Below are 68,515 nucleotides of genomic sequence, written 5' to 3' on the forward strand. Positions count from 1 at the left end.
TAGTTCATGGATTAGGGACCCAATCTTATGGGGCTCCACAGGCTTCTGTAGAGATTATTTGGGTTAATCTTTCTATCTACCCAATGGGACTCAGCGCTCAGTCTAGAAGATACCAGCCGAGATGCTTAGTTTTGCAGTTCTCAAACTGTGGATTTGTGTCTCCAGAGGTAACATGCTCGTTAACAGCAAAAATGTTTTAAAATAAATAAATAAGTAATACATAGAGGTAAGAAATAACAGACCTCAGCGCTATTGTCTCTCTGCAAATTTGTGTACACAGAGTCAATCCCTTATCTTTCTCTAAAAGTGTTGGGGGCGAAATAAATCTGGACAAGAAGTCTGGAGGTAATTATGAGAAGCGAGGGACATATGCTTTTTTGTTAAAATATTATGTTTGCTGTTGAAGAAAGAAAATCCAGAACACTTAATGTTGTTGTTTGAGTTAAATAAAACAATTGAAATGTCCGTCTGGTGATGTTCTCCTCTTAATACAGCCTGGCAAGAAAACTCTCCAAATATTAATGATTAGCCTGTTGAATTGGAGATAGTTCACCTCCCAGTGACTTCATAAATATCTGCTTCAATTACCTTTGGTAAATGAAATAACCAAACAATCATTCATTTTCTGATACAGCTGTAAAACTCATCTGAAAAGTTTTCAGAATAAATCACGGTTTAAAAACGTATAGTGTGTACCTTCTACACATGAAACCTGCATCTAGCTCCGAGTTGTGAAGAATATGTATTACGGTTCTGACAACCAACAAGAATGCACTTTTATGTAGAAAACCATCATTAAATCAAGTCTTCCTGACTAGTGACTTAAATCATGATTTAAATCAAATCCACCCTGCCCTGGCCCCGTCATTCCCCAGGGGGCCCCACAAATATGTTTGGCGCCAGGCCCACAAAAAGTTAATCCGGCTTTGGACGGTTGGAGAACTGAGCTTGATTTCTTTCCAGTTTGGGCCAAGCTGCCTTCTGGTACATCTCTCCGTTCCCTTGGGCCAGCTGGATCTGGAGAGGGATCTTCCCCAGCTTCCACGTCGACGACCTAGAATTGATTTGAAACTTCTAGCAGTGAGTAATTCCTCCTGGTCCTCTTCTCTTTGGCAGCCACAGCCTGCCCATTCTCATCTATCTCCAACTGTGTACAAAGCCACCGGGACCCAGGGCCGCCCAGAGGGGGGGCAAGGGGGGCAATTTGCCCCAGGCCCCGGGCCCCACAGGGCCCCCCGACCCCATCTCCGCCTTCCCCCATCCCCTGGCGCCTCAGCGTGCTGCGTCAGGAGTGGCCCTGGACAGCGCTGCAGCGGCATGGCTCCCGCAGGGCCTGAGCTCCTGCCACTGAGTCAGAGCCACGTGGTAAGGACGCAGGGCTGCGAGCTCCGGTCCCGCCATAACCACACGGCTGCAGTGTTGTCCAGGGCCAGGGCAGCTCCTGGACGTGGCGCGCTGAGGCTCCGAGAGAGGAGAGGTGGCAGTAACCCAGGAGCGGCCCTGGACAGCGCTGCTGGGGGATGGTCAGGGGATGGGGAACGGGGGTTGGATCGTGGGCGTTCCTGGGGTCTGTCAGGACTCGGCAGGGGGGTGGATAGGAGTAGGGGCAGTCAGGGGATAGGGAGCGGGGTGGTTGGTGGGGGGTGGAGTCCCGGGGTGGTGGTTGGGGGGGCGGTGAGGGGACAAGGAGCAGGGTGGGTTGGGGATTCTGAGGGGGGCAGTCGGGGGGCAGGAAGTGGGAGGGGGTCGGATGGGGGCAGGGCCAGGCTGTTTGGGAGGCGCAGCCTGCCCTACCCTAAAGCTCATTCAGCATTTTGAGGCTTGCAGAAGAGCCGAGCTGTGAGCTTTTCCATTAGGGCTGCTGTCCCTGTCACTTCTCAAATGCCAAGTTATAATCTGTGTTTTATTTCAGTGCCACAGGGAGATTCATGTCAGGGGAGGGCAGCTTCATTTCAAATTAGCCACTTTATATTAACAGTGATAGAGCCAAGAGAGCCATGGGGGAAGGATCACATGAGAAGAGCAATATCCTACACCACCTACCTCCTTCCCAACCCTACCAAGGGAGACCCCCATCCCCTGCATTCCCTGAGGTTCCAGAGGGTTTAATTCAGTGGGTCTCAAACTTTTGTCCTGGTGACCCCTTACACACAGCAAACCTCTGAGTGCGACTCCCCCCTTATAAATTAAAAACACTTTTTTATATATTTAACACTATTATAAATGCTGGAGGCAAAGCGGGGTTTGAGGTGGAGGCTGACAGCTCGTGACCCCCAGTAATAACCTCATGACCCCTTGAGGGGTCCCGACCCCCAGTTTGAGACCCCCTGGGTTAATTTAACTTTAGCACCCTGTGTCCATTCACATGCATGAGCTATTTTGAGCATTTCAGTTTTCACAACATAGGCTCATCCCAGATCCTGGAACAAGCTCAAATGCTCAGTTCGTGGAGTCTGTACATAAGCTGAACTAAAGACAAACTCCAGTTTGTGAGGGACCCCAGGGAGCCAGTCTCTAGGAAACAGATAAATGCATGGAGGTTAAGTCCATAAATGGCTATTAGCCAGGCTGGGTAAGGAATGGTGTCCCTGGCCTCTGTTTGTCAGAGGATGGAGATGGATGGCAGGAGAGAGATCATTGATCATTACCTGTTAGGTTCACTCCCTCTGGGGCACTTGGCATTGGCCACTGTCAGTAGACAGATACTGGGTGGGATGGACCTTTGGTCTGACCCAGTCTGGCCGTTCTTATGTTCTAACCTAAATGAACCCAAAGTTCTGGAGACAGAGATGAGCCAAGGAAGCCAGCAGAGTAGCAGGAACCTGGAAAAACCTCTGCCTGGATGGGCTCAGGCGTTCGGTCACCCAGGGCCGGCTTCAGGCCAATTTGCCCCATTCCCCCGAATCGGGCCCCGCGCCGGCAGCGTCTCTCCGGGAAGCAAAGCTCCGCTTGTTGCTAGGCAACGAGAGACGCTGGCCAGCAGAGGCAGCCCCATGGGTGCTGCAGGTCAGGAGGGGGAAGGTGGGGGGGGGGAAGGCACATGTGCTTTGCAGGCTTCCTCCCCTCCCCCCCGCACTCACCTGGAGGAGCCGCCCAGGGAGCGTCTGGCCCGGCGGGAGGCAGGAATCTCTGCCTGGGCCTCACGCACCTGAGCAGCTGCTGGGGCTTCCAGCGGCGAGTGTTCGACCCTGCGAGTCCCCGGAGGGTTGTAATGCTGGGCCGGTGTTGTGGTGTCGGTGGTGTTGCTGTTTGAGGGTGAGTCGGTGCCTGCCTGTGTCTGTTTCAAAACTAAAGTCGGGATCATGTAACCCAGGAAAAAAGCCCCGAGCCGGTACTTAGTGCTGTGAACTCCAGGTGAGAGAGAGGAGGGAGGTTTGGAGGAGGAAACCAAATACATCAAGAGGGGAGAATGCGAAAGGTCTGCAACAGGGCAGGCTGAGACTTATCTCCCCCCCCCGCCCCGGCAAGAGGGGAAACTGAGGCATGGAGTGATCTGATTCCCCTCTCCAAATTATTTTGCAAAGGAAGGGGACGGGGGCTCCTAGCCAAATCAGTTCCCTTCCCATCAACTCTGCTTTCCCTGCTGCAAGACCGCTGTAGGGGCTGAATATTTCCATTAAACTATGGCTCCTTCGTTTGCCCTGCAACAATAAATTAGACCAGCTTGGGGGGGGCTATTCCCCCCCAAAGCTGTGTGGATATTAAGGTTTTTTTGAGGGGGGGCATAATAATATTCCAGATCAATCAAATGCCCAGCTCAGCTTTCTAGCCATCCAGCAACTCTAGGGCGGGGAAGGAAGGTGCTCTTGGTGCAGAGTGGTTGCAAAACAGGGGTGAATTTAGCAGGGGGGTGGGGGCTCCAGTTGAAATCCCGCTTGATGCAGCCACACAGAATCGCTGGCAGCGCTGGGAGAGGCCAGGAGTGGAAGGTGGCCTGGGGGTGGGGGGACATTTGCCCTCAGTCCTGGGCTCTGGGATGGACTAGGCTGGGTGGGGGGTTCAGTCTAGTCTTCCAGCCTGATGCTCTCACTGGGGTTTGTGGTTTTCATCTGGCTCCACCAAAAAGATCAAACAAGCCCGGTAGAAAAGGGGGGTGAGAGAGGCGGGAAAGGGTGTGTAAGGGGTTAAAGTGACCCATCAGCGAAAGAGTAAAACCCGAGTTTGACTGGGTTTCCCCCAGCCACCACTCCTGCAAACACTGGGCAAGGGGCAGCCCCATTCCCCACCGAGGCTATGGTGAGGGGCAGCAGGGGAGGAAGGAAGCCACTTGTGATGGCAGTCCCCTCCCCTCCCCCCCCAGCACCCCATCTCCGGCCCCCAAACTCTGTCCCAGAGCCTGCACCCACCCCTCCGCACTCCCTCCCAGAGCCTGCACCCCTCCACCCTTCCTGCACCCCACCCCATGCCCCAGCCCAGAGCCTGCACCCACCCCTCCGCACTCCCTCTCAGAGCCTGCACCCCTCCACCCTTCCTGCACCCCACCCCGTGCCCCAGCCCGGAGCCTGCACCCAGCACCCAAACGCCGTCCCACTCAGCCGGGGCAAAGCTCTCCTACGTCTGGCTCCCAGCCCCGCTCCAAGGGTTGCAGGTGTCTGGAGGGGCTGCCTTCCTCAGTCCCACCTCGTTCATTCAACAGGGCCATTGATTGCAAAGTGAGGGGAAGATCTTATTCTACTCCAAGCAAAAAGACATTTTTCTTTTACCTTAATTACACGACCTTTGGGGCCCGCTATAACATATTACCAAGGTTCAATACAAAGTCATGTAAAAGTTATACAAAAATGCATAATGCAGAGATTTATCTACAACTGCATTGAGTGACTGCTGGGTGCGGTAACATAGTGACCCCTGGGGCTTCGAATGAGGCTTTATACTTGGGGGGGGTGAAGGGGCGAGTGGCGGGTGGGCAAAGAGGCGAGGGGCGGGCATGGGGGTTTCTGGCAGGGGAGGGAGGAGGTGAAAGGAGGCGAGTGGTGGGTGGGGGACTGACTAGGAGGGGCCAGGGGGTGAGGAGGGGTGTGATGGTGGGGCCGAGCAGGGAGGGGGCAGGTCCTATTTTACTGCTGTGATCTGGTCGCCCCATGTGCCGTTTCTTCCACCCCCCCACTCGGAACCTTGTTTCGACGGGGCGGAGCTGGGGAAGGAGGGTTTGTTTCCACGGGGCCGGGCGGCGCTGGGGGGTGGGGGAAGGAGCAGGCAATTTTATATTAATAAGGAAATATTTTATACATTTTAATAAAATAAACATTAGTGAAGTAAATCAGTTGTACAACTGTCAAAACAAATTATTTTCCTGATATGAAAGTGCAAATCAGCTCATGAATATATGATGCAATGTATGTCATAGAGAATTGTGTTATTTATATAGTCATGGAAAGTAAATAATACATGGAAGAAATGAAAGGGTTTTTTTTTGTTTTAGTCGTCCCTGCCGGGGCCGCATCGAAACGGTTCGAATTGGGCCCCGCACTGCCTAACGCCGGCCCTGTGGGCACAAGCTGAGGTGGTTCAAAAGTTTTGGATTTTTTTTAAGCAGAATTTTTTTATTGTTTCTTTAAACAATCAAACCCAGCAAGCAGCAAATATTTGGCCACACGCTTCTGAAACCCCAAACCACGTTCAGGGTTTGGCAGACTAATTGCAGCTTTTCAATTAAAAAAACCACAGCACATTATTTTGAAGGAAAGCAGACATTGTCCATGATTTTTTCTGCTTTTTAAAACTCCCTAGTTTTCGATCCAAAAAGTTTTGATGGAAAATATTTGCCAACCCTTTTAATGAGCTGTGGTGCCTCTTAGCGCTAGCTGATGCTGAGAACCAGTGATACCTTGTAAAGGTGACTTGAAAAGAAGTTTTCTCAAAACTGGGTTTGTGCCGAGATACAGAAGGTTTTTAAATGTTTATTTTTCCCAGGGTCACCGGGGTGGGGGGAGCAAGTGGGGCAATTTGCCCCAGGCGGCCCTCATGAGAATATAGTATTGCAACTTTTTTTAATGGAAGGGGCCCCCAAAATTGCTTTGCCCCAGGCCCCCTGAATCCTCTGGGCGGCCCTGCCGGGACCTCTTGCCTGTGGGGGTTATGAGTTGTCAGGTCTCCTCTTTGACCAGGGGCGGCTCCAGGCACCAGCACGCCAAGCGCGTGGCTGGGGCGGCAAGCCACGGGGGGCGCTCTGCCGGTTGCCACTTGCTCTGCACCCACGGGCGGCCCTGGGAAAAATAAACCTTCTGCATCTCGGCACAAACCCAGTTTTGAGAAAACGTCTTTACAAGGTATCCTCCAGCCACCACTGTGGACTCCATGCACACGTAAGCCGGGGATCTGTCCCACCATAGTAGGAGACTTTCTCTATGGACACATTATCTCAGCTGAATTGAGCAACGAAAGGAACCAAACTCTGCCCCGATTCACTTCCCCCTGGTCCCTGCCCACCCCTGGCTTTCCCTCTGGGCCCCATGAGAACAGCATGTGCATCGCACAGGGAGGACAGAACTCAGGGGTTCCTGGGAGTTTATCTCAATCTCTTCACGGTGAACTCTGGCCAGGGATGGGGGTGACCCCTACTTCAGGGTGCTCCGAACTCCCGTCTCACCCTTTTCATCCAGAATCACTGCAGTCCATGCAAATGGAGCTACAACGTTTTTACCCCACAGTAGTTTCTTGGCGGCTGGAAGGGGAAGCCTTGGGAGGAAGTGGTTTGGGTGAGGTTCAGTGCAGCAGTCTCCCAAGTGCAATGAACTTTAGAGTTACAACAAATGTATGAGTCTGGTGTCTTCTTCTGGGACCTGGATGTGCTGATGTGACACTGCTGGGGGGGCACTCCCAGTCTAAGGAGGCGGGGAAGCTGCGTGGCTTAACCTGGAGGAAAATTGAGACCCCCAAGGGGGTCTGGTACGCTGATGGGTTCCTCCTAGAGACGGTTCCAAACCTGGGGCCATAGCACAGATGCTGTGGCTCCGTGACACCGGTGTCCCGGTAGCGCCTCCCCCCGCCCCCCAGCTCTGGCCTATAGTGCCCTCTCGACCAGCCACATCCCTCTGAGAGGTGCAGAGCCATGAACTGGAGGGGACGATCCTGCCCCCAGAGGGGGAATCAGCTGGAGGGTTCGATTCTGCCCCCTGTAGAGGAGGGAGTAGACGGGAGGGGATGATCAGACCCCTTGGCATTGGCCTGGCTTGCCATAGGGAACGTGCCTTAATGGCCGTGTCAGGGGAGGTGGCTGGGAGGGTGAGTTGTAAATAGGGGATTGCGAAGCAGCGTGCTGCAGTCAGGATGTCTGTGCTGGCTAAGATAAGCAGCAACACCCGGATACTGAGAATAATGGCAGAGAGAAACTAGGACGGTAGAAATCAGCGTCCACACGGACAGGCGTGGGCGGCGCGCACAGCGCAGGGGCTGGGGTGTAACGTAACCCAGCCAATCCCTAGTCGGGTGGTGCAATGTCCAGCACATGCAGCGTGAGGTGTAAATGGGTACAAAGGAAGAGGTTTGCTGTGTAGCCTGGGATGTCTCTGCAACTTAAGAAAAGTTGATGCTCTGTTCCTAAGTGACCGGGGGTGAAACCTGCCAGGAACTCTGGCCCCTGCCCTAAGTGACCATGACAAGGTTGGGGGTCGAGCCCCCCAGAATCCGGGGCCCAGCCTTGGCGGGGTTACGAGGACTCTGGCGCATGGGAGAGCGGAAGAGGTGCCCTTGAGGGCAGGCAGGCCTCTGCCAGGGATCCCACAACCTCCCTGGAAGCCTGCTCCCGAGCGGAGCTACCCTGAGAGTTCGAGAAGTTTTTCCTAATTCCCAGCCCCTTGCTGCAAGCTAAGCTGCTTCCTTCTGGCCCCCCGGCGCCGGCCATGAAGCACAACCGCTCCCCGGCCTCTTTAGAGGGACCCTTGTTCTCCCCTCCCAGCTCAGCCGTCTCCTCCCCAGGCTGATCGCAGCCAGGGCCTGCAGCCGCCCCTCGCCGGCAGCACAACGGGTTTGTCCTGGACCTGGGAGAAGGGAATGTGCATAAAAGAGATTTATGTCTACACTGAGCCCTGCTAGGCCCCGCCTGCAACCCACCAGACCCCACTCCCCTCCCGGAACTGGGGAGAGAACCCAGGAGTCCTGGGCCCCCTGTTCTAACCACTAGACCCCACTCCCCTCCCAGAGCCGGGGAGAGAACCCAGGCGTCCTGGCTCCCAGCCCCCCCCACACGGCCCCACCCACTCCCCTCCCGGAACTGGGGAGAGAACCCAGGAGTCCTGGCTCCCAGCCCCCCCCTGCTCTAACCACTAGACCCCACTCCCCTTCCAGAGCCAGGAGAGAACCCAGGAGTCCTGGCTCCCCTCCCAGCCCCATCTACCAGTGGCTATTAATATCCTCCCCTCTGGCTACACCCCTCCCCCACCCTGGTAGCCAATCTCCTTTGGTGTCAGAGCCCCACTGCTGGGCAGGAGGAAATAGAAACGACCTGATGTTTTACTTTCATTTCTTCAGCAGAAAATTGTTCTTGGACACTGACCGAGTGAGCTGTGGGGCAGGTAATGGATGGGGGGGGGGGGGGGAAATACCATCCCTGGGGGCAGAATTGTCCCTTCCAGTCTATCCCCCTTCCAGAGGGCCCAGTCGGACCCTGCCCCCTCCCCTCTATTCTGCCCACCCTGACAACCCACCTGGGATTTGAATTGCGGGTTTCAAACCCGGGACACCAGTAGCGGCTGGGAGGCGCCTGAGGTACGTCCCGGTCAGTCCCCAGAGTCCGGCTCGTGCCCGGCCCCAGCCCCGTCCCCGGTCCCACCAGTGCAGCCGTGCTCCAGTCTATCCCACATGTTGAGCTCTGAGTTCCCCAGGGCTCTCCTTGTGTACTGGGGACACCCCCCATCCCCACTAGCACCCCAAGAAATGAGCAAATCCTCTGTGGCCAGAGCCTCATGCCACAGCCCCACTGCACCCAGAGCCCAGGGGTCCCAGCTCCCCTCCCTCACTGTTCTAGCCCCCACCTCTTCCAGAGCTGGGAGAGAACCCAGGAGTCCAGGCTCCTAGATCCCCTGCTCTAACCACCAGCCCCCACTCCCCTCCCAGAGCTGGGAGAGAACCCAGGAGTCCGGGCTCCCAGATCCCTGCTCTAACCCACTAGCCCCCACCCCTCCCACAGCTGGGAGAGAACCCAGGAGTCCGGGCTCCCAGATCCCTGCTCTAACCACCAGCCCCCACTCCCCTCCCAGAGCTGGGAGAGAACCCAGGAGTCCGGGCTCCCAGATCCCTGCTCTAACCCACTAGCCTCCACCCCTCCCAGAGCTGGGAGAGAACCCAGGAGTCCGGGCTCCCAGCTTCCCCTGCTGTAACCCACTAGCCCCCACCCCTCCCAGAGCTGGGAGAGAACCCAGGAGTCCGGGCTCCCTGGCATTACTGCTTTCCAGACACTAAACAGTTTCCCCCGCTGCCAGCCCCCCCGTTTGAGCAGAGTGGGTGCAAGGGGGCTACTCCCTGGGTGTCCTGGTGTCTCAGTTCTCCAGCAGAGTTTGGCTTTCGCCCCAGCCCAGGAGGAGGGGAGATCGGTCAACCCGAGCCCGGCCTGTCACCTGCTGCATTATGGGAAATGCAAATAATAAAGGGTAAGTGCTCCAGTCCCACCCAATTCAGGTGGAACCTGTTCCAGAGCTGGGGCTAGAGCCCTCGAATCCTGGCTCCCAGCCCCTCCCCGACTCCCCTCCCCAAGCTGGGATGGAACCCAGGAGTCCTGGCTCACAGGCCCCCTGCTGTGTGTCTCCAGGCCAATCCCACCCCCCTCCTCGAAGCCACCTCCACAGGGGATGGTGAAGCGACTCCAGGAGGACGTCACCTGCTCCATCTGCCTGGACATCTTGGAGGACCCCGTCTCCATCGAGTGTGGCCACAACTTCTGCCGGGGCTGCCTCACAGCTCACTGGAGCGGGGTCTCGGCCTGGGGGTCCCAGTGCCCCGAGTGCCGGGCTCCCTGCTCCAGGGGCAGGATGATCCCAGACACACGCGTCAAAAGCCTGGTGTTGAAAATCAGAGACCTGCCATGCGAAGAGATGCCGACAGCGACAGGGACAGCGAGCCCTGAGGTGGGTGCAGCCATGGCTGGTCCGGAGATGCAGCCACCTCTGGGGCGGGGCAGCTGGGGACCGGTGACAGTCCCTACAGCACAGCACCCCCAGCCCCACGCTGGGGCCCTGGGGTCAGAGGGGAGGCCGGCTAACGGGATTCCTGTGTCCCTTTAGCAACCGGTCAGGTCCCTGGGCTGATAAGGGGGGAGCCGGACCTCAGGGCTCAGATCTGCTGAAAAGAAATTAACCCCCGAGCAAACAGCCTGTGACGCCACCCAGGGACCTCAGTGGGGTGGGGGGGCGGAGGGGGTTAGCTGGCTGGAACGGATGGGACACGGGGCCTTTCCCCTGTAGGGGGCACCGGCTTGGATCTGGCCCAGGGTGGGACTGGCTTGGAATGGGGCTGGGAATGGGGCACAGGGGCTCTGATCCGGGGCACAGGGGACTCACCGTCTCAGGGGTAGGGTCCCGGCTGTGACCCGGCTCTCTCCCTGCAGCAGGGGCCAGGGGCTCAGATGGAGCCTGGGCGCCCGGTGCAGCTGGTGCGTCTGGACAAGGAAGGGGACCTGACCCTGGACGAGGAGGCCCTGAGCCGCTGCCTGGAGCAGGGTGGGGTGGGAGACGCCCCCGTTTGCCTGGTGTCCATCGTCGGGGAGCAGCGCCGGGGCAAATCCTTCCTGCTGAACTACCTGCTGCGCCGGCTCCGGAGCCCGGTGAGTGCAGCCCGGATCCCCTCCCAGAGCCAGGGAGAGAACCCAGGAGTCCTGGCTCCCAGCCCCTCCCGCTCTAACCACTAGACCCCACTCCCCCCCCCCCCGAGCTGGGGATAGAACCCAGGAGTCCTGGCTCCCAGCCCCCCCTGCTCTAAGCACTAAACCCCACTCCCCTCCCACAGGGCAGTGCATGGGGATGGGAGCCCTAGGGTGGCTGGTACCTCACCCCTCCCCGTCTCATGCTGTCTGAGCAGTGGTCTGAACTCCTGCCCCCTGCTGGAGGGGCTCAGACCAGCACAGATCTGTGACCTTTGTCCCCCGGCCACGACCGGTCAGCTGTGCCAGGGGAGTGGGGAGCCGTGTGTCCGTCTGGAGCCTCGTCCGTGTGTCCGTCTGGAGCCTCCTCAGTGTGTCCGTCTGGAGCCTCCTCCGTGTGTCTGTCTCAGCCTGAGGCTGCCTGTCCATCATCTTCCCAGTGCGCCGGTCCCCACACTACCTGCCTGCTAATAAAATACCCACAGTCCCCCTGCCCCCCTGCACTAATTGCCCCTCCCCCCGTGTCTCCCTCCCCCCCAGGAAGGGAAGGACGGATCCTGGATGGGCCGGGAGGAGGAGCCCCTGGAGGGGTTTGAGTGGCGAGTTGGCACCCGCAGCATCACCAAGGGGGTGTGGGCCTGGAGCCAGCCCTTCTGGGTCCCCACCGAGCGGGGGAAGGTGAGTGGGAAGAGGAGGAAGGGGGGAAATGGGCTGGGGGGATGAGTGACCCCAGCAGATCTCTCCTTGGGGGAGCAGAGCAGCCAGAGCCTGGGGGGACTCTGTGACCGCGGCCTGGGAGGGGAGGCAGGAGCACAGTGCCCCCCTGGGGCTGGGTCTCACTCGGTGCTGGGGCATGCAGGGGGCAGATTGGGGAGCTGGTGTGTGACCTGGCCTGTGGCTCCCCCCCCCCAGGTGGCCGTGCTGCTGGTCGACACCGAGGGCTCCATGGACATCGCCAGAGACAAGGAGACCAGCGTGAAACTCTCCGCCCTCTCCATGCTGCTTGGATCCTACCAGGTTGGCACCAGGGGGCGCTGTGCTGCGGGGAACGGGGCAGGGTTCAGCAGGGGGCGCTCTCCCCTGGCAGCCAGGGCTGGCCCCGATGCCCCAGTGCGGCACTAGGGGGCGCTGTGCTGCGGGGAACGGGGCAGGGCTCAGCAGGGGGCGCTCTCCCCTGGCAGCCAGGGCTGGCCCCGATGCCCCAGTGCGGCACTAGGGGGCGCTGTGCTGCGGGTAGAGGGTTGTGCTGGTTTCTGCATCTCACCCTGTCCTCTCTGATTACTTGCAGATCCTGAATGTTTCCAGCCAGATAAAGGACCCTGATCTAGAATATCTGGAGGTGAAGCAGGGAGAGGGCAGGATGTGGTGCTATTCTCATACAGCCTCTCAGGGTTCCCTCCCCACTCTAGGGTACAGATGTGGGGACCCACATGAAAGCCCCCACCCCCCAAGCTTAGTTCTACCAGCTTAGGTTAAAAACTTCCCCAAGGCACAAATCCTTCCTTGTCTTTGGATGGGTATTGCTGCCACCACCCAGTGAGTTAGACAAAGATTCAGGAAAAGGACCACTTGGAGTTCCTGTTCCCTAAAATATACCCCCAAGCTCCTTCATCCCCCTTCCTGGAGAGGCTGGAGAATCATATACCAACCAAATAGGTTAACAAGGTGAGCACAGACCAGACCCTTGGGTTTCTAGGACACTTGAAAAAATAGAACTTTATTATTTTATAAAGAAAAAAAGGAAAAGAAGCACCTCTGTAGAATCAGGACGGAAAGTAATTTTACAGGGTAATAAGATTCAAACACAGAGGCTTTCCCCTCTAGGCAAAACTTTAAAGTTACAAAAAACCAGGAACAAACCTCCCTCTTAGCATAGGGACAATTCACAAGCTAAAACAAAAGACAATCTAACACATTTCCTTGCTATTACTTACAATTTGTAATCTTAGATGCTTAGTTCAGGTCTGGCTTTGGGAGATGTATTTTCCCTTGATGACCCGGAGAGAACACAGAGAGAGAGACAAAACAAAAACCTTCCCCCACAGATTTAAAAGTCTCTTTTCCCCTCATTGGTCCTTTTGGTCAGGTCCCAACCAGGTTATTTGAGCTTCTTAACCCTTTACAGGTAAAGGCGGGATTTTATGCTACCCTTAGCTGTATGTTCATGACACAGCCCCAATGGGGTCATCTGCCCACTCTACAGCTGGGGAAACTGAGGCCCAGAGAGAATCAGTGACTTGCCTGAGGTCAATGGGGAGTTTGTGGAACAGCCAGAGATAGAACCCAGGAGTCCTGGCTCCCAGCCCCCCCCCCGCTCTAACCACTAGACCCCACTCCTCTCCCAGAGTTGGGGATAGAACCCAGGAGTCCTGGGGCTGTATCCAGCAGGGCCCAGCTTCTGTGCTGCTCCAGGGTCTGGAGCTCGCCCCTGCCCGAGCTCCAGGCTTACTGAGAACAGGGGTGTTGCCAGGACTCTGGGAACGTCTCAGTATTTGGCATCTTGGTCTATTCCGTTCCTACCATTGGTGGGCATCGGGGACGGGGGGGCAAACAGAGCCCCTGGCATGGGGCAGGGGAGAGGGGAACCTCGACTTGCAGTTCTGCTCTTTGGCCTCTAGGTGTCTCTGCACCACAGGGAAAGCCGTGGGACCCTGGTGGACCAAGCTGGAGCTGCAGCTGTGTGTGTGTGTGTGTGTGTGGGGCGGGGGGGGCGGGGGGTGGAGGGGTGGGGGGGGGTGTTTGTTGGTAGGATTTCCACCCCCGCATCCACCCCCAGGGCACACGCTGCCTCTCTGCCCCAGAGAGCCCAGACTCACCCCCCTGCCCTCTCTGCTCTGCAGATGTTTCTGCATGTGGCTGAAGAGGTGGGAAAGGAATACGGGCTGGAGCCCATTCAGGTGAGACAACATCCCCCCCCATCCCCCACCCTGCCCCAGCCACCCCCTGCCCCACACCCAAGGGGTTCACCCTTCCCCTCCTGACATCGTCCCGTCTCCCCTGCAGCACCTAGACCTGCTGGTGCGGGACTGGAGCAGCTCCACGCTCCTTGGAGGCGACGGTGGGAAGGAGCATCTGAGAGACGTCCGACAGGTGACTGTGGGGAATGGGACGTGGGGTCTTTGCCCTCTGGAGCAGGGGTCGGCAACCTTTGGGAAGTGCTGTGCCAAGTCTTCATTAATTTAAGGTTTCACATGCCAGTAAAAGGTTTTGCATGCCGGACCGGCACGTGGGTGGTAGACAGAACCGCAGACCGGCAGCGGGATGAGCGGCGGGTATGGGGATCCGTCCACTGGCCTCTGCCAGCCGGGGTCCCGGCTGCCGGCCCAGTTCAGCCGCTGCCAGCCCGGGTTGTGTCCATCCAGGTCAGCAGCAGGCTGAGGGGGGCCGCTGGCCAGGACCCCGGCTGGCAGCAGCGTGCCACTAAAAATCAGCCCGTGTGCCGCCTTTGGCACGTGTGCCGCAGGTTGCCGACCCCTGCTCTAGGGGGCGCTGGCTCCGATCCGGCCCCAGGGCGAGGGTCTGCTGGCTCCGGGGAGCAGGGAAGGGTCCCGGGGTATTTCCCTCTGTTGATGTCTCACTTTGCCGATTCCCCCTGGATCTGGCAGATGCTGGTGGCGACGTCCCCCTGCAAACACCCCAAGGCCCTGGAAGTGCTGAGCAGAAGCAGCAGCCGCTGTTACCTGATGCCCTTCCCCGGCAAGCGGATCATGACTGGAAACCAGGGAAGGCTGAGAGGTAACGGACCCGGGACAGCGGCTCTGAGCCTGGGCAATGGGGCGTCTCCGTCTCTGCTGGGGAACGGGCCGTGGGGGGACGCTCCGGCCCCGGGTTCATTGCCATCTCCCTCCCCTTCGCAGACATGGATAAGGATTTCCGGGACAGCCTGAGGGACTATGTCACTGCCCTGGTGGGCTCGGTCAGTCAACACGTCTGGAGGGACCGGCACGGGGAGCTGCTCACTGGGACACAGCTGGCTGCCAAGATAAAGGTGGGGATTGGTCTCAGTAGGGGGCGCTGTCCCCTGGCAGTCAGGGCTGGCCCCAATACCCCATGGTGGCACTAGGGGGCGCTGTGCTGCGGGGAGCGGGGGGGGTCTGTAGGGACGCTCTCCCCTGGCAGTCAGGGCTGCCCCCAATACCCCGTGGTGGCACTAGGGGGCGCTGTGCTGCGGGGAGCGGGGGGGGTCTGTAGGGATGCTCTCCCCTGGCAGTCAGGGCTGCCCCCAATACCCCATGGTGGCACTAGGGGGCGCTGTGCTGCGGGGAGCGGGGGGGGTCGGTAGGCAAGCACACCCCTGGCAGTCAGGGCTGCCCCCAATACCCCATGGTGGCACTAGGGGGCGCTGTGCTGCGGGGAGCGGGGTGGGGGGTCTGTAGGGACGCTCTCCCCTGGCAGTCAGGGCTGCCCCCAATACCCCATGGTGGCACTAGGGGGCGCTGTGCTGCGGGGACCGGGGTCTGTAGGGATGCTCTCCCCTGGCAGTCAGGGCTGCCCCCAATACCCCATGGTGGCACTAGGGGGCGCTGTGCTGCGGGGACCGGGGTCTGTAGGGACGCTCTCCCCTGGCAGTCAGGGCTGCCCCCAATACCCCATGGTGGCACTTGGGGTCGCTGTGCTGCGGGGAGCGGGGTTGGGGGGTCTGTAGGGACGCTCTCCCCTGGCAGTCAGGGCTGCCCCCAATACCCCATGGTGGCACTAGGGGGCGCTGTGCTGCGGGGAGCGGGGTGGGGGGTCTGTAGGGACGCTCTCCCCTGGCAGTCAGGGCTGCCCCCAATACCCCATGGTGGCACTAGGGGGCGCTGTGCTGCGGGGACCGGGGTCTGTAGGGATGCTCTCCCCTGGCAGTCAGGGCTGCCCCCAATACCCCATGGTGGCACTAGGGGGCGCTGTGCTGCGGGGACCGGGGTCTGTAGGGACGCTCTCCCCTGGCAGTCAGGGCTGCCCCCAATACCCCATGGTGGCACTTGGGGTCGCTGTGCTGCGGGGAGCGGGGTTGGGGGGTCTGTAGGGACGCTCTCCCCTGGCAGTCAGGGCTGCCCCCAATACTCTGTGGTGGCACTAGGGGGCGCTGTGCTGCAGGGAGCAGGGTCGGGGTTTAGCCCTTTTTGCTGAATTTTTGTGACTTACGAACTGGGGTCGTATTTCTATCCTAGCAGAATCCCAGCTTGGATGATTCTGCTGAGCCTTCCTACATCATCCAGGGAAGTTCTTCATTTCCCCGCCAAACTGATTCCCACCGTTGCCTTATGGCCGTTCCCCAGCTGCCCTGCCCCAGAGGTGGCTGCATCTCAGCGCCGGGCGAGCCGTCCCCATGTTCACATTTTCCTAAGCCCCGTGGAGTCTGTATTGTGATTTCTTGTGCTTTCCTTGCAGAAATTCTCTGATCTGATGAAGAAATATCACTGTGGCTTCTCCTCTCCCGCTCAGGTACCTTCTCTGCCTGTCTCTGCCTCTGACCTGATCCAGGGGTGTCTCCCACCTCCTAAATTCACTTCCGATGCAAAACTGCTTCCTACTTTTGTCTTACTGCTGCTGCCTCGCCCGAAAGGTGGCTGCATCTCATGTTGGGCAAACCATCCCCGTGTGGGGTTGCTGTGAGGCTATTCCCCAGCTGCCCCACCCCAGAAGTGGCTGCATCAGCACTGGGTGAGCCATCCCTATGCAGTGTTGCGTGTGGCCGTTTCCAGATGCTCCGACCCAGAAATGGGTGCATCTCAGGAGTGTGTTTGTTTTTTTTCCCCACGCAGCCAAATTTTGATTACCGGCGAAATATCAAAAGCCGAAATACTTCGATCTGGAAATGCCTCTGTGGTATCTCATGGGAATAATAGTTTGGCTCGGCATGCTCCCTTTTCTCCCCTTAAATCAGCTCTCTGATGGGACTGCAGCTCCCATGATGCACCACAGAGGCCGGAGATGGTGCATCATGGGAGTCCGTGGCTGTGGGGCATCATGGGGCTTGTAGTTTGGGTGCCTGGCTTCAGGCTGAGCTGCTGAAGTGGCTCATGGGAGTTGTAGTTTCACACTGGCTAGTGGCATCACTCTGTTACGTGAGGTTGCTGCGGTGGATGCTGCAGCCACTAGGTGGAGATGGGGCCCCATGAACTGTGGCTCACCCCAGCCGTGTCCTCCCCGTGCAGATGGCCATCACCTTTCACAACCACGGAGTCCTGGACAGGGCCAGCGCAGACCACGCTCTCTTTCTGAAGGAGAAGGTGAGTCTGGGACGGGGGGTCTGTGCCCCAGCCAGGGGAGCCCCAAGGAACCATCCCAGCGAACGCCACTGGCTGAGGGTTTGGGGGTAGGATATGGGACCTCGTATCTCTATAGCCACGCTAGGAGCTGGAGATGAGAGACTCCTGCACTGAGGTTGTGTATGTGCATGTGGGGGGATAAGTTTGCCCTGTGGCCAGCTGCAGTAGTGGAGGCATCATGGCCCAGGTGGTTAATGGACTGGACCAGGACTAGGAACTCCTGGATTTTGTCCACTGCAATGCCGCAGACTCCCCTGGGTGAGTCACGGAGTCTCTCTGGACCTCAGTTTCCCCATCTAGCAAAGGAGGAGAATGACCCAGCCTTCGGGGGTTTTAGCCTGTGAGCTTTTTGGGTCAGGGATGGTCTCTCACTGAGTTTGTGTGCCAGGCCCAGTGTGAGGGGGGACCACCATCTCAGGCTGGGTCTGTGCCGCGCCCAGCGCGAGGGGGGACCCCGACCTCAGTCCAGGTCTGTGCTGTGCCTGGCGCGAGGGGGGCCCCCATCTCAGTCCTGGTGTGTGCCATGCTCAGCACGAGGGGGGCCCCTATCTCGGTCGGGTGGGTGGGGTCTGTGCTGCGCTTTCCCTTTCTAATGCTCTTGGCCGCCTCCTCTCCCGGCGGGCGCAGGACGGCGACTCCCGGAACCCGATCGACTGCCTGAAGGTGCGGCCGAGCAAGATGGCGGAGCAGTTCGCGGAGCGGCGTGGGAAATTGCTGCAGCGGTGCCGGACAGACATGAAGGAGCCGGCGCCGGAGAAAGAGGCCCTGCTGATGGAGCTGGAGGAGGAGTTGACACAGGAGGCTGAGACCTTCCTGGAGACCTACAAGAAGCGCTTCAAGATATTTGCCATTTTGGCAGGCATGGGCACAGGGGTGGTGGTTTTGGGACCGGTGGGCGGAGCTGTCGGTGCCGGGATCGGTGCTGGGATCGCCGCCGCTGTCGTCGCTGCCGAGGCGGCTGTGGCCATTGGGGCAGCGACAGGTGCAGCGGCCGGGATCGTCGTGGGTGGGGGCGTGGGCGGGGGCGTGGGTGGGAACGTCGCCCGGAGGGATAGGCAGAGGGCTGAGGCTGCTGGTGGCGGGAGGGAGGAGTGGGACAGAACTGAGGATTTATCAGACAACACGCCCCTGATCTGATCCGTGTCCCTCCCCTTCCCCCAAATCTGGGGCTGACGAATGGGGTGACGGGGCTGCAGCGTGGCCCAGACACGTCCCCCCAGAAGCCACCCCAGAGCAGAGAGCCATCGCCCCCAGATTCTAAGAAGGGACGTTTAGATCCTCTCGTCTGACCTGCTATGCCACCCAGGCTGGAGAACGCCGCCCACTTCCCCCTGCGTTGGGCCCGACATCTCCTGTTGCACTAAACCATCTCCCGGAAAGGCGGCCAGTCTGGCTCGGAAGCCAGAAGAGACGGAGACCCCACCGCTTTCCCACTGGTGAATCACCCGCGCTGTGAAAAATCCGGTGCCTCGTTTCCGATGGGAGTGTGTCTGGCTTTAACTTCCAGCCCTCGGTTGCCGCTCTGCCTTCCTCCAACCTTGCAGGGCCACTCCGGCTGCAACGTGAAATGCTTGGAAACGCCCGGCCGACGGTCCTGTCCCGAGATCACCCTCTGGGGGTGACAACAGGCGCCTGGCTGAGTTCCTACAATGGCAGGCGTGTGGTCCGGTCCTGGGGGACAGATCTCCAGCCCCCTCTGAGTGGGAAGGTGGATCCAGGGGAGAGGGCACAGGAATACGTGGGTTTCTTGCTCTACCATGGGCTTCCTCTGTGACCTTGGCCAAGTCCCTTAGTTGCTCCGTGCCTCAGTTTCCCATCTGTCTAATGAGGGTAATAATGCATTGGAAGATGGTGAGGGGTTTGAGCTCCACTGAGAGAAAGCGCTACCCAGGAAACGGGCATCGTTATTTATTCGGCGGGAGGGCTATAAAACCATCCAAAGCTAAAGGGAAATTGGTTCCACACCCATGGACGCACGTCGAGCAGGGGACACCCTTTGGCCATCTCCACAGGAAGGCTCAGCTCCCACCCTTCAGCGCTGGTGAAAGGCCAGGACTTGGGCATGGGGATTTCCAAGCAATGAGACCTCGGGCTGGCGGGATTCTCCAGCTGTTCCACGCCAGCCTCCGCAGGCGCCTACGATCCGATAGACCCCTCTAGAGGTACGGGGTCAGCTCCATCCTGGCCTGGCCGCGGTGAGTCGGGAGCGCCCCTTCCCCTCACAGATTCCAGGCCTGGGTAACACAGGCATGATCCTGCCCTGAATTAATTCCTACTTGAACTAGAGCGACATGTTAGAGAAACTTCCCATGTCGATTTAAAAATGGCCAGTGATGGAGAATCTGTCACAACCCTTGGGGAATTGTTCCAGTTGTTCTCACTATTAAAAATTTCCACCTTACTTCCAGTCTGAGTTTTGTCTAGCTTCAGCGTCCAGCCATTGGCGCATGTTAGACCTTTCTGTGCTAGACTGACGGACCCATTATCAAATACTTGTTTCCTAGGTGGATACTTATTGCCTGGGATCCAGTCACCCCTTAACCTGCTCTTTGTTGAGTCCTATCTTCCGAAGAACTCGTTGGAAATTTAATATCAGGGCTGCAGGTTTTCAGAGGCTGCACCTTGGTACATAGCAAGAGAAAGCAGAACTCCCTTGGTCTGCAAAGTTGTTCTGCTGGAAGCGTGGCCAGTCAACAGGTCTTGGGCGCAGGATAGTCTCAGAGCAGTGGAGGCATTTACACAATTTCCTTTGTGCCCAACAGGCGGAAAGGTATTTGGGGTACTGTGTTAGGGTGTCAATGCATAGATGAGTGTGTGCGTGTGTCGAAGCACCTGTCAATGACGGCCGTGGGGAGTGCTAGAGAGTAATCACCCAGATTTAAGTAACGGTGAAGTGTGATCCATCCAACCTTGAACAGTGAGTTCCTGGTTTTGGGACAAGTCTCCACAGAAACGTCAGCTCTAATTCGGTCAGGGGAAGATACGGGTGCTGCTTATTGGAAGTGCTTTGTTAACATTTGTATTACTGTGTTTGGCGGGAAACACAGAAGGGGAAACAGATTAGTCACTATATAGAACTGGTCCATTGAAACAGGAATTTCAATAGATTCCTGAGGGCACGATTTGGAGGTAAAAGATAATTTGGCTTCAATCCTCACCGATCCAGCCAGCGCAGCTGATTAAGGCCTAAGCGGGGTTTATAACGAAAGGGGCGACCTCCTCTTCAGATTCCCTCTTTTCCCATGTCAGGATTGAGTCTCGCTGCTTTCGTTTGATGGAAATGTGGGGCTGGAAGGGACCCTGAGACGTCCTCAAGCCCAGACCTCGGCGCGGAGGCAGGACCAAGTAACCCCAGACCAGCCCTGACGGGGGGTTGTCCCCCTGCTCTTAAAAGCCTCCAGTGCCGGAGATTCCACAGCCCCCTCGGTCACCGAGTGCCGGGCTTGGCTGGCGTTAGGACTACACACTTTTTATGACGTCCCACCCCCAACTCCTGCCCCACCTGTGCTGGAAGCAATGAGAGCGCTGGGGGGAGAGAGACGTGAATGGGGGAGACTGGCCCCAGGCTTTGAGGGGAAGCCGGCGGGTTAAGGATTATTACCCACCTGTAACCTCCTGTGGGGTGAGAAAAACTGCTTGACCAAATGCTGGTTGGTCTAATAAAGGTTAAGATTTAAAGTCTGAGTTTATCTTTTATTTTCTTTGGTAACTAGCCCTGACGTTTTGTGCCTGCCACATACAATCACTGACATCTCTCTTTCTGCTGTTAATAAACCTGTTTTATATTGTACCTAAACCAGTGAGTTTTGATTGAAGTGCTGGGGAAATCTCAGCTCAGTGCATGTCCTCTCCACATCGAGGTGGGGCAGACTGGGTAATAAACTTACACTGGTCGGGCTTCTGAGCTGGTCCAGCTCTGGAGTGCACGGCTGGGGGGTTTGGGAGGTTTGCTGGCGCCTTTCTCTGTGCGATTCATGAGTGACCTTTGGGTAAATCCTTCCCAGGCCAACCCCCGATACCCCAGTGCTGAGGGGAGAGGCCCTGCACCAGAGTCCAGGGAATGTGCCCAGTCTCGGCCCATGTGCCAAACTTAGTGGGTTTTTGGCTGGCCCTGTCCCAGAAGAAAGGGGGAGGATTGAAGAGAAAGTACCAATGGGGAGAGGCCAACACTCCCAGTCAGCCTGATTGACAGGGCAGGCCGGCCAATGAGGGAGTCAGGAGCCCAGAGGCCCGTTCTCTGCGTGAGCTGGAGCTGCCGGAGCCAGAAGGGGGCAGAGCTAAGGGGAAAGCAGCAGCCTGAGCTGGGGCCGGGCAGAGCCAGGAGCTGGGACAGCGGAGACCAGGGATACGGGGCCGACCTGCGGGAGGAGCCGTGGGGCCAGAGTCGGGATACCGGACGCTGGCCGTGCCTCATGTAACACTGCAGCTGAGCCTGGGGAGCGGCTGGGGAGAGCGGGGGGGGGGGGGGGGGGTTGGGCAGAGGGCCCAGTGCAGGGAGACATCGCCTGACGAGGGGCCTCGCCGGCCCTACTCTCAGGACATGACCCCACCAGGAGGACCAATGCTGGGGGGAAGGGTCCTGCCCTCCTAGAGCCTGAGGGCTTAGGCGCCGAATTTCTAATCTGCCAAGGGGTGCCCCGCCCCACCCCTGCCCCTTCCCACCCCTGCTCTGCCCCTGCCCCTTCTTCCCGCCCCCTCCCTGAGCACGCTGGGCCCTCGCTCCCCCCCCTCCCCCCAGCACCTCCTAACGCCGGGAAACAGCTGGTCTGTGGCAGGCAGGAGGTGCTGGGAGGCAGGGACAGGTGCTGATCGGTGGGGCCCACTGACAGGCAGGAGGTGCTGGGGGGAGGGAGAGGCTTTGATGGGGGGCTGCCGGCAGGGGCTGAGCACCCACCATTGTTTCCCCCATGGGTGCTCCAGCCTTGGAGCCAGGGCCGGCTCCAGACCCCAGCACGCCAAGCGCGCGCTTGGGGCGGCCTTTTGCCGGGAGGGCGGCAGGCGGGTCCGGCGGACCCTCCGCAGTCATGCCTGCGGGAGGCCCGCTGGTCCCGCGGCTCCGGTGCACCTCCCGCAGGCATGACTGCTTGGGGCGGCCAAACTCCTAGAGCCGCCCCTGCTTGGAGCACCCACGGAGCCAGCGCCTGAGGCGTGTGGGCACCGCCAGAGCGAGTGTCTGACCCGTGGTGTCACCACAGCGCAGCCAGGGCCGGGGCAGGCGGCTGGGACGTGTGAGGAGCCGCCTGTGACTTTCCTTACAGCCCCAGAGATGGTTGTTTCTAGTCGCCCTGGGCCCTTCGGGTGGGGCCCCTTGTTCCTTTAACTTTTCCCGTTTCCCCTTATTTTCCTCACCACGGCGGCTGGTTTGAACTTACTGCCGAGGTCAGTGGGTCGGGGAAGCGGCCGGAGCAGAGCGAGCGCCCCGGGGTGGGGACGCCCTGGTCCCTCTCCTGAGCGACCCACGGCCAGACTGGGGTGAACCCGGGGCCCAGACTCGTCAGGGTGAGGAGGGGAGTCCACGTGGGGAGTCCTGCTGGGCAGGGAGGCCTCTGGGTAAAGGGAACTGGAGCGAGGACTCGGCTCCGTTCACCATCTAGAGCTACTGGGGCCCTGCAGAACCAGCTGGCTCCAGGGAGCCGCCCCGAGAGCCCAGCCGGGCTCAGGGCTCCCGTTACAGAACTGGAAATTGAAAGTGAAAGTGGGACTGAGCAGGGAGCGGCCAGCCAGGCTCTGTGCAGAGACAGACCCGCAGAGAGCCAGGGAGGCGGAGGGGGAAACCCAGAGACAAACGGAGAATTAACCTGGGGGTCTGCTCTGGAGTCTGTTCATCAGGGTGAGCTACAGGAGAAGAGTTGTGGGAAGGGGGAGCCCAGGGCTGGGCTAGCGGGGGCTGCGGGTTGGGAGTGAGGGGCACGGGCAGATCTCGGGGCGTGGGGGGACAGGGCTGGGCTAGCAGGGGGCTGTGGGTCGGGAGTGAGGGGCACCGGCGGAGCTGGGGAGGAGCCCAGGGCTGGGCTAGCAGGGGCTATGGGTTTCAGGGGGAGGGATAGCCCAGTGGTTTGAGTATTGGCTTACGACACCCAGGGTTGTGAGTTCAAGCCTTGAGGGGGCCATTTAGGGATCTGGGGCAAAAAAAATAGTTGGGGATTAGTCCTGCTTTGAGCAGGGGGTTGGACTAGATACCTCCTGGGGTCCCTTCCAGCCCTGAGATTCTATGTATCATTCTCTGAACTCCTGGGGCCCCCAGGAATCCCAAAACCCCACGAGCAGAGAGGCACTTGCCAGCCCTGCCCCCAAATGGGAGCGGCCAGCGCACAGCCGTGAACGGAAACTTACCAGCAAAGTGGTGAACACTAACAATAGAACCCAGGCGTCCTGGCTCCCAGCCCCCCTGCTCTAGCACGTCAGCCCCGGTGTTCCCATGTGCTGGCTCCTGCCCCAGTGAATCTCCCCAGGTCTGCGGGGTCAGAGGGATGGAGCAGCTCCGGGAGGACGTCACCTGCTCCATCTGCCTGGACGTCTTGAACGACCCCGTCTCCATCGAGTGCGGCCACAACTTCTGCCGGGGCTGCCTCGCAGCTCACTGGAGCGGGGTCTCAGCCCAGGGACGCCGCTGCCCCGAGTGCCGGGCTCCTTGCTCCAGGGGCAGGATGATCCCAGACACACGCGTCAAAAGCCTGGTGGAGAAATTCACTGAGCCTCTGCAGGAGGAGCCGGAGCCGGTGAGACCAGACGGGCCAGATAAGGGGAAAAGGAGCTTTCTCCTGTCGGGGATGCTGGGCCCAATCCAGCCCCAGGGCAGGGACTGCCTGGCTCAGGGGGGCAGGGAATGGGACACTCAGACTTGTAGGCCAGAAGTGGCGGGCAAACTTTTTGGCCTGAGGGCCGCATCAGGTTTTGTAAATTGTATGGAGGGCCAGTTAGGGGAGGAGGTCGTGGCCTGGCCCCCACCTCCTATCTGCGCGGCCCCCCCCAGACTCCTGCCCCATCCAACCCCCCTTGTTCCCTGGCAGCCCCCCCGGGACCCCTGCCCCATCCAACCCCCCCTCCTTCCTGACTGGCCCCTGGGACCCCTGCCCCCATTCCACTCCCTATTCCCATTCCCATAAGAATGTCGGGGCCTTTCCCCTCCAGGGAGCGCTGCCTCTGATCCAGCCCCAGGGCAGGAGACTGCCTGACTCGGGGTGTGGGAATGGGACCCAGGCTAGGATCCAGTCCTGGGGGGAATTGTCTGGCTCAGGAGGGCACAGGGCTCTGATCTGGGGGGCAGGGGACTGGCTGGCTCAGGGTGTGTGTGTGATGCGGTGCCTCCCCTCCGGGGTGCCACCTGAGGTACTGGGGTATCACTGAGCCCCCCTGTTCCATCAGCCTGGGCTCCCTCACCCTGTCCTGCTGCGCCAGGCCCTCCAGCCTCCTCCAGCGCACACCCAGGTAGGGACACACCCAGCTGCAGAGAGACACAGACACTGAGATCAGCTCTGCGTGGGGAGACTCAGCTCGGGAATTGCCCAGCTCTCAACTTCACACCCCGTCTGGGGTGTAAACCCGAAATGACACCGTTTTGCTCTGCACAGGGAACGGTACGGCGTAAGCTCAGGAAATTCGCCCCCTCCCTCAGTGTGGAGGAAGATTATGCAACGGCTTTTTGCCCCCAGTCATGAATTCCCCAAACTGGTTTTGGACTCCGCGTTGTTTTTGCTGATACAGACTAACCCGGCTACCACTCTGAAAACAAATGTATTAACTGCACAAGGTAGAGGTTAAGTGATTATAGGGGACGGCCAACAGATCAAAGCAGATCACTGAGCAAATAAAACAAACAAGCAAACTAAGCTTAATACACTAAAGAATCCGGTGGGAATGGGGCACGGGGCTCTGATCTGGAGGGTGGGGAACTGGCTGTCCACTGGGGGGGATGGCAATGGGGCACAGAGTGCTGACCTGCAGGAATGGCTGGCTCAGGTGGTGGGAGTGGGTCACAAGGCTCTGATCCATGGGAAGGGACTCACCATCTCAGGGGTGGGGTCCCAGCTCTGACCCTGCTCTCTCCCTGCAGCAGGGGTCGGAGGCTCAGATGGAGCCAAGGCGCCCGGTGCAGCTGGTGCGTCTGGACGAGGAAGGGGGCCTGACCCTGGACGAGGAGGCCCTGAGCCGCTGCCTGGAGCAGGGTGGGGTGGGGGACGCCCCCGTCTGCCTGGTGTCCATCATCGGGGAGCAGCGCCTGGGCAGATCCTTCCTGCTGAACTACCTGCTGCGCCGGCTCCGGAGCCTGGTGAGTGTGAACGGGAACAGGAGTGAGCTGGGGTGTGAGCGGCCCCATCCTGCCCCATGCTGGGGGGTCAGAGCTTCACATGCATCTGCGAGCATCTCCCATCCCCCAACATATCCAGTTAGCTGGAGCCATGGCTGGACCCTGGCATACCTGCCTGCCTGTCTGTCTGTCTGGAATGTAGCGTGTCTGGCTGTCTCTCTGTCTCGACAGAAGTGGCTCTGTTTGTCTATCAGATTACGAGTGCACCCGTCACCATGGATCCTCCCTGCCCCGCACTAGCACAATTAACCCCGTCCCCTCCCAAGGGTTTGTATCCTCAGGGAGGGGGTATCAGTCACTCTCCTCCCCCACCCTGCACTGACCTCCCCTTTGTTCCCCCTCTGGCAGGACGCGAGCGACGGGTCATGGATGGGCCGGGAGGAGGAGCCCCTGGAGGGGTTCGAGTGGCGAGTCGGCACCCAGAGAGTCACCAAAGGGGTGTGGGCCTGGAGCCAGCCCTTCTGGGTCCCGGCCGAGGGGGGGAAGGTGAGTGGGGGCATTGGGGGTGCAGAGGGAGGGGGAGGAGGCCATGGGAGGTGGGAGAAGGGGAAGGGGAACAGGGTGGAGGGCTGGGAACAGAGGGAATGGGGGAAATAAAGAGGGAACAAGAGATGGAGACGTGGGGAAGGAGGCCCCAGGGGAGAGATAACGGGGGGAATGAAGAAGAGCGAGAGGAGGGAGCTAACACTGGGGCAGGCGAGAACGAGCTGCCAGGTGCCAGGGGAGCTGGGCAGGGGGCAGCTCCGGGGGCAGAGGGGCCGTGGGTGGCTGGACGAAGCCGGGAGCTGACCTGGGGCTCTCACTCTTGGCCCCCAGGTGGCCGTGCTGCTGGTCGACACCGAGGGCTCCATGGACATTGAACGGAACAAGGAGACGAGCATCAAACTCTCTGCCATGTCCATGCTGCTCAGCTCCTACCAGGTTGGGGGGTTCCCTGGGGGGGTGATATGCTGCAGGGAGCGGGGTGAAGGCTCAGCAGGGGGCGCTCTCCCCTGATTGGCAGGACTGGCCCCGATGCCCCGTGCGGCGCTAGGGGGCACTGTGCTGCAGGGAGCGGGGTGAAGGCTCAGCAGGGGGCGCTCTCCCCCGGGGGTCAGGGCTGCCCCTGATGCCCCATGCGGCTCTAGGGGGCGCTGTGCTGCAGGGAGCAGGGATCAGGGCTCAGCAGGGGGCGCTCTCCCCTGGGGGTCAGGACTGGCCCTGATGCCCCGTGCGGCTCTAGGGGGCGCTGTGCTCAGGGCGGGTGACGTGGCTGGGAAGTGGCCTGGGGCGGCCGTCGCTGCTTGTTGCTGTAGCTCCGTCCGTCTCCTGATTATCTGCAGATACTGAACATTGGCCATCGGGTGAAGGACCCGGATCTCGAGTACCTGGAGGTGAGGCTGGGCAGCGCGACGCAGAACGTGGCCAGGCCAGGTTCTCCCGTTAGCCCCACAGGGTTATTATCCTTCCCCATGGGTCCTGTGGGGAAACTGAGGCCCAGAGAAACCGACTCTCCCACAGTCATGTGGGCCTCTGGACTCAGCACTGTCACCGCACGGCCCAACTTGGCTCTCTGCTCCCAGGTGCCCAGCGTGGGCCACTGGGCCAGTGTTAGGACCCTCCCTCGCCTCCAGCCCAGCTCCGCCATCGGTGGGAAGCTGCTGGGGCCAGAGCTTGGGGGGGTCGCTCTGCCCCCTGCTCTGCTCTGCTCTTCTCTTCTCTCCAGACTCTTACCCAGCCCCGTCGGGCTGAGCCCCTGGCAGTCGCCCCCTTAGCAATGTCACTGCTGGATACGATGTGTCCTGCCCCTGCACCGTGACCTGGGGCGAGTCTCTGTGCAGGGGAGGGGTTGGCTCTGGGAGGGATTTTTTCTGTCCTCGCTGCCCTGGCTCCAGTCACTAGGAGAAACCTGGCTAATGCAGAGAGACGGTGGCCTGGGAGAGCTCAGGGAAATGCCGTGTGGCCAAGATTGTTCGCAGTGTGAGCAGAGCCGTGGTTTGACTTCCTGGGCTGTGCAGAAAAGAGCTGGTAGCGTCCATCAGCCTGAGGCAATAGTGTTGTGTGTGTGTGTGTGTGGGGTGGGGGGCGGGATGCGCTTCTCGGGAGCACTGGAGAGAAGGAGGAACTGCTGGAGCTGAACTCGCTCCTCTGTGGGGTGCAGAGAATGGGTCGTGCACTGCCGGCCACCCCACCTGTGCCAGACCCCCAGGGCCTCCCCCACCCCTTGGCCGGTGCAGCCTCACACACTTCTCTCCGCTCCACAGATGTTTCTGCAGGTGGCTGAAGTGGTGGGAGAGGCCTATGGACTGGAGCCCGTTCAGGTGAGACTCTCACCATCACCCGCCCTGCCCCATGCAGCCCCACATGGCATCCCTGCCCCACTCCCTAGGGCTTGAGGCTTCTCCCCACCTCCTTCCCAGTACAGGGCGGGGACTGGCCGCCTCAGGGGATGGGGAATGGGACACGGAACCTTTCCCCTCTAGGGGGCTGGTAGCCCCGCCCTTTATAAAGGTTACCTGACAAATCCCATTACAAGACCCCTCTTTAGTTGCTTTTAACTTTGCCAAACTTTAACGGTTTGGGCTGAAATATTCCAGGCTTGTTCTCGGCCTCCCGCTAAATTCCTGCTCGCTTTCTCCTGCTGTTTCTGAGAACGAGGCTAAAGGAAAACACCTTGTTTTGAAAATTTGGAAAGAAAATTCTGATGTTTTTTGTTTTGAATATCTCCAGACACCCCCCACCCCCTGCTTCAGAGCAGGGACTTGAAATGTGGCAGGAGGGTGTGGCCTGTTTCTCAGAGATACCAGGGGCTGTTCCCAAGAAAATCCCCCCATTTCTGGCCAAGTAACAAGCCCTTGGATAATCTCGTATCTCCCTTGGATAATCTTTGCACGTGCTCAGGAGAGACTGGCTGGAGTTTAGCAGCAAATGTCTCCTTCCAACACCTACCACAGACGAGACAGGGCTGCTCCAGACCCTCTCTGACTGCCCAGCCGGTCTGGCTGGTGTTAACCCAGGTGTTTGTGTGTCAATGTAACGATTCCCCCTGGCTCTGGCAGATGCTGGCGGCGACGTCCCCTTGCAAACACCCCAAGGCCCTGGAAGTGCTGAGCAGAAGCAGCAGCCGCTGTTACCTGATGCCCTTCCCCGGCAAGCGGATCTCAACTGGCAGCGAGGGATCCCTGAGAGGTAACGGACCCGGGAGAGCGGCTCTGAGCCCCTGCCATGTGCAGAGCAATGTGACTGGGGCGCTGCTCCTGCCTGCACATGGAGGGCAGTGAGAAGGGGATCAGAGGAGGGGCCCGCATGTGGAACGTAGCGACAAGGGGGATGAGACAGGCCCTTGATTCCCCGACCATCGTCCGTCTCTCTCCCCTTCGCAGACATGGATGAGGATTTCCGGGACAGCCTGAGGGACTATGTCACCGCCCTGGTGGGCTTGGCCGGTCAACACGTCCGGAGGGACCGGCATGGGGAGCTGCTCACCGGGACACAGCTCGCTGCCAAGATAAAGGTGGGGATCTGCCAGCTGTGCTGCAGGGATCAGGATGGGGTGCTCCCCACTGGCAGTCTGTGATTAACCCAGTACTCATGTGGCATCGGTGTGTGGCTGTTCCCCAGCTGCCCCACCCCAGAGATGGCTGCATCTCAGCGCCAGGCGAGCCCTCCCTGTGTTCACAGCCTTTCTAAGCCCTGTGGAGTCTGTGACGTGATGGTTTCTTTTGGTTCCTTTGCAGAATTTATCTGATATGATGAAGAAACATCGCTCGGGCTTCTCCTATCCCTGTCAGGTACCGTTTCCGCCTCTGACCTGATTGTGGGGTTTCTCACCTCACCCATCCATACCAGGGCTGGGGTAGCACTGGGAGCTGGGTCCCTCCTACTGGAGGAGACTGGGAAAGGGTCTGGGTGAAACCTCCAGTTCTTGGACTACGAGGTACTCAAAGAATTTCTCTAGACGAGAGGGCGGCTGGTGATGAAGGTTTCACCTACGGACACATCTCGAGTCCTGACACCTGTAGCATCAACCAACCCTGCAGGTGCTGGCGGGCGAATGAGAGCAGTTTATCAGAACTGGCCTGGAAATGGGATTTTTTGTTTTTCCAGCCGAAGCCATTGAGTTTCCTGCAAAGCCCCCAAACGTTTCCATTTGGCAATGCCACCGAGGTGGCTCCTGGGAACTGTAGCTCATGCTCCTTGCATGCCCCATTCTCCTCTATGGGGCTGGGTGTGGAGAGGAGAACGGGGCAGCCAAACTACATTTCCCACATTGCATCATGGATCCTTATTTTGGTAAAGAGAAGCCCTGGACATTGTGGCCCTGGTGCATCATGGGAGATGTAGTCTGGCCAGGGAGCCCAGCATATACAGAAGAATGAGGCATCTGAACTACATTTCCCATAATGCAACAGCATCTCCTCTCTTGGTGTGTGGGCCATGACCCAGTGAATCATGGGAGGCAGATGTGGCAGCGGTGAGGGAAGGTGGCTTTAAAGCCACTATTGTGATCCCCGATATCCAGGACTAGGGTCCCTGGACCCATCGTGTGTGAAGGGTCCGAGCCTGAGGGCCTGGCTCCACTTGCAGATGTCGAGCGCTGTGAGTTAAACCCGCCTTCGGAGAGCACAGCTGGGAAAGCGCCGCAGTGCGTCCACACTGACAGCTGCTTGCGCACTGGCGTGGCCACTTGCAGCGGCATTGGGAGTGGTGCATTATGGGCAGCTCTCCCAGCATGCAAGTGACTGCAACGTGCTTTTCAAATGGGGGGAGTTTGACAGGGAGTGTGTTGGGCGTATGTGGGGGGAGAGAGAGTGGGGTTTTGGGGTGCTGAGAGTGTGTCAGTGGCTGTCTTGTAAGCTCAGACCCCCCTACCCCCCACCTTTCTTTGAAAGGGCACTTCCGCATCCCTGCACCGATTTCACAACAATGAGAACAGAGGCCACTTGATTTAAGGGGATTATGGGATGTTTCCGGAGGTCAGTCAGAGCCCTGTTGCAGTGTAGCTGTAGCCCCGCTGGACTCATGCTCTGGGAGGCCACCCAAAGTATCCCACAAGCCGACTTTCTTTCCTCTCTGGCCAGTCAAGTTTGGTGGGCAGTCCACTTTTCCCAGGCTGCACCACTAACAAGGGCAGAGCTGCTGCAGCTGGCGAGGGCGCTAGGGAGTCTGGGATACGGGTGGTTGCACTCAGGCCTGCACAATGCAGTGCAGATGCTGGAGGTCCAGGCTGGAACCCAGGGTTCAACTAGCCCTTACCTGGGGTTACAAATGATTCTAGATGCTCCAGCCCTAGGTTAACAACCCCAGGGGCTGCTAACTCGAGTGCTACTAACTCTGGCCTTACATTGCCATGTAGACACAGCCTGGAACTGGGGTATGGCTGTGCCCTCTTAACTCTCCAGCCTGGGCTGTCTCTCACACGGCTTTGCTAGTGACAAGCAGCAAACCCCTCCAGGTGCTGTGATCACTCAGCCATCAGCATGTGGAGCCCCACACCCAGCTAGGTTGCATGACTGCTCCCAGAGCCACTCACAACTCACACAGGGAAAGGCATCAGAGCCCTGGCTGGGATGATTTAGTTGGGGATTGGTCCTGCTTTGAGCAGAGGGTTGGACTAGATACCTCCTGAGGTCCCTTCCAGGCCTGATAGTCTATTCTATGGTTCTATGATCAGCCAACCTCCCAAGCCCCCAGCCTTGCACCCCAGAGCTGGACCAGCTCAGAAGCCCGACCAGTGTAAGTTTATTACCCAGTCTGCCCCTCCCTCGCTGTGGAGAGGACACACACCAGCCTTTGTAACCTGAGCTGAGATTTCCCCAGCACTTCAACCAAAACTCACTGGTTTAGGTACAATATAAAACAGGTTTATTAACTGCGGAAAGAGAGATGTCAGTGACTGTATGTGGTAGGCACAAAACGTCAGGGCTAGTTACCAAAGAAAATAAAAGATAAACTCAGACTTTAAATCTTAATCTTTATTAGACCAACCAGCATTTGGTCAAGCAGTTTTTCACACCCCACAGGAGGTTACAGGTGGGTAATAATCCTTAATCCGCCGGCTTCCCCTCGAAGCCTGGGGCCAGTCTCCCCCATTCACGTCTCTGTCCCCCCAGCGCTCTCGTTGCTTCCAGCACAGGTCGGGCAGGAGAAAGGCCCAGCCATGGTGTCGCTGTCCCCTGTTTTATACCCTCGGTCCACGTGCCTGGAAAGCACCAGCCCAGACACGCCCTGGGGGGCTTTGCTGAGTCACAGACTTGAGCGATCCCCCGTCGCGTGATGCCTGCGCAGCTCTTACATCACTGTAAATCCCTTGTTTATATCCCCCCCCGCTGATTAATGGTCATTTAACCCCTTCCGGGGAGTGGATCCCCTCCTCTGCTGTCACTGGAGAACTGGCAGTGGACAACTCTCAAACTCACAACATAGTTCAGTAGCAACGGTACAGAAAATCTCATGTTAAGTATCCCTCTACAGTTACTCACACCTTCTTGTCAACTGTCTGAAATGGGCCATCCCGATTATCGCTACAAAAGTTTTTTTTCTTCTGCTGATAATAGCTCACGTTAATTGATTAAGCCACTTAAAGTTGGTATGGCAACCTCCACCTTTTCATGTTCTCTGTATATATCTGTCTTCCTACTGTATATTCCACTCTATACATCCGATGAAGTGGGCTCCAGCCCACGAAAACTTATGCCCAAATAAATTGGTTAGTCTCTAAGGTGCCACAAGGACTCCTCGTTCCTCTGCAATAGCCTCGCCAGAATAGATCCATAGCAGAGACTGTTTTGGAGTCATTGCTCCTCCACTACAAGATTTAACCCAGATTTTGTCCACCAAAACCTGTCTCCGGAAGGTCAATGAAAGCCCCCAAATACGGCCAGACTTCTAAGAGCAGGTGTCACTGACGTGCTGTCCGGCATCAGCCTCTGGTCGAGCTCACCTGGGGCAGGGTTTCCAAAATCCTTGGCTAGAGGAAAGTGCACAAGTGCAAACTACAGATCAGGTCAGGGAAGGGAGTGGACGCTGGGCTGCCGTGAGGGTCCGACTGGAGACTGGCAGTACCAGAAACCCCAAGCGGCTGCCACGCTGCCTAACGGCATTGCTCTGTTACCTGAGGCTGCTGCAGTGGAAGCTGCAGCCACGAGTTGGAGACACGGTCCCATAAACTGCAGCTCACCCCAGCCTTGTCCTCTCCACACAGATGGCCATCGCCTTCCACAACCAGAGAGTCATGGACAGCGCAAGCAAAGACCATGCTGTGTTTCTGAAAGAGAAGGTGAGAGACAGGGGTTGTGGCCCCACGCAGGGAAACCCCAGGGAACCATCCCGGCCAGTTCCACAGGCTATAGGATTTGTGGCAGGAGACAGAATCTCATATCAGCTTGTAGGGTGGCTACAGACATGGGAGACCCCAACCCCAGCACAATGGGGGCCCTGAGCTCAGTCACAGGAGTGAGGGGAAGTTGCTGTGCTGTAGCCAGAGGGTCCGTTGGTGGGACAGGGTCACACACTTGCCCTTTCTAACAGCCTTGGATCCCCCTCCTCTCCCATTCAACGCAGGACGGTCTGTCCCGGCACATGGACGACTGTCTGAAGGTGACGCCGAACGCAATGGCTCAGCAGTTGGCGGAGCAGCGCACGTCACTGCTGGGGCGGTGCCGGGAGGAGATGAAGGAGCCGGAGGAAACCCTGCTGACGGCGCTGGAGGAGGAGCTGACTCAGGAGGCGGAGACTTTCCTGGAGACCTATGGGAGGTGCTATCAGCATCATGCCAACCAGAGAGCCAAGCACAGAGCCCGCCAAGACCACGCTGACTTTCTGAAGGAGAAGGTGAGTGACAGGGGTTATGGCCCCATGCAGGGAAACCCCAGGGAACCATCCCGGCCAGCCCCACAGGCTATAGGATTTGTGGCAGGAGACAGAAGCTCATATCAGCTTGTAGGGTGGCTACAGACATGGGAGACCCCAACCCCAGCACAATGGGGGGCCTGAGCTCAGTCACAGGAGTGAGGGGAAGTTGCTGTGCTGTAGCCAGAGGGTCCGTTGGTGGGACAGGGTCACACACTCGCCCTTTCTAACAGCCTTGGATCCCCCTCCTCTCCCATTCAACGCAGGACGTCCTGTCCCGGCACATGGACGACTGTCTGAAGGTGACGCCGAACGCAATGGCTCAGCAGTTGGTGGAGCAGCGCAGGTCACTGCTGGGGCGGTGCCGGGAGGAGATGAAGGAGCCGGAGGAAACCCTGCTGACGGCACTGGAGGAGGAGCTGACTCAGGATGCGGAGACTTTCCTGGAGACCTACAGAGAGCGCTATCAGCGTCACACCAACCAGAGAGCCATGGACAGAGCCCGCCAAGACCACACTGCCTTTCTGGAGAAGTCGGTGAGTGACGGCAGGTGTGGCCCCAGCCAGGGGAACCCCAGAGAAACAGCCTGGTCACCTCTATGGGATTCAGGGTTTGGGGTAGAAGATGGGAGTTAATATGTCTGGTTCCCAGGGTGGCTGCAGAGATAGGAGACTCCAAGCCCAGCAGAACAGGGGAGGGGCCTGACTCAGCAATGGGGGGGTGCATTGCCCAGTGTGACGTGAGCCCCAATCTTGGTCGGGGTCTTTGCAGCACTTGCCACATCTAATCTTTGCTGTCTCCTCTCCCAGAACGTGTTTACCTCCTCTGAGGAGTTTGTGGCGCAGCGCACGAAGTTGCTGGAACGGTGCCGAATAGAAATGCTGCCGAAGACAGAGTCCGCGCCGAATGCAGAGCTGATGAAGGACAAAGAGGCCCTGCTGAAGAAGCTGGAGGCAGAGCTGAAGCAGAAGGCTGAGCGGATGCTCAAGGCGGCTAATGAGAAGCTCAAGAATATGGCGCTGGGAGCTGGGGTCGCCGCACCTGCTGGTGCTGAGGTCGTCACAGCTGTTGGTGTTGGGCTCATCACAGCTGCTCGTGCTGTGCTTGCAGCCACGGCTGGCACTTCCATTTAGGCGACCTAGGCAGTCACCTAGGGCGCCAGGATTTGGGAGGGCGGCAGGTGGCTCTGGTGAACCTCCCGCAGGCGTGCCTGCGGAGGGTCCGCTGGCCCCGCGGCTCAGGTGGAGCATCCGCAGGCACGCCAGCGGCAGGTCCACCAGAGCCACGGGACCGGCGAGCGCCAGAGAGCCCCCCAACGGTGTGCCGCTGTGCTTGGGGCGGCGAAATGACTAGAACCGGTCCTGCGCCTAAGGCGCCAAAAGCCCTGGTGCCGCTCCTGCTTGTAGCAGCTTCTCGTGCTGGGGTCGTCGCACCTGCTGCTTCTGGGCTTGTTGCACCTGCTGGTGCCGGGGTCATCACAGCTGCTTGTGCTGGTGATAGGCAAAATATATCCCACCTATTCAGCTTGGGTTTTTGCATGCTTGTAGCCTTCGCCCTCTGTCTCACTAGGCCCAAAGGCCTTTAGTCAAGACAACTGTCATATAAAGAGCAAAGGTTTGGACTTCTGCAAAACATGTTTATCTGTATAAAAGGGCACCCGGGGAAAACAAGGAACCAGAAAAGGGGAACTAAGAAGGGTTGAGGTGCCCAGTTAAGATGTACAAAGTTTAACGCTTCTTGCAAAACGTAACCGCAAAGTAGGGGTCTTGAGACAGGCAGACGACCAACGAAATCGGCCAAAAAACAATAACAGGAAAAACCAAATATGGAAAAGTACTGAAGTAGCTTGCTTAATTTGCCATTAATAATCCCAAATAAGGGAATTTAGTAAGTGATGCTTTGTGGTTTTAGCCTTTATAAGCGTGACAAAAACCTATTGATACAGAGCAGCTACCCCTTGCGTGGGGCCACGTTGACTCTCCCTGCATGCATGCTTGTACACCAATAAAGTGCCTCAGGCTGTCTGATTCAAAATTCTACGGTGTGGTTGATTTTCCACAACACTGGGCTTATCGCAGCTGCTGGTGCTGGGCTCGTCACAGCTGCTGGTGCTGGGCTCATCACAGCTCTTGGTGTGGGGGTCATCGCAGCTGTCTGGGCTATTTTCAGCTAGTATAACTGAGGGAACAGCTATTGCTGCTGGTGCGGGCGGCATAGCTGAGGTTTGGTCAGGCTTGGGCGAGGGTGAGCGAGTTAGTGGATATGAACTGTGCTGAGGCCACCACCAGCCAAGGGGAGGAGGGGGACAGCACTGAGGAGGTGTGTGATACGGCCCCCCCGATCTGAACAGTGCCCCCCCGCACTGTGAGGTGATGAATGGATTGACGGGGCTGCAGCGCGGCACAGACCCGTCACCCACAAACCACCCCAGAGTGGGGGAGTCGTCGCCCAAAGATTCTAAGAAGGGACATTGGTCCAACCCGCTCCTGACAACCTCCAATGACTGTGTGACACCCAGGCCCAGCGGCACCCGCTGGCGGAGGGTTCAGTGCCCTGTGTCAGCAACTCCTAACAGCTCTGGAAAACTTGCCACACCTAATACACCTCTGTCCTGGTGTTTAGCCGGGCCCTTCCAGTTATATGCGATAGGTTGTCACGGAGTGTGGGGGAGTCAGGCCCTGCACCCCCAGGCTCCCTGCCGATTCACCAGGACTCTCAGCCAGCCAGTAAAACAGAAGGTTTATTTAGACGACAGGACCACAGTCCAGGACAGGTCTTGCAGGCACAGATAACCGGATCCCCCCTGTTAGGTCCATCTTGGGGCCCCACAGCCCCCCTCGGGGATCAGAGCCCTCTCTCCCTGCTTCCTCTCTTTCCCCAGCCAACTCCAGTCTGCCCAACCCCCTCCGGCCCCTCCTCTCTCCTCCGCTTCTTTCCCGGGCCAGGAGGTCACCTGACCCCTTTGTCTCCCACACCTTTAGCCAGCACCTTTGCAGGGAGGGGCCCGGCCATCAGTTGCTAGGAGACGGAGCTTCAGGCATTTGGCAGCATGGCCTTTTGCTGCTAGATACTTAGGAACTGTACCCAGCCCCCAGTGCGAACAGTCCCACTTCGTCACACCTCTCCCCCCTTCGAGACCGAACTGAGCGGGGTCACTCCAGCCAGTGACCTGGGGAAGTTCGAACCCACCTACATTCCCATGGCTGCCCCAGGGTCCCCCCCGATCTGGGGGGAGAGTTACCCCAGGTCATTCCAGTTTCCTGTCCCCCTGTAGGTCGGGGGGACTCGAGGGCACTTGCAGGTTGCAGGGGGGAAGCCTTATGCCGCCCGCGCCCTTTCCCCACCCCAGTACCCCTGGGGTGCACGCTGGGCTGGGGCCTTCTCCCCACGTTCCAGTCTGGGGGGCTGTGATTCGGGCTCTCTCGGTTCAGAGCCCCCCTTTTGACCCTGGCCCCCCTCTGGACAGGCTCCTCGGGGCGGGGCGAGGGTCTTACAGCCATCTTCCCCCTGTCCCGGGCCTTCCTCCCCCTCTGGCAGAAGTCACAGGAGCGGCAGTGCTGCCGGACATGGGCAAAGACCCCAGGCCAGTAAAAGCTCCGTAGCAGCTTCTGCTGGGTACGCCAGGCTCCCGGGTGCCCTGAGGGGGGAATGTCATGGGCCTGGCACAGCAGCTGGTGGCGATACTCCTGGGGTACCACCAGCTGCCTCCTGATCCCCCCCCATTCTCGGTACAGGAACCCCTTCTCCCACAGGAACCTTTTCCGGCCACCTCGTCCCATGGTCTGTCCCCCCCCGAGGTTGGCCAGGTCCCCTATCCTCCGCAAGGAGGGGTCTTCCCGCACCGCGGCCTGGTACTCAGCCGCTGGGGCAGGGGCGGGGATCTGCTCTCTCTCCCCGGCTGGGTCTGGGGCCACAGCCTCTCTGAGCCCTGTCCCTGGGCGTTTCCTCCCCACCAGGTCAGGGTCCGGTGCCCCGGGAAGAGTACCTTCCCCGGTGTCAGGGTGCAGAGCCCTGCGCCGGCTCTGACTACGGTTCACGGCCAGGGCACCCCGGGTGTTACTGGGCCAGTCCTCGAGGCCCCCCCCCATTAACACCTCCGTGGGCAAATGGGGGTGCACCCCCACATCCTTGGGGCCCTCCTTGTCCCCCCACTTCAGGTGCACCCTCGCCACAGGCACCTTGAATGGGGTCCCGATCACACCCCTCAGGGTCAGGTAGGTGTTGGGCACCATCTGATCTGGGTCCACCACCTCGGGCCGAGCCAGCGTCACCTCTGCGCCCGTGTCCCAGTACTCAGTGACCTCCCTCCCGTCTACCTCCAGGGGAACAAGGCACTCGCTCCGGAGGGGCAGCCCCGTGCCCACCCTGTAAACCCAAAACTCAGGGTGGGGAGCATCCAGCCCCTCGGAGGGGCGGACCCGGGGACCCCCTCCCTCCTTCGCAGGTGGTACGCAGCCAGCCCCCCTTTCCTGCGAACGCTGCCCCTCATCCGGCTGGGTCTCTACCAAGTTGACCCGGTGTGGGGTTGGTCTGCTCAGTTTGTCCCGGAGCTTGGGGCACTGGGCCCGTATGTGACCTTGTTGGCCACACTGATAGCAGCCCATGTCTCGTGGGTCCCCTCGAGTGGGATGGCTGGACCTGACGCCGGATGTTGCCCTTTGGTGGGGGTTCTCCCTTGGCCCCTTCTGGGAGGTCCCATGGTGACTCTCTCTCTGCGTTGAGGCAGACCTGCTCCTTCAAGACGCCTCCCTATTATCCCTTGCCCGACTGTCCATATATTGGTCAGCCAGCTGGCCTGCATGCTGCGGGTGCTCCGGCTTCTGGTCCATCAACCACAGCCTCAGGTCCGACGGGCACTGCGCATACAGGTGCTCCAGTACGAATAGGTCAAGCAGGTCCTCTCTAGTTTGGGCCCCAGCTGTCCACTTGCGGGCGTACCCCTGCGCCCGGTTGACCAGTTGTAGGTATGTGACCTCCCGGGTCTTATGTTGACTCCGGAATCTCTTCCGGTACATTTCCGGGGTCAGCCCAAACTCGCGGAGCAGGGCCTCTTTGAACAGGTTGTAGTCCCCTGCCTCCGCCCCTCTCATTCGGCTGTACACCTCCACGGCGGTGGAGTCCAGTAAGGGGGTGAGGAACGGGATCCTGTCTGCAGGGTCCACCCGGTGCAGCTCGCAGGCATTCTCAAAGGCTGTCAGGAAGGTGTCTATGTACTCCCCCTCCTTACGCCGGGCCAGGAAGCTCTTATCAAAGCTCTTTGTAGGCTTGGGCCCCGCCTCACTCCTCGCAGCCGGGGCCTTGCTGTTGTTCAGCTGGGCCAGGTCCATCTCATGTCTGCGCTGCTGCTCCTTCTCCTCCCGCTCCTGCTGGCGCTGGATCTCCTCGTGTTTACGCTGGTTCTCCTTCTCCTCCCGCTCACGTTCCCTCTGTCTCTCCTCATGCTCCCTCTGTTTCTTATGATCCTCCAGCTCTCTCCGTTTTTGTTCCCTCTGATCCTTACGCTCCTCCAGCTCTCTCAGTTTTATCTCTCTCTCCAAGTCCAGCCGCCTGCACTCCACGGAGGCCGAGCGTCGCCGGGACGATCCCCGGCTGTGGGGTGAGCTTCGCCGGGCCGATCCCCTGCTGGCCGGGGGGGTCACGGTGCCCTCGGTAGCTGGGCTCCTCCTCCCCCTCCCCCTAGGCCTAGGGGTGGGAGGTCTCGGGAAGCCCTCAGCGGCCAGCTGACCACTCCCAGCGGGGACAGACACTGGTGCCTGCGCTGCATCTGCCCGGCTGCTTCCCTCAGAGACAGGGATTGGTTCATTCCCGCGATCTGCGTCCTCCAGCTGGGCCTTGGTGAGCTTCCCACTGTGCAGCCCCCTCTGCTTGCACAGCTCCACCAGCTCACACTTGCGCTGCGTGGCATACATCTTCCTGCTGGCCACTCGCAGGCCGGGGTGCTCGCCGCTCCCCACGGGTTCCAGGGGGACCCCTAGTGCGCCAGTCCTTGAGGTCACCACCTCTTTGCCAGGGTCGAGCTGCAGCCTCCTCCACCCCTGGGATCGCTCGCTGTGATCCCTCGGGTGACCCTTGTTACTGCAAAGTCCTTCTCTCTGGTCACACTCCCCCAGGGGTTAATTGCCCCTTTGTTTTACTGCTCCCCAGTCACTTACTGCAGGAAGCGCCGTCCACGGGGTGCAGTCATCCCACCCCTGCCACCAGTTGTCACAGAGTGTAGGGGAATCAGGCCCTGCACCCCCGGGATCCCTGCCGATCACAAGGACTCTCAGCCAGCCAGTAAAGCAGAAGGTTTATTTAGACGACAGGAACACAGTCCAACACAGGTCTTGCAGGCACAGATAACAGGATCCCCCCTGTTAGGTCCATCTTGGGGCCCCAGAAGCCCCACAGCCCCCCTCGGGGATCAGAGCCCTCTCCCTGCTTCCCCTCTTTCCCCAGCCAACTCCAGTCTGCCCAACCCCCTCCGGCCCCTCCTCTCTCCTCCGCTTCTTTCCCGGGCCAGGAGGTCACCTGACCCCTCTGTCTCCAACATCTTTAGCCAGCACCTTTGCAGGGAGGGGCCCGGCCATCAGTTGCTAGGAGACAGAGCGTCAGGCATTTGCTGCATGGACTTTTGCTGCTAGATACTTAGGATATGTACCCAGCCCCCAGTAAGACCAGTCCCACTTCGTCACAGGGGGTCCTTCTGTTCCGGAGCGGAAGGACCCCCCCGCCAGCGAAGACCAGGAGCGGAAGCTCCGGGGACCTGGGCCGGGCCCCGCAAGAGTTTTCCGGGTCCCCCGGAGCGAGTAAAGGACCCCGCTCCAGGGGCCCTGAAAAACTCTCGTGGGAGCCCCTGCGGGGCCCGGGGCAAATTGCCCCTCTTGCCCCCCACTCTGGGCGGCCCTGCTTTGGTGGCACTTAGGTGGTGGGTTCTTTGCTTGCTCTGGGTCTTCGGTGGCGGGTCCTTCAGTGCTGCCGAGGACCTGGAGCGAGTGAAGGACCCGTCGCCGAAGTGCCGCCGAAGACTCGGAGCGCCGCCTGGTGAGTACAAGCCCCACGTGTTTTTTTACATGTTTTTTTCTTTTTAGTCATCCCTGCCAGGGGCCCGTCAAAACTGTTCAAATTAGGCCCCGCACTTCCTAAAGCCGGCCCTGGCAGCAGCAGCAAGTTTAGCAAACTGAGAAAGGATATAAAGGAAAACTTAACTGGTGTATAAAATATTTGAGAAAGAAGGTTCTACGTTTAGCTCTGAACGAGGAGTGTGGTTCAGTCGGTTAAAGCGGTTGGGAGTGCCCTCCCTGGGGTTTTATCCTGGCTCTGAGAAGAGAGTGCGGGTAGTTACATGGTCTTGTAAAACCTTGAATTTATTCCCCCAGTGTCTGGTTCTTTTGTGTGCATGTGTGACGATGCTGTTCTGGCGGGACCCAACTGAGAGTGCCAATTCAGGACCAATTGCTTAAACAGGGCAGTTACAGCCCTAGGCTGGGGTTTTTCCACCTCTAAGGCAAACCCAACCAGCCAGACAAAGAGGACTTTGGTTTCACCCCACTGGCTAACCACAAGTCACACAAGCAATTTCCTTAGACACTCCAGTCTCCCAGTATCCCCACCAGTGCACTCGTCCTGGGGATGAATGGTTATGAAAACCAACACTCCAATAAAGAAAAAAGGTTCTCTCGATCCCAAAAGACCAAGCCCCAGACCCAGGTCAATATACACATCAGATCTTACCCACAAATCACGCTGGTGCCAATCCTTTAGAATCTAAAATCTAAAGGTTTATTCATAAAGGGAAAAAGGTAGAGATGAGAGCTAGAATTGGTTAAATGGAATCAATTACATACAGTAATGGCAAAGTTCTTAGTTCAGGCTTGTAGCAGTGATGGAGTAAACTGCAGGTTCAAATCAAGTCTCTAGAACATTCTCCGCTGGGATGGGTCATTCAGTTCTTTGTTCAGAGCTTCAGTTTGTAGCAAAGTCCCTCCATAGGTAAGAAGCAGGATTGAAGACCAGATGGAGATGAGGCCTCAGCCCTTTATAGTTTCTTTTGCAGGTGTAAGAACCTCTTTGTCCTTACTGTGGAAAATTACAGCAAAATGGAGTCTGGAGTCACATGGGCAAGTCGCTGCACTTTGCTGAGTTACAAGGCGTATCTGCCTTCTCTCCATGGGTCAATTGTGTAGCTGATGGTCCTTAATGGGCCATCAAGCAGGCTAGGCAGAGCTAACAGCAACTTGTCTGGGGTGCCACCCAGAAGCAGAGCACAAGTTTGAAATACAGACAGGATAGAGCCAATATTCATAACTTCAACTAAAAAATGATACAGACACACAGACAGCATAATCATAACCAGCAACCCAGAACCTGGTCGTAGACACCTTATATGACCCCCTTTACATAAGATTTGGTGCCACTACAGGCCCTTGGTTGCAACCCATGTTCTATATGGTCCCAGATTATATCAATAACCTCACAGCATGCCAAATGGATGGCGGGAGGGACCTTTTTTACTGCTTTTAACTGGTTTTGGGCAACTCCGTGTGTTAATGCAACAATTCTAGGTGTTAACCTGTTTCATTTCGGTTTTTTACTTTGAAATTCTTTTTATTCACTCCCCTGCGATCGAGTCGCAGCTCCTGTCTCCTAATGAGCTCTGTGAACTGTTCCATTTTTAACTCCCTCTGATTTACCAATTCAGGGACGTATTGTGAGCTCCTCTTTCCTCCTGTGCACGTACTTGTCCCGTTCTGACAGGCGCCCGCCTAGGGCTCAGCTGAAGTCTAACCAGAACCTGGTGTTTATTATAAGCTGGTGGTTGCAATGCAGTGGACCCCGTTTCATCTTTCAATTTTGCTAGGCCCCTTTTCCAGTTCTGTCCCTGTTGCTCAGGCACGGGGGAGCGACCTGAAGCCTGCAGTTCACCACCGATATTTATAACAGGGGCCGGCACATCTCTCTTTTGTAGGTGTCTTACAGCTGGTTTCACGGTTTTATTCTGTTCCTGTGCTGGCTGCCTGGGGGCTGCTGGCTGCCCCGCAAGGAGCGAGAGCAGCCAGGGCTTTGTGGCGTCTTCTGAGTCTTTTAACACTTTTGTTGTTTCTGTTACTTGCCCCACCAATGTTGTGGCCTGTTGTCTTAACCAGTTAACAGCCCTGGTTATTGTTTGCAATTTTCTACATTTCAAGGCTAGTTTCTGCCCTAGACTTATGAATTTCATTCCATGTTTCTTCCCCACTATATTTTTTAAATTCATGTGACCTTTCTGCCCCTCTGAGTTGGCAGCAACAAGGGCCGGGTTCAGTATCCAGGGTTCCGTTTCAATAACACAATGCAAAACCGGCTGGAGCCCCCACCCAGTGACCTGGGACAATTACATACCCCCCCCACCGGGCGCCTCTAAGAGGCAACACTTCCCCACTCGCAAGCACAGAGTCTGAGAGTATGGCTACACTGGTGATTTGCAGCGCTGGAAAGCCTCCACCAGCGCTGCAATTAGTAAGTGGCCACACCTGCAGGGCACTTCCAGCGCTGCAACTCCCTGGCTGCAGCGCTGACAGTACACCTCACTCGGCATGGGGAATAAGGATTCCAGCGCTGGTGCTGCAGCGCTGGTCATCAAGTGTGGCCACACACCAGCGCTGTGATTGGCCTCCAGGGTATAAGGATGTATCCCAGAATGCTTTTAACTAAATTACTCTCTTTGTTTTGTTATGCAGCCTCTCTTTGTTTTGTTGTGAACGAGCTCCGCACGGAGCTCCGTTGCCGTTGCCGCTGCTGCTTATCTAAAAAACAAACAGAGCTCCTGTTTGCTGTGATCAATCTGTACCTGGCTGTAAACAATCAAATGAGAGGCAGGCAGGGAGTGAGTGAAACAGCGGGGAGTCGTGTTGGCTGCAGGCTGTTTGCAATTAAGAGTTAAGACTAAGGGGTCGGAAACATGTTCTGATTTTTCAAGGCAGGAAGCTAAACACACAGTGTTGGCTCCAAAAATCCCCTCTCTCTCTCCCCCCGCTCCCTGTCACACTAGACCCCACTCCACCCCCCTCTTTTGAAAAGCACTGTTGCTGCCACATGAATGCTGGGATAGCTGCCCATAATGCATTGCTCCCAATAGCGCTGCTAATGCTGCAAACGTGGCCACACACCAGCGCTGGTAGCTGTGAGTGTGGCCACACACCAGCGCTGCAAACTACCAGCGCTGCAAACTGTAAGTGTAGCCATAAACTGAGTGTAGCAAAATCTTTTTAGTAAAGGAGGGAAACAATGCGGCATCACATTGGGGAAACACCACAAACAGGATTCATAACACAAAAAACCCACCCCCAAGCTAGTCTGGCAGTGTCCTTTTCCCCTCAGGGTCTTAAGTCCAGCAACCCAAAAAATCACCCAAAGTCCCAAAAGTCCAACACCCCAAGAGTCTCTGTCCGTGGTCAGTGCAGCCCCAGAGTTCAAAAGTTTATCTGCAGAGTTTTACCTCCCAGCCTGGGTGGAAATGGGGGGCATTAAAAGGCACCTTACATGGTCTGAGGCCGACTGCCCCACCTCTCCATGGGGTTCTGCTGCAGCCTTCACCACGAGCCACTCCACCAGCCGCTGCGCTCCACCAGCCGTCCCATGAGGCATTTTTAGGCGTTTGTTCTGCGATGTTTGGTCGGGATGCAATTTGTCCCGATATTTTGCACTCCTGTTTTTTTTTTAATTGTTTTGTTTTGTTTTGTTGTTCTGCCGGCGGGACTCCGATTTTTCCCCCCTTTGCTGGCGGGACTCCGGGACTCCCTTCCCCCCCTCCCCGCTCTTTTTTTTTTTCCTGCCAGCACTGAGTCCTGGGGAAAACACCAGTATGTGAGCATGGAATTACTGGCCGTATTCTAGTGCACACGCACAAGGGGCAGCATTCAGGTTGTGCGGGCCTGGTACTGCCATTGCCTGTTTTTGAAGCCCTTTGCATTGCAACCGTCATGTGCCTTTAGTGCAGGGGGAAGGCAGAGCAGGCATAGGCGGCGAGTTCTATGGGCCCGTGGAGCCCAGGCCCCACCAATAATCCCGAGGGTGGGCCCAGCTCCACCAATGTTTGGGCCCCAGGCCCTGTGCTTTGGGGGTCCCCGCGTTGCAATGCCGGGTGCTCTCACTGCAGCGGCAGCTCCCCGGAGAGGCCCCAGCAGCAACTGGGCTCACAGCCCATTGGCCGGGAACCCCAGCCAATGGGAGCTGCCGGGGGCGGTGCCGGAGCTGCCTGGCCGCGCCTCCACAGCAGGGAGGGGGAGCGAGCCACCGGCAGCGTCTGAGCCCTGGGCAGAGCAGCAGCAGGGTCTGTGCCTGTCAGACAGACTCAGCCGGTGAGCTGTGGGGGCAGCCAGACACAGAGACACAGCCGGGGAGGGGGGTTTGGTGGGGACAAACACACACAGCGGGGGGGACGGGGACAGACAGACACAGCCGGGGGTGGTGGGGGCAGCCAGCCAGACACAGCCAGGGGGTTGTGGGACAAACAGACATAAGGACACAGCCAGGGGGGTTGTGGCACAGACACACACAGCCGGGGGTGGTGGGGACAGACAGACAGACACAAGGACACAGCCAGGGGGTTGTGGGACAGACACACACCAGGACACAGCCAGGGGGGTTGTGAGGACAGACAGATGGACACAGCCGGGGGAGTTGTGGGGACAGACAGATGGAGCCGTGGGTGGGGAAAGGAGCAGCAATGGGCACCCCGGGGCTGGTATAAAATACACAGGATGGGGGGAACTTCCTGAGGGGACTATAGCAACACCCCCCGCAGAGCAGACCCAGGTTGCAGCTGGCTCCGCCCATCACAGCCCCCTGCCCCACAGAGACCCACACAACCCTCTGCCCCCTCGAGAGACTCCCAATGACCCCTGTGCCCCTGTCACTCCTCTCCAGAGAGCCCTCCCCTTTGTGCCAGCCCACTCCTCTCCCCCACTGCCTCCCCTCCTCCAAAGCTCCCTACAATCTCCCCCTTTGCCTTCCGCCCCCCAGCCCAGCCCAGCCCATTGGCCGGGAGGCTCCCAGTCTAGTGGCTATCAGCGCCCATGGGAGCTGCACCTGAGGCAGGGTGCCTGCCTGCAGATGCAGACCTGCCTGGCTGTGCCTCCACAGCACAGGGAGGGGGAGCCACAGGTGAGCAAGCCCTGGTCATCATCACAGGCCCAGTAATTCTCTGGATATTTAATTTCACTGAGGCAAAATGTGTGCAATTTTATGGGTTGAATGATTGAATGACATAATACCCACCTGCCCGCATTGTCCATCACTAAGACCAGTAATTTTGTCAAGTGTTTGTTGCACAACATGGTGGTGCCTACCCCTACCTTGTGCTTCAGGGGGTGATGGGGTCCAGGGCAGCCTGTTATAGAACTACCTGATTAGTAATTGGATATGTTGGCTGGCATCTTTTTTTACGTGTTCGCTCCCCCTGATGTTAGAACCTGGCTACAGCACTGGGGAGGGGAGCTTCCTAGACCTGTGCAGCTGGGGCTTAGGTGAATTTTGTGATACTGTGCCCCTTCCCAGCTACCACCCTGCAGTCCCCACTCCTGCACCATGCTGGGCAAGGGGCAACCCCATCCCCAGTGAGGCTATGGTGAGGGGTGGCAGCAGGGGAGGCCACACGTGATGGCAACCTCCCCCCTTGGTACCCACCATAGGGGAAGCGAGTGGACTTTCTGGACCTGAGAGGGACCTAGGAGCATGTGCAGTGAACTGCGGGGGAGAGGAGGGGTCCCTCCCCTGGAGCTTGCTGCTGCCAGGGAGGGTGGAGGGGAGTCCTCTTTGGCCCTAGCCCTGGGGCAGCCTGTCTGCACCCCAAGTTCCTTATCCCCAGCCCTGCCCCAGAGTCCTCACCTGACGGGAAAAACACGCAACTTAAATTTGGTGGTCAGTTTAGAGTATCATAGAATATCAGGGTTGGAAGGGGCCTCAGGAGGTCATCTAGTCCAACCTCATGCTCAAAGCAGGACCAATTCCCAACTAAATCATCCCAGCCAGGGCTTTGTCAAGCCGGGCCTTAAAAACCTCTAAGGAAGGAGATTCCACCACCTCCCTAGGTAACCCATTCCAGTGTTTCACCACCCTACTAGTGAAAAAGTGTTTCTTAATATCCAACCTAAACCTCCCCCACTGCAACTTGAGACCATTACTCCTTGTTCTGTCCTCTGCTACCACTGAGAACAGTCTAGATCCATCCTCTTTGTAACCCCCTATCAGGTAGTTGAAAGCAGCTATCAAATCCCCCGTCATTCTTCTCTTCTGCAGACTAAACCATCCCAGTTCCCTCAGCCTCTCCTCAGAAGTCATGTGCTCCAGCCCGCTAATCATTTTTGTTGCCCTCCACTGGATTTTCCAATTTTTCCACATCCTTCTTGCAATGTGGGGCCCAAAACTGCACGTAGTACTCTAGATGAGGCCTCACCAATGTTGAATAGAGGAGAATGATCATGTCCCTCGACCTGCTGGCAATGCCCCTACTTATACAGCCCAAAATGCTGTTAGCCTTCTTGACAAAGGCCAGAGGAGGGAGTGTTAGTGCCTGTGTGGACTTCTGGGAAGTGCATGGGGTGGAAGGGGATGCTGGGATGCTCTGGAACCACTCCTTCAAAGCCAGTCAGGACTCTGGGGGAGCCTCCTCTCTGAGCAGACTGTCTCCAGGGCAAGAAGCTTACACCTTCCTGGGTCTGACCTCAGAGCATTCAGCATGCCCTTCCACACCATGCACTTTCCGCAGTGAGTCCGCCCAGGCGGGGTCCTGGGGCAGCCAGAGGTCCCTGCACGCCAACTCCGCAGTCAGATGTGACTCTCAGCCAGACTGTAAAACAGAAGGTTTATTAGATGACGGGAACACAGTTTAAACAGAGCTTGTTGGTACAGAAAACAGAACCCCTCTGTCAGGTCCATCTTGCGGGATGGGGAGCCCAGAACCAAGTTCTGGGTCTCTTCCCATTTCCCCAGCCAGCTCCAAACTGACACTCCCTCCTCTGGCCTCTGTCTCTCTTCCGGACAAGGAGGCCACCTGATCTCTTTGTCCCCAACACCTTCAGTTGGCATCTTGCAGGGGAAACTGAGGCACCCACACAGTATTCAGAGAAAATATTAAGAACATTCCCACTTCATCACAACAGGTGCAACAAAATATAATACTGTATATTGAAGTAGGCAAGTGCTGCTTCTGACTTTCCACTTTTAATTGACCCTTGTAATCTTGTGGCGCTGACGCGTTGTAGCTTCATTTTATATCGGCTTACAGGGCAGGAGCGGGGGGGGCACCACCATTTTGAGCCCCACCAAAAATTATACAAACCTGCCGCCTATGAGAGCAGGAACAAATGGCTGGAAGTTAAAGCCAGACAAATCCAATGAGAAATAAAGCACCAATTTTTTCCCAGTGCAGGAGAATAACTATTGGGACTAACTCCCGCAGGCAGACACAGATTCTCTGGGCCTTGATGGCCTCTCTGGAAGGTGTTTTAGTCAAAATCACAGAGCAGGGGCTCCCGGTCTGACTGTTGTGCCGAGGGCGAAGCCCTGTCTCTGTGGGCAGTTTCAGCTCTCGCGGGTTCCTGCAGCCTGATGTCATCACCCGTCTCCCTGCCCATAAATATCCCGGCTGTAGTGCCCACCCCACCCTACCCCACCCCAACCGCCGCTGCTTAGCTCTGCAGCCTCAGTGGGGAAGATACCGATGGCCACTCAAAATCACTATAAACGCCATCTCCAGGGCTCTGATGACATGACTCTGATAGCGCTCTCCGTAGGTCTCCAGGAAGGTCTCAGCGTCCCGAGTCAGCTCCTCCTCCAGCGCCGCCAGCAGGGTCTCCTCCGGCTCCTTCATCTCCCCCCAGCATCGCTCCAGCAGTGACCTGCGCTGCTCCTTGAACTGCTGAGCCATTGCGCTCGGCGTCACCTTCAGACAGTCGACCACGCGCTGGGACAGGCCCTTCTGCGTTGAGCGGGAGAGGAGGGGGCCCAAGGCTGTTAGAAGGGGCGGGTGTGTGACCCTGTCTCACCCATGGACCCTTTGGATCCAGCACAGCAACTTCCCCTCACCGCTGTGACTGAGATTGGGGCCCCTGCTGTGCCAGGCGCTGCACAGACCCCCCTGACCAAGATCAGGTCCCCCACTGTGCATGGGCTGGAGTCTGCATGTCTGCAGCCAGAGGTATCAACTCCCATCTCCTGCCCCAAAGCCCATGGCCCATGGGACTGGCTGGGATGTAGGGTGACCAGATGTCCCGATTTTATAGGGACAGTCCCGATTTTTGGGTCTTTTTCTTATATAGGCTCCTATTACCCCCCACCCCATGTCCCGATTTTTCACATTTGCCGTCTGGTCACCCTACTGGGATGGTTCCCTGGGGGTCCCCTGGCTGGGGCACAGACCCCGTCTCCTGACTCACCTTCTCCCTCAGAAACGCAGCGTGGTCTCGGCGGGCTCTGTCCATGGCTCTCTGGCTGATGGTGTGACACTGATAGCGCCTCTCATAGGTCTCCAGGAAGGTCTTGGCCTCCTGATTCAGCTCCTCCTTTAGCGCCATCAGTAGGGTCTTCTCCGGCTCCTCCATCTCCTCCCAGCACCGCTCCAGCAGTGACCTGCGCTGCTCCGCCAACTGATCTGCCATTGCGCCTGGATCCACCTTCAGACAGTCGACCATGCGCTGGGACAGGACGTCCTGTGTTGAGTGGGAGAGGAGGGGGAAGTAGGGGGTCCAAGGCTGTTAGAAGGGGCGGGTGTGTGACCCTGACTCGCCCATGGACCCTTTGGATCCAGCACAGCAACTTCCCCTCACCGCTGTGACTGAGCTCAGGGCCCTCATTCTACGTGGGTTGGAGTCTCCCATCTCCGCAGCCACCCTGGGAGCCATACGTATGAGTTCCTGTCTACTGTCCTAAAGCCCAGAGCCAGTGGGGCTGGCTTGGATTTTTCCCTGGGGGTTCCCTTAGCTGAGGCACAACCTCCCACTCCCCAGACTCACCTTCTCCCTCAGAAGCTCAGCGTACTCTGCGCGGGCGCTGTCCATGGCTCTCTGGCTGATGGTGTGACGCTGATAGCGCTCTCCATAGGTCTTCTGGAAGGTCTCGGCCTCCTGAGTCAGCTCCAGCTCTAGCACTGTCAGCAGGATCTCCTCCGGCCCCTTCATCTCCTCCCGGCACCGCCCCAGTAGTGACCTGCGCTGCTCCACCAACTGCTGCGCCATTGCGCCCGGATCCACCTTCAGACAGTCGACCATGCGCTGGGACAGGCCGTCCTGCGTCGAGCGGCAGAGGAGGGGGAGAGAAGGGGGCCGAGCCTCTTAGCAGGGACTGGTTTGTGACCCTGTCTCACTTATTGACCCTCTGGCTACAGCACAGCAACTTCCGTCCACCCCCCTGACTGAGATCGGAGCCCCCATTGTGCATGGGTTGGAGTTAACCATCTCCAGAGCCATCCTGGGAGTCGGATATATGAGGTCCCATCCCCTGCCATAAATCCCAGAGCCTGCAGGGCTGGCCAGGATGGTTCCTGGGGTTCCCCTGGCTGGGCGCAGAGCCCCCTCCCCCAGACTCACCTTCTCCTTCAGAAACGCAGCGTGGTCTGCGTGGGCTCTGTCCATGGCTCTCTGACTGATCGCGTGACGCTGATAGCACTCTCCGTAGGTCTCCAGGAAGGTCTTGGCCTTCCCAGTCAGCTCCTGCTCCAGCGCCGTCAGCAGGGCCTCCTCCGGCTCCTCCATCTCCTCCTGGCACCGCCCCAGCAGTGACCTGCGCTGCTCCGCCAACTGATCCGCCATTGCACCTGGATCCACCTTCAGACAGTCGACCATGCGCTGGGACAGGCCGTCCTGCGTGGAACGGGAGAGGAGGGGGCCCAAGGCTGTTAGAAGGGGCGAGTGTGTGACCCTGTCTTGCCCATGGACCCTTTGGATCCAGCACAGCAACTTCCCCTCACCGCTGTGACTGAGATTGGGACCCCTGCTGTGACAGGCGCTGCACAGACCCCCCCTGACCAAGATCAGGTGCCCCACTGTGCATGGGCTGGAGTCTGCATGTCTGCAGCCAGAGGTATCAACTCCCATCTCCTGCCCCAAAGCCCATGGCCCATGGGACTGGCTGGGATGGTTCCCTGGGGGTCCCCTGGTTGGGGCACAGACCCCGTCTCCTGACTCACCTTCTCTCTCAGAAACACAGCGTGGTCTCGGCGGGCTCTGTCCATGGCTCTCTGGTTAATGGTGTGACGCTGATAGCGCCTCCCATAGGTCTCCAGGAAGGTCTTGGCCTCCTGATTCAGCTCCTCCTTTAGCGCCATCAGTAGGGTCTTCTCTGGCTTCTCCATCTCCTCCCAGCACCGCTCCAGCAGTGACCTGCGCTGCTCCGCCAACTGATCTGCCATTGCACCCGGATCCACCTTCAGACAGTCGACCATGCGCTGGGACAGGACGTCCTGTGTTGAGTGGGAGAGGAGGGGGAAGTAGGGGGTCCAAGGCTGTTAGAAGGGGCGGGTGTGTGACCCTGTGTGACGAAGTGGGACCGGTCTTACTGGGGCTGGGTACGGATCCTAAGTTCCAGCAGCACAAATGCCTGACACCCTGTCGCCTAGCAACTGATGGCCCGGCCCCTCCCTGCAAAGGTGCTGGCTAAAGGTGTTGGAGACAGAGGGGTCAGGTGACCTCCTGGCCCGGGAAAGAAGCGGAGGAGAGAGGAGGGGCCGGAGGGGGTTGGGCAGACTGGAGTTGGCTGGGGAAAGAGGGGAAGCAGGGAGAGAGGGCTCTGATCCCCGAGGGGGGCTGTGGGGCTTCTGGGGCCCCAAGATGGACCTAACAGGGGGGATCCTGTTATCTGTGCCTGCAAGACCTGTGTTGGACTGTGTTCCTGTCGTCTAAATAAACCTTCTGCTTTACTGGCTGGCTGAGAGTCCTGGTGAATCGGCAGGGAGCCTGGGGGTGCAGGGCCTGACTCCCCCACACTCCGTGACAACTGGTGGCAGGGGTGGGATGACTGCACCCCGTGGACGGCGCTTCCTGCAGTAAGTGACTGGGGAGCAGTCAAACGAAGGGGCGATTAACCCCTGGGCGAGTGTGGCCAGAGAGCAGGACTTTGCAGTAACAGGGTTCCCCGGGGGATCACAGCGAGTGATCCCGGGGCGGAGGAGTCTGCAGCTCGACCCTGGCAAAGAGGTGGTGACCTCAAGGATTGGCAAACTAGGGGTCCCCCTGGAACCCGTGGGGAGCGGCGAGCACCCCGGCCTGCGAGTGGCCAGCAGGACGATGTATGCCACGCAGCGCAAGTGCGACCTGGTGGAGTAGTGCAAGCACAGGGGGCTGCGCAGTGGGAAACTCACCAAGGCCCAGCTGATTGCCCAGCTGGAGGAGGCAGATCGTGTGAATGAACCGATCCCTGTCTCTGAGGGAAGCAGCCGGGCGGATGCCGCGCAGGCACCAGTGTCTGTCCCCGCTGGGAGTGGTCAGCCGGCTGCTGAGGGCTCCCCGAGACCTCCCACCCCTAGGCCTAGGGGGAGGGGGAGGAGGAGACCAGCTACCGAGGGCACCGTGACCACCCCCGCCAGCAGGGGATCCTCCCGGCGAAGCTCACCCCCCAGCAGGGAATCGTCCCGGCGACGCTCATCCGTGGAGCCCCAGCGGCTGGACTGGGAGAGAGAGCTAAAACTGAGAGAGCTGGAGGATCGTAAGGAACAAAGGGAACAAAAACGCAGAGAGCTGGAGGATCGTAAGGAACAGAGGGAACATGAAGCGCGACAGAGGGAACATGAGGCGCAACAGAGGGAGCAGGAACGGGCGGAGAAAGAGCGACAGCGTCAACATGAGCTGGACCTGGCGAGGCAGGGGGGCAGCAGGCCCCGGGTGGCGGTGAGTGAAGGGGGGCCCAGGACTGCGCGGAGCTTTGATAAGTCCATCCTGGCCCCGCGCAAGGAGGGGGAGGACATGGGTGACTTCCTGGACGCCTTTGAGACGGCCTGCGAGTTGCACCAGGTGGATCCTGCGGACAGGCTCCGGGTTCTCACCCCCTTACTGGACCCCAAAGCCGTGGCATTGTATGGCCAGCTGGGGGAGGAGGAGAAAGGGAACTACGAACCATTCAAGCAGGCCCTGCTGCGCGAGTTTGGGCTGACCCCTGAGATGTACCAGGAGAGGTTCCGGAGTCAGGATAAAACCCCTGAGGTCTCCTATCTGCAGCTGGCCGTCCGCATGGAGGGGTACGCCAGCAAGTGGGCAGCTGAGGCCCAGATGAAGGGGGACCTGGTTAAACTGCTGGAACTTAGGATCTGTACACAGCCCCAGTAAGACCAGTCCCACTTCGTCACACCCTGTCTCGTCCATGGACCCTTCGGCTACAGCACAGCAACTTCCCCTCACTGCTGTGACTGAGCTCAGGGCCCCCATTGTACGTGGGTTGGAGTCTCCCATCTCCACAGCCACCCTGGGAGCCATACGTATGAGTTCCTGTCTACTGTCCTAAAGCCCAGAGCCAGTGGGGCTGGCTTGGATTTTTCCCTGGGGGTTCCCTTAGCTGAGGCACAACCTCCCACTCCCCAGACTCACCTTCTCCCTCAGAAGCTCAGCGTGCTCTGCGCGGGCTCTGTCCATGGCTCTCTGGTTGATGGCGTGATGCTGATAGCGCTCTCCATAGATCTCCAGGAAGGTCTTGGCCTCCCGAGTCAGCTCCACCTCTAGCGCCGTCAGCAGGGTCTCCTCCGTCCCCTTCATCTCCTCCTGGCACCGCCCCAGCAGTGACCTGCACTGCTCCGCCAACTGCTGAGCCATTGCCCCCGGATCCACCTTCAGACAGTCGACCATGTGCTGGGACAGGCCATCCTGCGTTGAGTGGCAGAGGAGGGGAGAGAAGGGGGCCCAGCCTCTTAGCAGGGACTGGTGTGTGACCCTGTCTCACTCACTGACCCTCTGGCTACAGCACAACAACTTCCCTCCACCCCCCTGACTGAGATCGGAGCCCCCATTGTGCATGGGTTGGAGTTAACCATCTCCAGAGCCATCCTGGGAGTCGGATATATGAGGTCCCATCTCCTGCCGTAAATCCCAGAGCCTGCAGGGCTGGCCAGGATGGTTCCTGGGGTTCCCCTGGCTGGGCGCACAGTCCCCTCCCCCAGACTCACTTTCTCCTTCAGAAACGCAGCGTGCTCTGCGTGGGCTCTGTCCATGGCTCTCTGACTGATCGCGTGACGCTGATAGCGCTCTCCGTAGGTCTCTAGGAAGGTCTCGGCCTCTTGAGTCAGCTCCTCCTTTAGCGCCGCCAGCAGGGTCTCCTCCGGCTCCTCCATCTCCTCCCGGCACCGCCCCAGCAGTGACCTGCGCTGCTCCGCCAACTGCTGAGCCATTGCGCCCGGATCCACCTTCAGACAGTCGACCATGCGCTGGGACAGGCCGTCCTGCGTTGAGCGGGAGAGGAGGGGCCCCAAGGCTGTTAGAAGGGGCGGGTGTGTGACCCTGTCTCGCCCATGGACCCTCCAGCTACAGCACAGCAACTTCCCCTCAGTCCCTGTGACTGAGATCGGGGCCCCTGCTGTGACAGGCGCTGCACAGACCCCCCCTGACCAAGATCAGGTGCCCCACTGTGCATGGGCTGGAGTCTGCATGTCTGCAGCCAGAGGTATGAACTCCCATCTCCTGCCCCAAAGCCCATGGCCCATGGGACTGGCTGGGATGGTTCCCTGGGGGTCCCCTGGCTGGGGCACAGACCCCCTCCCCCACTCACCTTCTCCCTCAGAAACGCAGCGTGGTCTCGGCGGGCTCTGTCCATGGCTCTCTGGTTAATGGTGTGACACTGATAGCGCCTCCCATAGGTCTCCAGGAAGGTCTCGGCCTCCTGAGTCAGCTCCTCCTTTAGTGCCATCAGCAGGGTCTTCTCCGGCTTCTCCATCTCCTCCCAGCACCGCTCCAGCAGTGACCTGCGCTGCTCCACCAACTGTTTCGCCATTGCGCCCGGATCCACCTTCAGACAGTCGACCATGCGCTGGGACAGGACGTCCTGTGTTGAGTGGGAGAGGAGGGGGAAGTAGGGGGTCCAAGGCTGTTAGAAGGGGCGGGTGTGTGACCCAGTCTTGCCCATGGACCCTTTGATCCAGCACAGCAACTTCCCCTCACTGCTGTGACTGAGCTCAGGGCTCCCATTGTACGTGGGTTGGAGTCTCCCATCTCCACAGCCACCCTGGGAGCCATACGTATGAGTTCCTGTCTACTGTCCTAAACCCCCAGAGCCAGAGGGGCTGGCTTGGATTTTTCCCTGGAGGTTCCCTTAGCTGAGGCACAACCTCCCACTCCCCAGACTCACCTTCTCCCTCAGAAGCTCAGCGTGCTCTGCGCGGGCGCTGTCCATGGCTCTCTGGCTGATGGTGTGACGCTGATAGCGCTCTCCATAGGTCTCTAGGAAGGTCTCATCCTCCCGAGTCAGCTCCTTCTCTAGCGCCTTCAGCAGGGTCTCCTCCGGCCCCTTCATCTCCTTCCGGCACCGCTCCAGCAGTGACCTGCGCTGCTCCACCAACTGCTGCGCCATTGCGCCCGGATCCACCTTCAGACAGTCGACCATGCGCTGGGACAGGCCGTCCTGCGTCGAGCGGCAGAGGAGGGGAGAGAAGGGGGCCCAGCCTCTTAGCAGGGACTGGTTTGTGACCCTGTCTCACTTATTGACCTTCTGGCTACAGCACAGCAACTTCCCTCCACCCCCCTGACTGAGATCGGAGCCCCCATTGTGCATAGGTTGGAGTTACCCATCTCCAGAGCCATCCTGGGAGTCGGATATATGAGGTCCCATCCCCTGCCATAAATCCCAGAGCCTGCAGGGCTGGCCAGGATGGTTCCTGGGGTTCCCCTGGCTGGGCGCAGAGCCCCCTCCCCCAGACTCACCTTCTCCTTCAGAAACGCAGCGTGGTCTGCGTGGGCTCTGTCCATGGCTCTCTGACTGATCGCGTGATGCTGATAGCGCTCTCCGTAGGTCTCTAGGAAGGTCTCGGCCTCCTGAGTCAGCTCCTCCTTTAGCGCCGCCAGCAGGGTCTCCTCCGGCTCCTCCATCTCCTCCCGGCACCGCCCCAGCAGTGACCTGCGCTGCTCCGCCAACTGATCCGCCATTGCGCCTGGATCCACCTTCAGACAGTCGACCATGCGCTGGGACAGGCCGTCCTGCGTCGAGCGGCAGAGGAGGGGGTCCAAGGCTGTTAGAAGGGGCGGGTGTGTGACCCTGTCTCGCCCATGGACCCTTTGGATCCAGCTCAGCAACTTCCCCTCACCCCTGTGACTGAGCTTGGGGCCCCTGCTGTGACAGGCGTTGCACAGACCCCCCTGACCAAGATCAGGTCCCCCACTGTGCATGGGCTGGAGTCTGCATGTCTGCAGCCAGAGGTATGAACTCCCATCTCCTGCCCCAAAGCCCATGACCCATGGGACTGGCTGGGATGGTTCCCTGGGGGTCCCCTGGCTGGGGCACAGACTCCGTCTCCTGACTCACCTTCTCTCTCAGAAACACAGCGTGGTCTCGGCGGGCTCTGTCCATGGCTCTCTGGTTAATGGTGTGACGCTGATAGCGCCTCCCATAGGTCTCCAGGAAGGTCTCGGCCTCCTGAGTCAGCTCCTCCTTTAGCGCCATCAGTAGGGTCTTCTCCGGCTTCTCCATCTCCTCCCAGCACCGCTCCAGCAGTGACCTGCGCTGCTCCACCAACTGATCCGCCATTGCACCCGGATCCACCTTCAGACAGTCGACCATGCGCTGGGACAGGACGTCCTGTGTTGAGCGGGAGAGGAGGGGGCCCAAGGCTGTTAGAAAGGGTGAGTGTGTGACCCTGTCTCGCCCATGGACCCTTTGATCCAGCACAGCAACTTCCCCTCACCGCTGTGACTGAGCTCAGGGCCCCCATTGTACGTGGGTTGGAGTCTCCCATCTCCACAGCCACCCTGGGAGCCATACGTATGAGTTCCTGTCTACTGTCCTAAAGCCCAGAGCCAGTGGGGCTGGCTTGGATTTTTCCCTGGGGGTTCCCTTAGCTGACGCACAACCTCCCACTCCCCAGACTCACCTTCTCCCTCAGAAGCTCAGCGTGCTCTGCGCGGGCTCTGTCCATGGCTCTCTGGTTGATGGCGTGACGCTGATAGCGCTCTCCATAGGTCTTCTGGAAGGTCTCGGCCTCCTGAGTCAGCTCCTTCTCTAGCGCCTTTAGCAGGGTCTCCTTCTCCAGCTCCTTCATCTCCTCCTGGAACCGCCCCAGCAGTGACCTGCGCTGCTCCACCAACTGCTGCGCCATTGCGCCCGGATCCACCTTCAGACAGTCGACCATGCGCTGGGACAGGCCGTCCTGCGTCGAGCGGCAGAGGAGGGGAGAGAAGGGGGCCCAGCCTCTTAGTAGGGACTGGTGTGTGACCCTGTTTCACTTATTGACCCTCTGGCTACAGCACAGCAACTTCCCTCCACCCCCCGGCATGGGTTGGAGTTAACCATCTCCAGAGCCATCCTGGGAGTCGGATATATGAGGTCCCATCCCCTGCCATAAATCCCAGAGCCTGCAGGGCTGGCCAGGATGGTTCCTGGGGTTACTCTGGCTGGGTTTAGAGCCCCCTCCCCCAGACTCACCTTCTCCTTCAGAAACGCAGCGTGGTCGGCGTGGGCTCTGTCCATGGCTCTCTGACTGATCGCGTGACGCTGATAGCGCTCTCCGTAGGTCTCCAGGAAGGTCTCGGCCTCCTGAGTCAGCTCCTCCTTTAGCGCCGTCAGCAGCGTCTCCTCCGGCTCCTCCATCTCCTCCCAGCACCGCTCCAGCAGTGACCTGCGCTGCTCCGCCAACTGATCCGCCATTGCACCTGGATCCACCTTCAGACAGTCGACCATGCGCTGGGACAGGCCGTCCTGCGTTGAGCGGCAGAGGAGGGGGCCCAAGGCTGTTAGAAGGGGCGGGTGTGTGACCCTGTCTCGCCCATAGACCCTTTGGATCCAGCACAGCAACTTCCCCTCACTCCCTGTGACTGAAATCGGGGCCCCTGCTGTGACAGGCGCTGCACAGACCCCCCTGACCAAGATCAGGTCCCCCACTGTGCATGGGCTGGAATCTGCATGTCTGCAGCCAGAGGTATCAACTCCCATCTCCTGCCCCAAAGCCCATGGCCCATGAGACTGGCTGGGATGGTTCCCTGGGGTCCCCTGGCCGGGGCACAGACCCCGTCTCCGACTCACCTTCTCCCTCAGAAACACAGCGTGGTCTCGGCGGGCTCTGTCCATGGCTCTCTGGTTAATGGTGTGACACTGATAGCGCCTCCCATAGGTCTCCAGGAAGGTCTCGGCCTCCTGAGTCAGCTCCTTCTTTAGCGCCGTCAGCAGGGTCTCCTCCGGCTCCTCCATCTCCTCCCAGCACCGCTCCAGCAGTGACCTGCGCTGCTCCGCCAACTGATCTGCCATTGCACCTGGATCCTCCTTCAGACAGTCGACCATGCGCTGGGACAGGACGTCCTGTGTTGAGTGGGAGAGGAGTGGCCCCAAGGCTGTTAGAAGGGGCGGGTGTGTGACCCAGTCTCGCCCATAGACCCTTTGGATCCAGCACAGCAACTTCCCCTCACTGCTGTGACTGAGCTCAGGGCCCCCATTGTACGTGGGTTGGAGTCTCCCATCTCCACAGCCACCCTGGGAGCCATACGTATGAGATCCTGTCTATTGTCCTAAAGCCCAGAGCCAGTGGGGCTGGCTTGGATTTTTCCCTGGGGGTTCCCTTAGCTGAGGCACAACCTCCCACTCCCCAGACTCACCTTCTCCCTCAGAAGCTCAGCGTACTCTGCGCGGGCGCTGTCCATGGCTCTCTGGTTGATGGTGTGACGGTGATAGCGCTCTCCATAGGTCTCTAGGAAGGTCTCGTCCTCCCGAGTCAGCTCCGCCTCCAGCACCATCAGCAGGGTCTCCTCCGTCCCCTTCATCTCCTCCCGGCACCGCCCCAGCAGTGACCTGCGCTGCTCCACCAACTGCTGCGCCATTGCGCCCGGATCCACCTTCAGACAGTCGACCATGCGCTGGGACAGGCCGTCCTGCGTCGAGCGGCAGAGGAGGGGGAGAGAAGGGCGCCGAGCCTCTTAGCAGGGACTGGTTTGTGACCCTGTCTCACTTATTGACCCTCTGGCTACAGCACAGCAACTTCCCTCCACTCCCCTGCATGGGTTGGAGCTAACCATCTCCAGAGCCATCCTGGGAGTCGGATATATGAGGTCCCATCTCCTGCCATAAATCCCAGAGCCTGCAGGGCTGGCCAGGATGGTTCCTGGGGTTCCCCTGGCTGGGCGCAGAGCCCCCTCCCCCAGACTCACCTTCTCCTTCAGAAACGCAGCGTGGTCTGCGTGGGCTCTGTCCAGGACTCTCTGGTTGTGAAAGGCGATGGCCATCTGCACGGGAAGGACACGGCTGGGGTGAGCCGCAGTTTGTGTGGCCCTGTCTCCACCCAGCTTCCACTGCAGCAGCCTCAGATAACAGAGCGATGCCACTAGCTGGGGTGGCAGCTGCTTTCGGCTTCTGGTGCCACCAGTCTGCAGTTTGATCTCCATGGCAGCCCAGCCTCGGCTCCCTTCCCCGACCTGCATCTTGCGCCTGCAGCACGTTCCTGTAGCCAAGGACTTTGCAAACCCCTGTCCCAGCCAGGCTCAGTCTGAGGCTGACACCTGAGACTGCGTCAGTGACACTGGCTCTCGTTTATCTGGTGATATTTGGGGGCTTTTATCAATCCCCAGGAGGCAGGTGGTTTGGGTGCAAATCTCAGCTCTTGTTTGGGTGGAAGGGAGGGGTATTGCTCTGGGCTGTGTTAACTCTTGTTGTGGAGGAGCAAATGTTGGCCTGAAACTTGATCACCCCCCCCCCCCCCCCATATTAAACCAGGCTTGGGTGAAACTCAGGGATTTCACCACTAAAATTAAAAAGAGAAAAACATTTTTTCTGCTGCTGACAAAGTGCCCCCTCCTCAGGAATGCCCCTAATGAGATTTATAACCACCGAGGTGGTAAATTAGGGAGGATACAGAAGGAGACTCGACAAACGGTGAATAAGCTCAGAGCACTGTTTTTATTTTGACCATCTGCACCAACAGGGAAGGTCACCACCAAGTTACCATTTGGGCATGAAAGAGTAAACGTACAAATGTGGGCAGGAAGAAGGACACACAGGTGCCACGGTGGAACTGGTTAACATGTCTGTTCTTTAGGGGGTGGGATAATGCGATGGGTTCAGTAAATGTGAAGGAGGGGGCTAGTTTGACCTAGTTAATGTCAATGAAAACCTGTGCCTTGTGGGAATCAACTGTGGACTGCAACAGAACTTCAAGCTGCAAAACATCCAACCCCCGGCACGATTTTGACATGCCTGGAAGCCCGGAACCCCCAGATGAGTGGCTCCCGGCTGGACATTGGGTAAAATTTTGTCTGCATATTGCGAGTGGTGAACATAGAAGATTTGGTTGATGTGTGTTCTGTGTATTGCTAACAAATAGATGTTTAGAGCACAACTGTGTAAGGCTCTTTCACTGGGAAAAGGTTCTGCAGACCCATAGAGCTCTGAGGGGAAGGGCGGGTACTTAAATTGACCCAGTTTCTTCCTGATCCCCATGGGTACAGATAGGTTTGCCAGTAGCTGGGATTGGGCAACAGGGGATGGATCGCTTGATGATTCCCTGTTCTGTTCATTCCCTCTGGGGCACCTGGCACTGGCCGCTGTCAGCAGACAGGACACTGGGCTAGATGGACCTTTGGTCTGACCCACTGTGACCATTCTTCTGTGTCTTACACCCCGAGACCTCGGTAGGGAAAGGGTGAGGGTGCCTTAAATTGACTGGGTCATGCCTTGAGCCCTAGGTAGGGTATAGGCGGGGGGGGCCCAAATTGACCGGGTAACACAATGACTCTGGGACAGTCTCTGCTGTGGTGCTATTCTGAAGTGGCTATTGGGGTGTAGTTATTCTGGAATAGTTAAGCCAGCCTATTCCCCCCATGTACATAAACTGAGTCCCCCGTGTTCTCCTCTAGAAGAGGGTCTGAGTAGCACCTCGTCCAGCGGATCTGAGGCTGACACCCAAGAGAACTTTGCAGTCCGTGCCTATGGTTCTGTCTACACTGCGATGTAAGCCCAGAGTTAGCAGGAATGGATTTAGCAGCCCCTGGGGTTGTTAACCTAGGGCTGGAGCATCTACACTCATTTGTAACCCCAGGTTAGGACTGGCTGAACCCTGGGTTCGAGCTCGGAGCTCCAGCATCTGCACATCATTGTGCAGGCCTGAGTGCAACCACCCGTATCCCAGACTCCCTAGCGCCCTCCCCAGCTGCCGCTGCCCTTTTCCCCTCTGGGGGTGGTGCAGGCTGGGAAAACTGAACTGTCCAGCCAACCTGATTGGCCAGAGAAGAAAGGAAGTCGCCCCGTGGGATTGTGGGATACTTTGGGCAGCCTCCCAGAGCACAAGTCCAGCAGGGGTAGGGCTAGGCTGCAAAGAACAGGGCTTGAACCCTGGCTCCCAGCTTGACTCAGGCTCGGACCCTCCATCCCCGCGTGGTCCTGGGTCCCTGAATTCAGGATCACAATAGTGGCTTTAAAGCACCTTCCCCCATCCCACCACATGTGCCTCCCATGTGGCACTACAGTCATGATGCCTGGCTTCCCCGCACCAAAAAAGGGTACTGTGGTGCATTGTGGGAAATGTAGTTTGGGTGCCTCATTCTTCTCTATATGCCCAGCTCCCTGGTCAGACTAGAACTCCCATGGTGCACCGGGGCCATGATGCCTGGCTTCCCCTCACCAAACAGGAGATGCTGGTGCATCATGGGAGATGAAGTCCAGTTGCCCCATTGTCCTCTGAGGCCAGGCTCATGGGAGGTGCTGTCCAACCAGGATTCCCACCTGTGATGGGGTGAACCTGGCCCCTTAGGGCCTGTTGCTGGAGGTCCTGCAGTCCTAGGACACCCCCCCACCAGGAAAAGGAGCAATGAGGGGGGGTCCTCCAGGCCTGCCTAGAAAGGCTGCAGGGAAGCAGCCAATCAGGGCGCAGCAGGCTCGGTTAAAAGGCGCTGCAGGGGCTGAGCAGGGCAGTCGCTGGCTGGGACCAGAAGGGTCACAAAGGAGTAAAAGGCTGCGAGACTCCACCGGGAGAGCGACTGGGGCCAAGCCCGGCTCACCCCGCGACGGGCCTGGGACGCTGCCCAGCCACAGGGGCCTGAGAGACCCTGGGAACTCAGGTCAGAGACAGAGAAACTCTCAGGCGAGGAGGCCTGGGGGAGACGCTGCTCAGACAGGGAACGGACAGAGACCCCAAGAAGGGGGTGGGACCGAGTGGGGAGCAGCCCAGGAAGTGCAGCAGTAGCTGCTCCTTGCAGGGTCCCTGGGTTGGGACCCGGAGTAGTGGGTGAGCCCAGGTCCCCCACCAGCCACTGGCGCAGCAGCCAAAGCCCTGAATGGGGCAAGTTTAGTTTTGGAGCCTGAGAAAGGGGCTAGAGTTTAAACAGGCCCAGAGATGAGGCTCAAGACCCCAGAGAGGCCACCCGTTTGCAGGACTGTTACCCGGGAAGGGATCCTTCCTCCGTGTGTCTTTAGACTGCGTGTGACTTAGTCAGGGAACCTCAGACCTCTGGCTATGAGAACCGCCAGCAGGGGGCACCAGGAACAGGAAAAGGGAAGGGGGCAGGATCACCCCCAGCTGACAGGAGGTGCTCATGAGAGGTGAGTGTCCCCCTGTCACACCTACCCACAGAGGAGAATGAGGCATGTGGGGAGCATGAACTACAGTTCCCAGCAGCCACCTCGGCAGCGCTGCCAAATGGAAACGTTAGGGGGTTTTGTAGGAAACTCAACAGGTTTTGCATGAAAAACAAAAACAAAATCCCCGCTTCTGGGCCAGCTCTGATAAACGTCTGGCATTTACATGCCAGAACACATAGGGTCGGTACGTCCCCATGCCTGGGGACAGGCATGTTGATGTTACGGGCCTCATGAACTGGAGATGTGTCCGTAGGCTGGGCAAACCCTCCAGCATCAGCCACCCTCTAGTCTAGTCAAATTCTTCTGCCTTGGAGTCCAAGGACCAGAGACCCTTTCCTGGTCACCCCTAGTAGCATGGCCTGTGTTCCCAGCACCTCAGCAGTGCTGGTATGAACAGGAGAGGGGAGACGCCCCATGATCAGGTCAGAGGCAGAGACGGTACCTGACAGGGAGAGGAGAACCCAGAGCGATGTTTCTTCATCACATCAGATAAATTCTGCAAAGGAACCAAAATAAACCATCACGTCACAGACTCCACGGGGCTTAGAAAGGCTGGGAACATGGGGATGGCTCGCCTGCCGCTGAGATGCAGCCACCTCTGGGGTGGGGGCAGCTGGGGAACTGGGGGTATTGGGGTCATCACTGACTGCAAGGAGAGAGCATCCCCTTCCTGCTCCCTCCAGCACAGCTGGCCGGTCCCCACCTTTATCTTGGCAGCCAGCTGTGTCCCGGTGAGCAGCTCCCCGTGCCGGTCCCTCCGGATGTGTCGGGCAGCCGAGCTCACCAGGTCAGTGATGTAGTCCCTCAGGCTATCCCGGAAATCCTCATCCATGTCTGTGAAGGGGAGAGAGACGGATGATGGTGGGGGAATACAGGGCCTGTCTGATCCCCCTTCTCTCTGCCTTCCACGCACAGGCAGGAGCAGCGCCCCAGTCACATTGCTCTGCACATGGCAGGGGCTCAGAGCCGCTCTCCCGGGTCCGTTACCTCTCAGGGTTCCCTCGCTCCCCTTTGTGATCCGCTTGCCAGGAGAGGGCATCAGGTAACAGCGGCTGCTGATTCTGCTCAGCACTTCCAGGGCCTTGGGGTGTTTGCAGGGGGACGTCGCCGCCAGCATCTGCCGGAGCCAGGGGGAATCGTTACATTGACACACAAACACCTGGGTTAACACCAGCCAGACCGGCTGGGCAGTCAGCGAGGGTCTGGAGGGGCCCGGCCTGGTTTGTGGTAGATGTTGGAAGGGGAGCAGTGAACGAGGGAGAGGATGACGGCAGGAGGAGACAGGAGTGAGTCCCAGGTCTCAGCCTCTCCCCCCCTTCCCTCCTCCCCCCATTCCCAGTCTATCCAGATGCCCAGGGCCGGCTCCAGACCCCAGCGCGCCAAGCAGGCGTGTGGGGCGGCCCTTTCCCGGGGGGGCGGCATTTGGCTCCGCAGGCATGACTGCGGCGGGTCCCCTCTTCCCGCGGCTCCGGTGGAGCTCCCGCAGGCATGACTGCGGCGGGTGCGCTGGTCCCGCGGCTCGGACGGAGCTCCCGCAGGCATGCCTGCAGAAACTGCACCGGAGCCGCGGGACCACCGCACCCGCCGCAGACACTTCTGCCCCAGCCGCGGGACCGGGGAAGGGCGGCGCAGCGCGCCGCCCTGCTTGGGGCGCCCTAATTTATAGAGCCGCCACTGCAGATGCCTTGTCCCAGCCTGCTCCTTCCCTCCCCCTGGCCTGGCTTTTCTCCCCTCCACACTGCAATCAAGCAGCTTCCTTCTCCACACTGTCTGGGCTCACTGAGAGGTGGGAGAGGCAGGAGGTCCCCTCTCAGGGCTGGGGCCCGGCCTGGAGCAGCACTTGCAGGGAAAGTCCAGCTTTGCCTCTGTCTCCCCAGGCTGGAGCGCGCTGGGTCGCTCTGTGGGGACGGCCCATGCTCAGTCTGGGCCGCAGGTGGAGCTGTGAGGGGCTGGGGCGTGGTCAGTGTGGACGGACCCTGGCATCTCTCTGACACACTGGCCACCGCACCCCCCGCCAAATGCACAGTCCTTACCCCGAAGCAGGGAGGGCCGGGGCCCGCGGGGGCTCGGGATGTTAAAAAAAAGGAGCATCAGAATTTTCTTTCAATATTGCCAAACAAGGTGGGTTTTTTTAGCTTCATTCTCAGAAACAGCTGGAGGAAGCAGGAATTCAGCCGGAGGCAGGGAACAAGCCTGGAAAATTTCACCCCAAGCATTTAAAGTTTAGCAAAGTTACAAGCAACTTTAAAGGGGTCTTGTAATGGGATTTGTCAGGCAACCTTTATAAAGGGTGGGGCGACCAGCCCCCTGGAGGTGAAAGGCCCCGTGTCCCATTCCCCATCCCCTGAGCCAGCCAGTCCCCAACACTGGGTCTGGATCGCAGCTGGCGCCCCCCAGAGGGACAGCCCCTGGGTCTCATTCCCCACCCCCAAGCCCCACACTCACCTGTCTGACGTGTCTCAGATGCTGCTCCCCACCCTGGGCTCCGAGGACCCCGGGACTGCTCGAATCCCGCACCAGCAGGTCTAGATGCTGCAGGGGAGACAGGAGGGGAGTGGGGGTCACTGGGGGTAGGGGGAGGCTGGGACGGGGAGAAGGACGGTGTCTGCTGGGGGAAACCTCGACCCCTCGGGAGTGGGGCAGGGGGTGCATGGGGCAGAGAAATGCTGTGGAGTGGGGGAGGGGTGCAATGTGGGGACATTTGGGGCAGGGTGGGTGGGGGGCACAGCGGTCTCACCTGAATGGGGTCCAGTCCGTAGGCCCCCCCCACCACTTCGGCCACCTGCAGAAACATCTGTGGAGAGAGAAGGGGGGTGGGTGAGTCAGGGACCTGGGAGGTGTTTGGTCTGGGGGGAGGGGATCCTGCCTGTGGACAGAAAGGGGCCTGATCACCCCCCACCCCCACATCTGAGCCGCTCCCTCTGCCCAGGGCCGAGAGCGAGGCCCAGGGAGCGCGAAATGAATCCTGAGATGGACAGAGAGGATTTCAGTGGGGCAGAGAGAAAGAGGCTGCACCCAGGGATGGGAGGGGGAGGGAGGCAGTGGGGCACAGGGGTCTGGTGCAGGGTGGGGGGGGCTGTCAGTGCGCACCCCTCCTCTGTCCAGTTTCAGGGCTTTCTCCTCTCCAGGGCGCTCCATAGAGGTGGAGGGGAGCGGGGGGGTCAGTGATCAAAATTTGGGGTCCTTCTACTGAGGGGTCCCACTCCACAAACACCCCACTGCCTCTGTCTGACAGACGCTACCAACTTCCTTTGCACAGCCCCAGAGGTCAAACCACGGCTCCGCTCACGCCTGGAACAATCTCGGCCACGTGGCATTTCCCTGAGCTCTGCCTGGGCCTCCGGATCTCTGCATGAACCAGGTTTTTGCCGGTGACAGAACCCAGGGCAGTGAGGGCAGATAAAACCCTACCAAGCTGATCTGTGCCTGGCACAGAGAATCCCCCCGGGGTGCGGTGCAGGGACAGGACACGCTGTATGCCACAGGCAGCAGTGACATCACTAAGGCACGACTGCCAGGGGCTCGACCCAGCGGGGCTGGGGCTGGTTCAGAGCCTGGAGAGAGGAGCAGAGCAGAGGGCAGAGCGACCTCCCCAGGCCCTGGACCCAGCAGCTTCCCACCGATGGCGGAGCTGGGCTGGAGGGGAGGGAGGGATCTGAACTGTGGCCAAGTGGCCCACGCCGGACACCTGGGAGCAAAGAGCCAGGCTGGGCCGTGTGGTGACAGTGCTGAGTCCAGAGGCCCACGTGCCCGTGGGAGAGTCGGTTTCACTCTCTGTGCCTCAGTTTCCCCACAGGACCCATGGGGAGGGATAATAACCCTGTGGGGCTAATGGGAGATCCTGGCCTGGCCACATTCTGCGCCGCGCTGCCCGGCCTCACCTCCAGGTACTCGAGATCTGGGTCCTTCACCCGACAGCCAATGTTCAGTATCTGCAGATAGTCAGGAGATGGACGGAGCTACAGCAACGAGCAGCGACGGCCGCCCCAGGCCACTTCCCAGCCACGTCACCCGCCCTGAGCACAGCGCCCCCTAGAGCCGCACGGGGCATCGGGGCAGCCCTGACCCCCAGGGGAGAGCGCCCCCTGCTGAGTCTTCACCCTGATCCCTGCAGCACAGCGCCCCCTAGTGCCACACTGGGGCATCGGGGCCAGTCCTGACCCCCAGGGGAGAGCGCCCCCTGCTGAGCCTTCACCCTGATCCCTGCAGCACAGCGCCCCCTGCTGAGCCCCCCAACCTGGTAGGAGCTCAGCAGCATGGACATGGCAGAGAGTTTGATGCTCGTCTCCTTGTTGCTTTCAATGTCCATGGAGCCCTCGGTGTCGACCAGCAGCACGGCCACCTGGGGGCAAGAGTGAGAGCCCCAGGTCAGCTCCCGGCTTCGTCCATCCACCCACGGCCCCTCTGCCCCCGGAGCTGCCCCCTGCTCAGCCCCCCGGCACCTGGCAGCTCGTTCTCACCCGGCCCAGAAATCCCCCAGTGTTGGCTCCCCACGTCTGTCTCTGCTCCATTCCCCCCCCCTTCTCTCTCCACTGGTTCCCCTGGGGCCTCCTTCCCCGTGTCTGTCCATCCCGCCCTGTTCCCACCATTCCCTCTGTTCCCAGCCCTCTACCCTGTTCCCCTTTCCCTTTCCCCCCCATGGCCTCCTCCCCCTTCCCTGTGCACCCCCAGTGCCCCTGCTCACCTTCCCCCCCTCGGCGGGGACCCAGAAAGGCTGGCTCGAGGCCCACACGCCCTGGGTGACTCGCTCGTCATCCGCACGCCACTTGAACCCCTCCAGGAGCTCGTCCTCCTGCCCCATCCATGCCCCATCCCTCGCGTCCTGCCAGAGGGGGAACAAGTGGGAGGTTAGTGCAGGGTTGGGGAGGAGAGTGACTGGTCCCCCGTCCTACCCCAGGCTGCAAACCCTGGGAGGGGACGGGGTTAATTGTACTAGGGTGGGGCGGGGAGGATCCATGGTGACGGGTGCACTCGTAATCTGACAGACAAACAGACCCACGGCTGGCTGGACACCGAGAGACGCGCTCGTTCCACACAGCCAGACAGACACGTTAGTGTCCAGCCATGGCCCGAGGTAACTGGACACGGTGCTGGGCGGGCTGCTCACAGACCCGTGTGCAGCTCTGACCCCCCAGCAGGGGGCAGGATGGGGCCACTCACACCCCAGCTCACTCCTGTTCCCGTTCACACTCACCGGGCTCCGGAGCCGGCGCAGCAGGTAGTTCATCAGGAAGGATTTGCCCCGGCGCTGCTCCCCGATGATGGACACCAGGCAGATGGGGGCGGCCCCCACCCCACCCTGCTCCAGGCAGCGGCTCAGGGCCTCCTCGTCCAGGGTCAGGCCCCCTTCCTCGTCCAGACGCACCAGCTGCACCGGGCGCCCCGGCTCCATCTGAGCCCCCAGCCCCTTCTGCAGGGAGAGAGCCGGGTCAGAGCTGGGACACCCAACAAGTGAGTCTGTCCCACGTCCCCTGATAAGAGCCCCTGTGCCCCATTCCAACCCCCCTGAGCTAGACAGTCCCACTGCCCTGGGGCTGGGTCAGAGGCAGCGCTCCCTGGAGGGGAAAGGCCCCGACATTCTTATTGGTGCACATCAAGGGAGACTGCACCAGGCTGGGGGAGACGTGTACAGAAATGGAGGCTCAGGGGATCTTCAGTGGGAGGAGGAGAGCGAAGGCGAGACACGATGCTGATGATCACCAGGTGCCTCAGGCAGTGGGGCTGAGGGGGGCTTGGGGATGTTCGACCACTGGGAGGGGCTCACAGACAGAGGACTGGTCCCATGGGATGGACACCACCTGAGTAGGGAGGGAGACAGACTTCTGGGATGGAGGTTGGCACAGATGATTAAAACGGCTTTAACCTAGGAACCCTGGGAGATGCTCATGGAATCTCCAGGCCTGATTCTCACACTGAGCGGGAGGCAGATCACATCGGAGAGGGCGCAGCAGGGGAGAAAGGAAGGACAGAGGGCAGGAGAACGCAGGAGAAGAGGAACGATAGTGCCAAGAGCACCGACACTGAGAGTCAGGTGGCCGATACCGGCAGTAAAACGACTATACCACCTGGGTGAGAAATCTGAGCAAAGCCAAGTGGAATCAGTACGTTCTCTGCTCAGCAACGCCAGGAGCCGAATGACAAAATGGAGGAAGTAGAACTACGGGTGCGGGACGGGAAACCAGATATTGTCGGGAGAACAGAACCACGGGGCAAAGCAGCCATGGCTGGGTTACAGGAAAGAAGGAAAAAAGGCAGAGGTGGCGGAGCAGCATTGTGTGTTCATGACGAGGTGAAGTGGGAAGAAATGAGAAGGGCTGAAATGGGTAAAACAGAATCTGTTTGGGTCAAAATCACTGTGGGGAACAAAGCTACCAGAGATTCCCCTGGGCAGGGGAATCGGGCCCCGCACTGGCGCCTTTTTAATTTTTACTCACCCGGCGGCGCTCCGGGTCTTCGGTGGCACTTCGGCGGCGGGTCCTTCAGTGCTGCCGAAGACCCGGAGCGCCGCCGGGTGAGTACAAGTGGGTGTTCAAATCAGGCTCTAAAGCTGGCCCTGCCCCTGGGATAGTGCTTGGGGTCTGCTACAGACCCAAGGGTTCAGTTTCGGTGTGGCTAGAGACCCCTTTAATAGAT

General features: G+C 58.9%; 3 protein-coding genes across 3 annotated transcripts; all 3 read left to right on the plus strand.

Annotated features, from left to right (window-relative positions):
* Positions 1-9,492: 9,492 nt before the first annotated feature.
* Positions 9,493-19,384, plus strand: LOC123370026 (RING finger protein 112-like). Its single transcript, XM_045016179.1, has 13 exons — positions 9,493-9,587; positions 9,746-10,061; positions 10,541-10,756; positions 11,333-11,470; positions 11,705-11,809; positions 12,081-12,131; positions 13,633-13,689; positions 13,796-13,882; positions 14,398-14,527; positions 14,650-14,780; positions 16,166-16,219; positions 16,933-17,007; positions 17,674-19,384. Exons 1-13 carry the CDS (start codon positions 9,565-9,567, stop codon positions 18,181-18,183), a joined length of 1,893 nt encoding a protein of 630 aa, XP_044872114.1. The 5' UTR covers positions 9,493-9,564; the 3' UTR covers positions 18,184-19,384.
* A 4,048-nt stretch (positions 19,385-23,432) lies between these two features.
* LOC123369193 (tripartite motif-containing protein 30A-like) lies at positions 23,433-24,193 on the plus strand. The gene is made up of 2 exons (XM_045014552.1): positions 23,433-23,983; positions 24,178-24,193. Exons 1-2 carry the CDS (start codon positions 23,517-23,519, stop codon positions 24,191-24,193), a joined length of 483 nt encoding a protein of 160 aa, XP_044870487.1. The 5' UTR covers positions 23,433-23,516.
* Positions 24,194-24,291: 98 nt separating this feature from the next.
* LOC123370027 (RING finger protein 112-like) lies at positions 24,292-35,218 on the plus strand. Its single transcript, XM_045016180.1, has 13 exons — positions 24,292-24,796; positions 25,100-25,315; positions 25,703-25,840; positions 26,171-26,275; positions 26,677-26,727; positions 27,598-27,654; positions 28,393-28,522; positions 28,717-28,847; positions 29,071-29,124; positions 32,538-32,612; positions 32,897-33,166; positions 33,451-33,720; positions 33,994-35,218. The coding sequence occupies exons 2-13, from the start codon at positions 25,118-25,120 to the stop codon at positions 34,315-34,317; spliced, it is 1,803 nt and encodes a 600-aa protein (XP_044872115.1). The 5' UTR covers positions 24,292-24,796; positions 25,100-25,117; the 3' UTR covers positions 34,318-35,218.
* The last annotated feature ends 33,297 nt before the right edge of the window (positions 35,219-68,515 follow it).

Source organism: Mauremys mutica, chromosome 4, assembly GCF_020497125.1.
Source record: "Mauremys mutica isolate MM-2020 ecotype Southern chromosome 4, ASM2049712v1, whole genome shotgun sequence".
In the NCBI taxonomy this organism is placed as follows: domain Eukaryota; kingdom Metazoa; phylum Chordata; order Testudines; family Geoemydidae; genus Mauremys; species Mauremys mutica.

Bases quoted from the DNA above. Each gene is read 5' to 3' on its own strand.
- LOC123369193 (XM_045014552.1), top strand. From the start codon at position 23,517: ATGGAGCAGCTCCGGGAGGACGTCACCTGCTCCATCTGCCTGGACGTC.
- LOC123370026 (XM_045016179.1), top strand. From the start codon at position 9,565: ATGGGAAATGCAAATAATAAAGG. The intron at 11,471-11,704 runs GTGAGTGGGAAG...CCCCCCCCCCAG, and splicing joins TCCCCACCGAGCGGGGGAAG to GTGGCCGTGCTGCTGGTCGA. The intron at 17,008-17,673 runs GTGAGTCTGGGA...CGGCGGGCGCAG, and splicing joins CTCTCTTTCTGAAGGAGAAG to GACGGCGACTCCCGGAACCC.
- LOC123370027 (XM_045016180.1), top strand. From the start codon at position 25,118: ATGGAGCCAAGGCGCCCGGTGCAGCTGGTGCGTCTGGACGAGGAAGGG. The intron at 28,523-28,716 runs GTAACGGACCCG...TCCCCTTCGCAG, and splicing joins CAGCGAGGGATCCCTGAGAG to ACATGGATGAGGATTTCCGG. The intron at 29,125-32,537 runs GTACCGTTTCCG...CTCTCCACACAG, and splicing joins GCTTCTCCTATCCCTGTCAG to ATGGCCATCGCCTTCCACAA.